Source organism: Pelophylax lessonae (assembly GCF_965119305.1).
Source record: "Pelophylax lessonae genome assembly, chromosome: 1".
In the NCBI taxonomy this organism is placed as follows: domain Eukaryota; kingdom Metazoa; phylum Chordata; class Amphibia; order Anura; family Ranidae; genus Pelophylax; species Pelophylax lessonae.
Window position 1 is genome coordinate 527,700,429 of NC_138768.1, and position 72,089 is coordinate 527,772,517.

Consider the following 72,089-nt stretch of genomic DNA (forward strand, 5'->3'; position numbering starts at 1 on the left):
TCATTCTCTCTGCAACTCCATTTTGCTCTGGGTTATATGGAACTGTTGTCTGGAACATAAATCCATGCTTATCATCTTCTCCTTAGAGAATGGCTTGTGTTTTACCACTTGTATATTCTGAGCCATTATCTGTTCGTAGTACTCTGGGCATTCCGCCAAAAATATTATTTACTTGAGCGAGATACTCTTCTAATTTCTCTGGCACTTCATCCTTATTGTGAAGTAGAAATACTGTGGTATACCTGGAGTAATCATCAATGAAGGTCAGGAAGTACTTTTTCTTTCCTGGAGTCATAGTTTTCATTGGACCACAAAGATCTGAATGTATTAAGTCCAGAGGTTTTTGGGATTTGCTGTTGGTCTGCTTGGGAAAAGGTGTCCTTGCCATTTTTCCTTTAATACAGCTGGTACGAATCATTATGTGATCACATGGATTAATCTTAATACCACTTGCATAGTTATTCTCAACTATTTTCTTTATTGTATCAGAATTTCTGTGCCCCAATCGTCTGTGCCAAGTGTGGATGCAGTTTGAATGTTTATCCTCTTTGGCTATTTTAACCATTTCACTGCAGTTCAGCTGATAGAGTTCATCTATGATGTTAGCCTTTGCAAGCAAGCAATCCCCTTTTGTTATGATACAACTGTCACCCTGAAATGTGACTACATTGCCTTGGTTAGTGAGTTTCTTTACTGACAAAAGGTTGCTTTCAAGATCTGGCACATACAGAACATTCCTCATATGGATCTTTTTAGTGATATCTGGAGAGATAGGACAGTATAGAAAGCCATCTCCTATTCCCACTGATTTCATAAATTGTCCATTAGCTGTAGTTATCCCTTCTGTTTTGCTTTCATCAAGCTGAGTGAAGAAACTTCGGTCATTTGTCATGTGACTTGTAGCACCTGAGTCCACACACCATGCTTGCACAGAGGTGACACCATTTTTGGATCCGAATGCATACTCCTTTGTTTCTATGACATTCTTAGCTTGTTGTAATGCACTTTGTTTTTGCATTCTAGCTTTCCAGATTCTACAGTCTGCTTTTAGGTGTCCTGGTTTCTTGCACACAAAGCATTCCCGCTTTTCTAGCTGCACGTTACTGTGTTTATTTTTGAATTTTGTCTTTAAAGCTGTCTCTGAACACACACTCACATTACTCATGCTTTCAGTTTTGCACTTGTATTCATCCACAAGCTTGCCTTTAACATATTCCAGTGTCAGATCATCATCTGGACGTGCATCTAGTGCTGTGACAAGTGTCTCATAACTTTCAGGAAGTCCACTTAATAACAGTGCTGCAACATGGAAATCTTTTATTTCTTCTCCAATCCCTCTCAGTCTCTCCACCATCTCTAAGGTCTGTCTTATATAGTCCTGCATGTCCTGGTCTTTCTGTAGCTTAGTCTGATAGAGCTTTCTGATTAAATACAGTTTATTGCTGAGATTAACTCTTTCATGTGCTTTCTATAACTCTTCCCACATGTCTTTAGCAGTCTGACAGTTACATATATGTATGATTTGATCATCATCGATGCACAGGGAGATTGTGATCTGTGCTTTCTGATCTCTGTCTAACCACTCCTCTGCGGGCTGTGCAGGTCATTCATTTATACATTTCCACGTACCTTCTCTTATAAGCAGCATTTTCATCTTGAATTTCCAAGATTGGTAGTTCTGATTTGTCAGATTTGCAATGGAGAACTTTGCTGAGGGGATGGCAGCAGCCATTTCTGCTGTTTGTCTTTCTGTTGCTGTCTCCTGTACTCACTTGCTTTAGCTCACTGTATCTGGCTATATCCAGGGGTAATCTGTATTATATCCTGGGCTTCTGTAATATGTCCTGGGCCCATAACCTGTTAGATATAACCTTTTGGGGCTAAAACAATTCACAGGCAGACAGTCTGTTGTTTCACTAAGAACACTGCTTCCTGTTCAGAGCAGGAACTCCTCTTTATTACTCTTTGAGGCATAGACAAAACATGAACTCACAAATGTAACACTGCCATCCAGTGGTTATACAATGTAATAGGCACACAACAATGATATATAGTATTTGTTGCTGATTAAATACAAACCTTGTATGCTAACAATAACTGACCACAGGGGCAGCACAATGGCAGTTACAGATCAAGCAGAGGCTAAAGCTGGATACACACTATACAATTTTCCGTAGACTTTTTCCTTTTGATTTACCAAAACCATATAATATGAAGTCAAACCTAAACACTTTCAATTTGTATGCAATCAGGCAGGCCCTTGCACTACATAGTTGAAGGTAAATCTAAAGGTAATTTAACAACAAAAGTTGTATAGTGTGTATCCAGCTTAAGATGGCAGCTTCCTTGGCTGCTTTAAAAAAAGAAAAAAAACAACTTTCACTGCAATACTCACCTCCTCTGGGCGTGGTCCTCCGGAGAAAGCATGCTCCCTCCATTAGATGCTGCCAAGGGGAGATTTCATTAACTGGCCTTGGATGTACCTTAACCACTTAAGCCCCAGAAGATTTTACCCCCTTCCTGACCAGGGCCTATTTTGCGATTTGGCACTGCGTGACTTTAACGGACAATTGCGCGGTCGTGCGATGCTATACCCAAATTAAATTGATGTCCTTTTTTTTCCCACAAACAGAGCTTTCTTTTGGTGGTATTTGATCACCTGTGCGATTTTTTGATCATGCGCTATAAACAAATAAGGAGCGACAATTTTGCAAAAATAACAATATTTTTCACATTTTTTTATGAAATTCCCCCAAAAAAATGTAAAAATCAAAATTTTTTAACATTTTAGGCCAATTTGTTTTATGCTACATATGTTTGGTAAAAAAAAAAATCGCAAAAAGAGTATTTTGATTGGTTTGCGCAAAAGTTATTGCGTTTACTAACTACGGGAAAGATTGTTGTCATTTTTGTTGTTTTTTTTTAACGAGTAATGGCGGCGATCTGCGATTTTTTTTTTTTTGCGGGACTGCGACATTGCGGCGGACAGATCGGACCCTTGACTGACATTTTTGACACTTTTGGGGGCACCTGTGACATTACTACAGTAATCAGTGCTATACATATGCACTGTTACTGTAAAAATGACGCTGGCAGGGAAGGGGTTAACTTTATTTGAGAGGGAGGGGTTAAGTGTGTCCCTAGGGGCGTGATTCTAACTGTGATTGGATGTGGCTTGATGTGTAAGAACAGAGACCAATGGTCCTACATAGTAGAACCATATGATCTCCATTCTTACACAGGGGAGAATGACAGGCGGCTTTGTTTACATTAGCCTCCTGCCTTTCTCCCGCTGTAACGGACAATCTCAAGTGACCCGATGTCACACACGCGGGGGGTCCGTGAGGGAGCGGGAGTGCGCCTCCGGCGGCGCGCGCTCGCTCCCTAGACCCTCACAGGCTAGCGACGTAGCCCTACGTCGCTTTGCCTGTGAGGGGCTGACTGCCGCAGTAAATAGTCGTGCGGCGGTCGGCAAGTGGTTAAGATTCTGAGGCCCCTGCAAAGTAGTTTTACTCTACTGGGCAAAGGAGCAATTCTGCATAGGAAGCAATGATAGTATCTGGACACAGAAAAAATATTCTTTTTTGACTGACACTTCTCTAATTGTAATACTTACATCTCTACCATGCACTGTTACATGTGGAAGTGTTGATTGAACCAGACATCTGTATGAGAAACCATCTCCCTACTTGTCAGGGAGGCTCATGAGACAACATTGAAATCCTCTTGTTTTCATTATGTTTCTGACACTTTAAAATACTGGTCCTGTTATTCGGTGAATAATAATAGTCTTTCAATGGATTATCATAATATGTGGAGCTGCTGTCTGATAAAACAAGATATTAGAATGGCTCATTTCTCAGACTTGTCATTTCTCAAAGATTATCCCTAATTTACAACATGCTACGCAATCTTATAATAAAAAGACAAAAATTAGCACATAAAACCATTTCCTGATGTGCACAATAAAAATAAGTTACTAGATTTTCAAGAAGCAGTTACCAGAAAGATGACAATATGACATGATCTTTAATTATAATTTTATGAGTGGGAGAATTTTAGTTACTTTAAATATACACTCACCGGCCACTTTATTGGGTACACCTTGCTAGTACTGGGTTGGAACCCTTTTGCCTTCAGAACTGCCTTAATTCTTCGTGGTATATATTTAAAGGGTAACTCTACTTCCGTGGGGAAAAAAAAAAGCAAAAAAGAAAAATAATACAGCGTATACAGTTGCGACACAAGTCATATTGTAATTGAAAGTTATTAAAAATTATCTTTCCTTTTCAATCTGCAGCCCTGTAATTTTCAGCAAGGCAATATGGCCACCCGGAGCTGTTCTGTACACAGAATGTGTACTGACCACACCCCAGACACATAATTTCCTGCTTGTGTGATTGACTCACCAATTTTCCCAGAAGTCTGCACTAAGGTACAAGTCAGATTTCTGGCATCCCCTGCAACAAGAATGTCATTTTTTTTTTTACTCCCAATAGAAACACGTCTAAAGGGATTCAGGCCCAGCAGCTTTCCTCGTTAGAGCCCTGCAGCTGCCATAGCTGATAATTATGAAACCACTTCCATTTGACCCACTCAGCACAGAGGAACAAACAATGATTTCTTCAGAATAACAAAAAGGTAGGAATCTGCAACAAAGTTTGTTAAAATCCCTGCAATGAGATCACCCAGAGGGGAATATTTTTCTCAACAAAAGTGGAGTTGCGCTTTAACAAGGTGTTGGAAACATTCCTCAGAGATTTTAGTCCATACTGACATGATAGCATCTTGCAGTTGCTTCAGATTTGTCGGTTGCACATCCATGATGCGGATCTCCTGTTCCACCACATCCAAAAAGTCCTCTATTGGATTGAGATCTGGTGAGTGTGGAGGCCATTGGAGTACAGTGACCTCATTGTCATCTTCAAGAAACCAGTGGTGAGATGATTTGAGCTTTGTGGCATAGTACATTATCCTGCTGGAAATAGCCATCAGAAGATGGGTACACTGTAGTCATAAAGGGATGGACATGGTCAGCAACAATACTCAGGTAGGTCGTGGTGTTTAAACAATGCTCAGATGGTATGAAGGGGCGCAAAGTCTGCCAAAAAAATATCCCCCACACCATGACACCACCAGCCTGAACCGTTACAAGGCAGGATGGATCCATGCTTTTATGTTGTTTAAGGCAAATTCTAAACCTATCATCTGAAGAATGGAGATACTTGTACACAGAGTATATATATTAGTCCAGCCAGCAATGAATATATAAAAAATACAAATGATCAGGGTAGAAGGTAATCCATTGAATGTCACTGGTCCGTGGTAATTAGGGGTACATTAAAGAAATGCATTGGACCACCTGCAGCTGCTGTCCCCAAAGTTATGATCGGCTCTGTATAGACCGAGAGAAAGGAAGCAAGCCCCAGCTAAGTGTAGTATCCCAGTAAAAGGTTTTTTATAAATAATAAAACCTTTAACTGGAATACTACACTTAGATGGCGCTTCCTTACCTTTCTGCTTCCTGACCCTATCATCTGAATGTTGCAGCTGGAATCAAGACTCATCAGACCAGGCAACGTTTTTCCATTCTTCTATTGACCAATTTTGGTGAGCCTGTGCAAATTGTAGCCTCGTTTTTTTTCCCCCATTTTGATGCTCAGTTTGAGCTTCAGCAAGTCGTCTTCTCCACATCTAGATGCCTAAATGCAATGAGTTGCTGTCATGTGATTGGCTGATTAGGAATTTGTGTTACCAAGCAATTGAACAGGTGTACAAAATAAAGTGACTGGTGAGTGTATATTATTTTAAATAGTAACCCAGTCACTGTGCCAGGCAGGTCCAGTGCTGTGCCTCTTAGTGGTTAACCACTTAAGCCCCGGAGGATTTGGCTGCTCAATGACCAGGCCCTATTTTGTGATTCGGCACTTCCTGATTTTAACTGAAAATTGTGCGGTCGTGCAACGCTGTACCCAAATAAAATTGACGTCCTTTTATTCCCACAAACAGAGCTTTCTTTTGGTGGTATTTGATCACCTGTGCAATTTTTATTTTTTGCACTATAAATGAAAAAAGAGCGACAATTTTGAAAAAATAATATTTTTCACATTTTTTTTATATGAAATTCTCAAAAAAAAATATGTAAAAATCTAAATTTTTTTAACATTTTAGGCCAATTTGTTTTCTGCTACATATTTTTGGTAAAAAAATTTCAATAAGCGTATTTTGATTGGTTTGCGCAAAAGTTATTGTGTTTACTAACTACGGGAAAGATTTATGTAATTTTTATTGTTTTTTTTTTTTAACTAGTAATGGCGGCAATCTGCAATTTTTTTTTTTTTTTGCGGGACTGCGACATTGCGGTGGACAGATCGGACCCCTGACTGACATTTTTGGGGGTACCAGTGACATTACTACAGCATACATATGCACTGTTATTGTAAAAATGACACTGGCAGGGAAGGGGTTAACTTTGTTGGTGATCAAGGGGTTAAGTGTGTCCCTAGGGGCATGATTCTGTCAGGGGGCGTGGCTAGTAAAGTAACCACAGAGACATGCGATCCTATATAGCAGGATCGCATAGTCTCTGTGCTTACTTCAGGGAGAATGACAGATGGCTGTGTTTACATCAGCTGTCTGCCTTTCTCCCTCTCCTGTGGGAGATTTTGAGTGGCCGGCGGCCATCGGAGCCGCTGGTCACACGTGTTGGCTCCCCAGGGAACGAGCGGGGACTGGAGCGCGCCGCCGGTGGTGCACGCTCACCCACTACAGTCTCGTGGGCGAACGACGTAGGTCTACGTCGCTTTGCCTGTAAGCGGCAGAGTGCTGCAGTAAATCTACGTTAGGCGGAGCGGAAGTGGTTAAATGACATCCAGAATTGTTCAACCGATTTCCTGTAATCCCAGGCTGTCATAGACATACCCCTGTGGTTGTGTCACTACTTTGGCCTAGGCCCACAGCACAATACTGCAGATTTAATAGTGCACTTAAAGTGAATTTCCACTTCTGCAGCCAAACTGGGATAACATCTACTTTAGATTTGTGACAGGTCCCCATTCACATAGCATTACTTAAAAAAATAAATAAATAAATTGAAATTGCAGCTTTCCCTTTTAATATGCTCTATTTTTGACGCCTAGCAAGGAAAAGTCCTACATAGTTTACTTTGTTTATGAGGGCTTGGCAGCTTTCATCCATAATGAACCCTATCTTTACTGTGCAGGCAGATAATCATGATCAATTGTATCTAGATTTTAACACTCTGTCCTAACAAAGGGTTAAAGGTCTAGAGGCTGGGCTTCTTGTATTGTATGTTTAAGAGGACAGACTTGATCTAACATTGTTCAAAAGACCTTGCAGTCAGCCATGACACCTCCTCTATCTAAGCAGGTATATGTGCTATTAGGAACACAAACAGATTTTTTTTTTTCAAATTTGACTGCAAAAGTGGAAATACACTTTTAATTCCATAAAGGGTATTTTAAAAAAGTGGGTATGTGTTGGGGGGGTAGCACTTTTTTTTTTTTTTTTTAAATCAGTGGAAGTCTGTTTTAATGATGAAAAGTAATTTAAACCCATGATATTACATACTGTACATATACACAATGGACTAGGTGGGACTTTAAGTGAGACCCCAGCAGGTAGTGCCCGGCGTCTCCATCCCTATAACAAGAAAAAAATGAGGTTGAAGGATTGTAAGAGGTGCATGAAAGTCAGCCAGCCCCCAGTCTGATGTACTCACCCTCCAGTCTGTCACCAACCAAGTAGACCTGTCTCTTAATACAAAGAACAGGGGTTTAGTTGACACACATTTGCAAACGCATGTGAAAGCTGCAGAACCACTTCACGGCACCCTGTTAAATCTGCAGTCCTAACATTCCTAATTTAGTGTCTTCAACCTGGAGGCACATGGCCGCTAATGGATGGATGGGGGAACAGGTGAGAGGGAGACAGCCCAACCTCCCCCAACCCACCCTCATCCATGACTGGTCTGTTGTCTCAAACTCAAATAACTAAGTTGTAACGATGGTACAAACTGGAAAGGACCAGCTGAGAAGCATTACACCTCCATCCCCTTGGTGGATGCAGTATAAAGACAGGTCTTCTTGGTTGGTGACAGACTGGAGGGTGAGTACATCAGACTGGGGGCTGGCTGACTTTCATGCACCTCTTATAATCCTTCAACCTCATTTTGTTTTTTTACATACTGTACATCTTATTTCACCTCCTTATGACTCAGAAGTATTAGTATGATTTGCCTTGGGGACAGGTATATAGAAAATCACTCATGCTATTTAAGATGATATATTGAATGGACATTATGACCATATTTCCATGGTATGGATGCAGAGAAAGGTCATCTGCAAATTCTTGCTCATTGCTCTGTGTGTGAGTCAGTAAATACCTTTCTATAAGGGAAAATGTTTGCCAAATTCCACTTGGTTTTCATCAGTTGCCTGAATTGTGAGTACTCACACATTCTATGTAATTTCTATGCTATTTTTAAAATGTTTAATGAATTTTACAGTACATAGTATAGTTTAAATTCTGGATTTATCAGGGAGTCAATTCTGGACACAGATATTTCCTTCTGATCGTTACATATACCCTTAAAAACTATAGTATATCTGCTACATTTTAATACTCTTGTATGTTGCCTTATTCTTTTTTTTTATTGCATATTTTTAACAGCAAGCTCAGTTGTTACTACCAACTGCACCTTAATAATTTATGAAGAAATTAATCTGTATTCAAACAATGTAATAAGGAGTCATACAAAAGGCATTTATCTTAAAGCTGAATTCCAGGAATTCAGCTCCTTTGTAAAAAGTGAAGACACACTACGAGTTAAGTCCAAGGAGCTGCATGACATCTCTTGGGCTAATCTCTATTATTTACATATGACATTTTTTTTTCACTACTGGAAGATAGCTATTACTATATTTCTGGAAGCCCGACACTAATGCTTCAGGTCTAAGCATCCTGCCCCTCCCCTCCTCCTGCCCAATCAGAAGCCTTTTTATTATGTGAACTCATCCACAAAATGCAAGGCTTCTCTGAATGGGCAGCAGAGGGCAGGGGGGGATATAGCAGCTGCACCGACTCTTAGGTTGAAGACAATGGCCGTGATGTGGCCGCTGCAGCTTACGCATGTATTTGCAAAATTGTGCAAACGAAACCCCTTGTTTTAACGTGAACTCTTAGACAGTATATGTTGGTTTGCTGCAGGCAGGCTGGTAAGGGAGTTGAACATTTTTGTTTGTCATTTTTTGACATACGTCACCCTTCAATGTGCTCCTTGCTGCAAGGCCAGTTAAAGGGTGAGGTGGTTGCCATTTGTTGGCAATTTGTGCAGGGGCGCACTGGATACCTTCACGGTCATTGTTCTTTTGCTGGGTGTCCAGAAGGGGTGGGCTCCCTCCAGGCATACCTGCCCTTAATCTATCCATCATTATATACATTACCTGGACTGATGAGATTCAATTTCAGATGCAACATTCAGATGGCAGGATCAGAATTTGGTGTAAACAACATGAAAGCATCCTGCCTTGTATCAACAGATCAGGCTGGTGGTGTAATGGAGCTCTGATGAAGGGGGAACACCCCGAAACGCGTAAGTGTTTTTTTGGAGGTCTACAGCCTTCCACGGCCTGCGGCAGCTGAGGATGCCCAGTGGAGACTCCTGGTGGTCCCTCATTGCTTATTGCCCGTGTTTCATAATCGTTTTGTGAGTATAATGTGTATACATGTCTATTACAATAAATTGTTTTAAAGATAATGCGCTAGGCTGGTGCGCCCTCTGTCCATTTCTCTTTTCTGGTGGTGTAATGGTGTGGGGGATAATTTCTTGGCAGACTTTGGACCCCTTAGTACCAATTGAGCATTGTTCAAATGCCACGGACTACTGGAGTATTGATGCTGACCATGTCCATACCTTTATGACTACAGTGTACCCATCTTCTGATGGCTCCTTCCAGCAGGATAATGTACCATATCACAAAGCTCAAATCGTCTTACCACTGGTTTCTTGAACATGACAATGAGTTCCCTGTTCTCCAATGGCCTCCACAGTCACCAGATCTCAATCCAATAGAGCACCATTGGGAAGTGGTGGAACGGGAGATTCGCATCATGGATGTGCAGCCAACAAATCTGCAGCAACAGCATTATGCTATCATGTCAATCTAGACCAAAATCTCTGAGTGTTTCCAAAACCTTGTTAAATCCATGCCATGAAGAATTAAGGCAGTACTAAAGGCAAACAGGGGGGCAGTCAAATCCAGTACTAGCGAGGTGTACCTAATAAAGTGGCTTATCAGGAGTAGAGTAAACTCTGAGGAAAATAGAATAAAGAAAAACCATATCTAAGTGCAGTAGCCAAAAGTTTTATTACAATATGTCAGATTAAAAACGCTCACAAGCATGTACTGAAAAAGAGCCGGAATAAAACCACTAGGTGCGTGTCCTCCATCTGCAGCAGCAACAGCAGGGTCCCTGATCCTACTAGTTGACCAGCAACTTTGAATCCATGAGCAGGCAAGATGGCTGCTCAACGCCTCTTGGGACCATTGTGGAGCACAAGCAGGAAGTGAAGGTAACACATTTCGGAGCATGCCCAGTTCGTTATTTTGTCAAACCGGCGCTCTTTTTCAGCACATGCTTGTGAGTGTATTCAATATTTTAGTGTAATAAAACTACTGCACTTAGAGGTGCTTTTCCTTTCTCATATACCGCATTTAAGGACTGGCAAACTGCAATATATTACCATTTATGTCTCTGGGTTTAAATTGCTTTATATATTGCTTTTATCAAACAGTCTGACATTTCAGCACTTCATAGGCTTTATTTTAAATGTATCATTATACACATAGAACCAGAAAATATAAATAATTAGTATTGCAACAAAACTTAAGAATATTATGTAAAAGAGAATAGTTGGGGAAAGACAATGCACATGAAGCACATAGAGTGTTTTAGTGCATCTTTAGTTTTTCATTGGAGTTGAAATGATCTTTGTGGTCTTCTTAAGATGGTGATAGTTTGGTAGAATCTTCATTAGGAAGTCCAGCTGAAGGGTCTGTGGCTGCATTGTTTAAAAAGAAAGTGATAAGTGTAACTGAATAAAATATTACTGTCAAGTTTAAAAGGCATTAGGCTCAATTCATAAAACTAACAAACCAGAATAAGAATTTAAAAAAGTGAATTTTTTTTTCAGCTGACTAAAATAAGAGGTTGATGAGTCTAATGCGGGGTACACACTGAGTTTTTTTTCGTTCAACTCAGCAGGCTGAACTGAAAAAATAAATAAATAAAATTACAGATCTACTAAGGCTGGCCATACATGTTCAATTCTGTTATACAATTTTCCTTTAGATTTACCTTAACCACTTAAGCCCGGAAGATTTTACCCCCTACCTGACCAGGGCCTATTTTGCGATTCGGCACTGCGTGACTTTAAGGGACAATTGCACGGTCGTGCGACGCTGTACCTAAACAAATTTGACGTCCTTTTTTTCCCACAAACAGAGCTTTCTTTTGGTGGTATTTGATCACCTGTACGATTTTTTGATCATGCGCTATAAACAAAAAAATAGCGTCAATTTTGCAAAAATAACAATATTTTCACATTTTTTTTATATGAAATCCCCCCCCCCCCCCCCAAAAAAAATGTAAAAATCTAAATTTTTTTAACATTTTAGGCCAATTTGTTTTATGCTACATATTTTTGGTAAAAAAAAAAAAAAAAATAGCAATAAGCGTATTTTGATTGGTTTGCGCAAAAGTTATTGCGTTTACTAAGGGAAAGATTTTTTGTCATTTTTGTTGTTTTTTTTTTAACGCGTAATGGCGGCGATCTGCGATTTTTTTTGCGGGACTGCGACAGACAGATCGGACCCTTGACTGACATTTTTGGGGTTACCAGTGACATTACTACAGTAATCAGTGCTATACATATGCACTGTTACTGTAAAATGACACTGGCAGTGAAGGGGTTAACTTTATTTGAGAGGGAGGGGTACGTGTGTGTTCCTAGGGGCGTGATTGGCTGTGGCTTGATGTGTAGGAACAGTGATCAACGGTCCTACATAGTAGAACCGTATGATCACTGTTCATACACAGGGGAGACTGACAGGCGGCTTGTTTACATCAGCCGCCTGCCTTTCTCCCGCTCTAACGGACGATCGCAAGTGCCCGGCGGACATCGGGTTCGCCGGGCACACGCGCAGGGGGGTCCGTGACCACGCGGGAGCGCGCCTCCGGCGGAGCACGCTCGCTCCCCAGAGCCTCACAGGCTAGTGACGTACCCATACCTCACTTTGCCTGTGAGGGGCTGACCGCCGCAGTATATGTACTTGCGGCGGTCGGCAAGTGGTTAAACTATGTAGTGCAAGGGTCTGCCTAATTGGATACAATTGAAAGTTGTTTAGTTTTGACCTCATATTTGGTTTTTGGTGAATCTAAAGGAAAATCGTAGAGGATTGAATATGTATGGCCAGCCTAGGCTATTGTGTCCCCCCCCCCCCCAGAACACATTGATCAGCACTCACAGCCATTCACTCCAAAGAAAGGAAAGGGATTACTATTATAGAAAAGCAATACCCATATGCAAACAGGGCATGGGTCAAAGCTGCTTCACTGCAAAGTGCACAATGAGAGGTGCTGGCTGAGGCTTTTCCATCCCATCACCACAACTAAAGCACTATTGTATTATGGTTTTTGAAGCCAAACTCTGGACCCCCACAGACTTTTTTTTTTTTACACTTTGAGGGCAGGGCCACAATAGTGATGCCCCACCAAAGCTGTTTTTTTTTTTTTTTATGTTAACAACTGCTAGGAAACATTTGCCAAAATGTTCAGAGTTGGGTTTTAATGCTGAGGGGGGAAGTTCCCAAGTTGCAGTATAAAAGTGCATATGATGAGCTGAAGCTTTGATAATACCCCAGTGCCCGCACCTTAAAAAACACATCAGCCACACACAGATTGGTTTATTCTAATAATCCTAAAGTTTACAACATATTAGAAATAACATTGATGGGTTTTGTGAGGTTCATACTGACCTGTGGACGCTCAGTTTGTACTCTGCGCAAACAGTCAGATCCATATATGACCGTGTTCTCTGGAATGACCTCACAAGTGTCCACCTGGCAGCAAGCACCAATGATGCAACCACTGGTCAGAATGACGTTCCTGCCAACAAATGCTACCAATAGAAATACAGGTAAAGACACTGTTCAACACAATGGATGCCACTAAATATACACAAACATTAAAAAACAACCATGGCTGTATTTTTAGGAATGGAAAAAGCTGTTTAATACAAATAATGATTTTCCCTTACGTTTTCAGAGTTTTTCTACAAACTTTAACAAATTCAATTTACAGTTTATATAACAGGATTTCTTATAAGGAATGTTTTCATAGATATTCTACAGAGCAATCCATTCTAATTTCCTGCATAAAGATAAGGGTTGGAACGTTTGCATCCCTTACTATAAATGTATAGAGTATATAGGAGTATATCAATGGTCCAAAAAAAAAAACACTAACTTATGCACCATTAGAGTTTGCCCTCTCAGAACACAAGGGGGCATGGGAGATACCATTACCAATTTGATTTAGGAGGATATAGGAATGTCTCAAATTTACCCCCTGGCCTCCCACTCTACCTCTAATACAGGGGTATCCAAACTTTCTAAACCAGGCATAACCAAAGTCCGGCCCGCGGGTCAAATGCGGCCCCCGGGCTGCATTAATACGGCCCCACAGGTAATTTGGAAAAATACATTGGCATCATTCATTAATTTTTTTGCTGCCATCATTAATCATCATCGGTGGGTTCATATAGCGCTTATATGTGGTTAACCCTTGTGTGACTGATTAGGGAGCACAAATGCTCCGGATTGAGATGAATATATTTTAAAATCTCAGTTAACGTCAGTTGGTCTAAATCAGTTATCAATATATTTGAACACAACATGTATACTCTGTGTTATGTTCCTGTTCATATTTTTTTTTAACTTAAAAGTTGACAGACCACCTTTATTACCAATAATATGCAATGTACTTTACAATGTTCCTGACATATATTTCAGCTTCCTGGATTTTTTTTTCATCTGGCCTTCAGATATGAAAGGCAGAGCGATTTAACATCCGTTTCGATTTGTCATCCATGTAATGAAAGGAAAAGTATGCTGTTTGCAATAAACTTTGCATAAAATAGTTAGTTTGTATTTAATTTTAATGGTTCAAAGAATGTCAGGTAAAATGGTCGGCCCTCACGCAGGTTCACTTCATGAAATCTGGCCCTCTTTGAAAAAAGTTTCGACACCCCTGTTCTAAACAAAGGGCCAGGTTTACTGTTCTTCAGACTTTAGGGGGGCAAGCTGTGGCCAGTAGGAATAGTAATTTTCCTGGAATCAGTGGAAGTAAACTGTGCCCCATCTTTAGTATTAGAGGGAGGAATAGTGCCCTATCGTTGGTGTCCGCAGTAGGAATAGTGCCCCAATGTTGGTGTCAGTGGCAGCAATTATGCCCCATTGTCGGTGTCAGTGGACAGAATAGTGTCTTGTTTCAGTAGGATGAATAGTGCCCCAAGTGCTGGATAAAGGTAAGCTAATGGCCGCATCCAGGCTCCAGGCCGCAGTTTGGAGACAACTGCTCTATAACATTGTTACATAGTTAGTCTGAGTGAAAAATTAGTTCAACATGGTCCAGCATTATTTTAATTATTTTTTTTTTACCCTGTTTTACATGAGAAATAGCTTTTATTATTCCCTGTGACATCATCCTCAGGTTTGTAAAATTCAAGACAGCTGGGTTTTGCTGGAAGAAAACTAACTCTATGCATGTGGAGAGGGACAGTTTGGGTGTGAGTTTTCCAGCAGGGATAACTAAGGCAGGGCTGACAACACTGCTTGAGATTTCAGTGCAGCGGAAGCTGCTTTGTCAGTTCTGCAAACTGTGCTAGGTATTTTTCTGCAGCTTAAAGAGATAAAATAAGGCGAATGTGCCTGAATTGCATATTTTGTTTTCTTTTTCTGCCCAAACATACACTTTAACCACTTAAGGTCCACCCTATAGCAGTTTTACTGCTACTGGGTGGCAACTGTGCATGATCTGACACTTCCAGGTAGTTAGCTTCTGCTGTGATTACACACAGCGGAAGCCGATCGGCGGGTGCACAGTACCCAGTGTCCTCCGGCACCTGCCGATCATCAGTCAGAGAGACAGAACTGCGATCTGTCTTTGTAAACAAGACAGATCGTCTTTCTGACAGAAGGGAAGGGATGGAACTTGTGTCCCTGCAAAGCAGGAAATAAATTCCATCTCTTCCCCTAGAAAAAGCACCTCACACAGTATAGAAAAATACTGGCTAGGCACAGAGTTAACCCTTTGATCGCCCTAGATGTTTAACCCCTTCCCAGCCAGTGTCATTAGTACAGTGACAGAGCATATTTTTAGCACTGATCACTGTATAAGTGTCATTGGTCCACAAAAAGTGTCAGTTAGTGTCAAAATGTCCACTGTAATATCGCAGTCCAATTATAGATTGCTGACTGCCACTATTACTAGTAAAAAATAAATAGAATAACAATATGCCATAGTTTGTAGACACCATCATTTTTGAGTAAACCAATCAATATATGCTTATTGGGGTTTTTTTTTTTTTATGTTACCAAGAAAATGCAGCAGAATACATATTGGCCTACATTTATGAAGAAATTCAATTTTTTTGGGATAGGTTTTATAGCAGAAAGTAAAAAAAGTTTTTTTTTTTTTTTCAAAATTCAGTCTTTTTTGGTTTATAGCACAAAAATAAAAAAGCAGAGGTGATCAAATATCACCATAAGAAAGCTCTATTTGTGGGAAAAAAGGGACATACATTTTCTTTAGGTACAGCGTCGCACGACCGCACAATTACCAGTTAGTGAAGAAAAGGAGGGGATTTTGGGACTTTAAATGAGACGCATGGTGGGATTTGCCGTGCATCTCCATCCCTATTCAATAAATTGAAAAAAAAGAGAGGTTTGGGACTTTAAATGAAAGACATGAAAGGCTGGAAGGGAATTATGAAATGGAATTAATTGATACATACAGATGTAAACACATGGAAGATTAACATAATAATATTCATCAAAATAATACAAAGGTATAAAAATATTCCCCAAATACAGTTGCATAATGATCAACAGGGCTGATTCCAAGGAGTAGTAGCATAATGATGACATCAAAGAAGTACATATTTTTAACGGAGTAATGTAGTCTATAACAAACATCGTAGCCTCAACGCGTTTCGTGGACCCAAATCGCCACTTCATCAGGAGAAGATGTGTGTAAAAAATCTATAAAAAATGGGTAAGGAATGTAAGCACCATGAGGATGATTGCAATTGAAAGGGGAGATAAAATAAAAAGAACAAGAGGGAAGAAAAGGGGAAATAAGCCCCCCCAAAAAACTTCCAACCATGCATAGCAGCTCATATATTGCGGCATTGAATTTGGAGAGCCCTAAATGCCTCCCACGGGAGCTGAGGGCGCACAGGCGGGCAGGCTGGGTAAGACATGCCGCACACATGATGAGTGTGCGCACAGGTAGTTGAGTTGAAGAACCGTATGGCAACCATATACACATGCCTGTAAAAAATATATAATATAAATATATATCAATCAAAAAGGGGAATGTAGTATATAGTAATAGATGGCTGTATACGGATAAGAGCTGCCAGAAGTAATGTATAGTATAAAGTAGGTGTGACCGGATAGGAAGTGCCGTTGTGTTCCTAAGAAAGTGTGATAGAAACAACAAATAAATAAACATGAAGTAGCATGAGTACACAAGTGCAGTGAACCCACAGTGTGAATGGAGACCCATATTCAGGAGTGTAGTAAAAGTAAGAAATGAGTGTGACACGAAGTAACAGAAATAAGATAATAGAGTGAGGCAAATCGAGTAGTGACCCCCACAAGAGAACTGGGTACAAGAGAGGACCCCGAGGGAGACCAAATGCAACGGAGTGAAATGAAGACCATAGCTGTGAAGAAAAAAAAGGACAAGGGAAATGCAAAGTGACCAGAGGGCAAGAACCAAAAATAATACCATGAGTGATGTCCCTGACTGGAACAGGTAGTGCTCTAAACATCTCGAACAGGTAGATGTTTGTTATAGACTACATTACTCCGTTAAAAATATGTACTTCTTTGATGTCATCATTATTCTAATACTCCTTGGAATCAGCCCCGTTAATCATTATGCAACTGTATTTGGGGAATATTTTTATACCTTTGTATTATTTTGATGAATATTATTATGTTAATCTTCCATGTGTTTACATCTGTATGTATCAATAAATGCCATTTCATAATTCCCTGCCAGCCTTTCATGTCTTTCATTTAAAGTCCCAAACCTCTCTTTTTTCAATTACCAGTTAGTGATGCAGTGCAAAAAAAATGGCCTGGTCATGAGGGGGGGGGGGGGGGTGTAAGTCAAGTGGGAAAAGGTACTAAGCTACCAAAATTGTATCTGGTTGCAGTGTTTCAGGACTGGAGCAAGTAAGCAAGTCAGTGAGTCCTAATTTACCTGGCTGCATGCTGGCCTGGGTCAGAGACTAATGCCTCGTACACACGCAACGATTATCGGCCGACCGGTCGTCCGTCTTTTGTCCAGAGTGGTGTTGTGTTGGTTGGAATGTGCCTAGACTGCACACAAATTTTCTCGGCCAACAAAATTCTACTTCAGAAGTGATGTCATGTGTTGGTTTACTTTCCGTGTGTTATTTCTTCTCTGAGCATGCCCAGTCTTGCTCATGAGATTTTTGTCTGCCGAAATCTGTACTGACTGACCGAAAATCGGCCGTTGTGTTGACAGCCAACAAAAATTTTATAGTCTGCACACCAGATTTTATTCGGCCGAAAAGTCGGAGTTGGTTGTCGAAAGCATCATACTAACAAGCCAAAAATCGGCCGATCGGACGTTGGCCGAAAATTCACGGCCAACTATCGATGCGTGTGTACGAGGCATTAGAAAGCACTTAAACCAGTTGATCAAGACTGCCAAGAAAATAGAATTTTCAGAAGGAGTTCAGTGATGACAGTCTACTTTTATCTCACATGTCAGAATTTCTTCAACTGAGAGTCTGACCTCACAGGCAGAAGGCGTATTCTGGGTCAAAAACAAGTTGGCAAGGGAAACTCTTTATCTATTCTAAAAGGACATTTATTAGGAGTCACTCTATATCAGTGATGGTGAACCTTGGCACCCCAGATGTTTTGGATCTACATTTCCCATGATGCTCCACTGCAGAGTGCATGAGCATCATGGGAAATGTAATTCCAAAACATCTGGGGTGCCAAGGTTCACCATCACTGCTCTATATTATAGGATTGTTGCAAAACCAATTTAAGAACAGTATTTATTTTGTTAAATTACCACTATATTTAAATAAACATGGCGTTTTAACTAATATTATATCTACATACAGGGGTTTCAGAAGTATTTTGAACTATAAGATAAAATTGTGACCATGTGGATGGTAATTTTTCTGCATACAGCAGACTTCCTGCTATTATTCATATTAAATGACTCAATAACAGAACAACTGCATGCACACTGCTACATGGTCAATGGTACAATATCAGAAACAACACATGTTCTGATGAGGTATGGGAAATGGTATATACGTCTGAAAATCTAATCAGGAAACAAATCACATGAGAGTAGCTATTTCATAGTCTGCATCGGCTCCATGTTCTACATATTTTAAAAATGTACATATAATGAGAGCTATATATTATCAGTCCTACTTTTCAAGTACATTTCCACAGTGTAATATTGTACAAAGATTGCTCAGGAATTTCCGTACCATTATAATACTGTGATTACAGCATTTATGTTGATGAATTTTTTCCAAGCTTCCTGCTTTTTGTCTGAACAAAGTTTGGTAATTGAGTTGTAAGTGCACTTTCCTGCTTGAAGCAACCCTGCCATGATAAAAAAAAAAAAAAAAAAAAATGTGCAAGATCCCTTTAACCACTTTAAGACCGGAAGAATTTGCCCCCTTAATGACCAGGCCACTTTTTTCAACTTGGCTTTGCGTGATTTTAACTGACAATTGCGCAGTTTTGCAATGCTATACCCAAACAAAATTGATGTCCTTTTTTTCCCACAAATAGAGCTTTCTTTTGGTGGTATTTGATCACCTGTGGGATTTTTATTTTTTGCGCTATAAACAAAAAAAGAGCGACATTTCTGAAAAAAAAAAAAATAATAATATTTTTCACTTTCTGCTATATACCATTCTCAAAAAAAAAAAAACCCCAAAATGTAAAAATCAAAATTTTTTTAACATTTTAGGCCAATTTGTGTTCTGCTACATATTTTTGGTAAAAAAAGAAAAAAATTGCAATAAGCGTATTTTGATTGGTTTGCGCAAAAGTTATTGTGTCTACTAACTACAGGAAAGATTTATGTCATTTTTATTGTTTTTTTTATACTAGTAATGAAGGCGATCTGCGATTTTTTGCGGGACTTCAACATTGCGGCAGACAGATCGGACCCCTGACATTTTTGGGGGTACCAGTGACATTACTACAGTAATCAGTGCTACAAATAAATATGCACTGTTACTGTAATAATGGCATTGGCAGGGAAGGGGTTAACCCTGTGGGTGATCAAGGGGTTTAATGTGAGCCTAGGGGAGTGATTCTAACTGTGGGGGGGGGGGGGGGGGGCTGGCTTCTGAAATGACCATAGAAACATGTGATCCTATATAGAAGGATCACATGGGCTCTAGGATCATTTCAGGGAGAAGAACGGTCAGCTGTGTTTACAACAGCTGACCGTTCTTCTCTCTCATCGGGGAACGATCACGGGTGTCAGGCAGCAATCGGAGCCGCCTGACCCGTGCATCGGCTTTCCCGCTGCCGAGTGGGGGCGGGAGCTCGCCCCCTAGCTTCCCACGGCGCGACCAACGTAGGTCTACGTCAGTTTGCGCAGGAGAGCCACCCTGCCGCACTAAATAGGCGGCGGGTGGTCAGGAAGCGGTTAATGGATGAACTCGTATGCTCACCTCTCAGGCAGCTTGTGTTTTCTACCTCCCCTGTAGACTCTGTCAGTCTTTCTATTCACCACTTCTGGGAGCGCTGGACACCTGTGTCCCCCACCACGTTGTGGTTCCTTCCTCTGACTCCTATGTCACTATAGGACACAGCAGTGATGATGGGCTTGTAGGATGGAACCACAATGTGCTGCAGGGGGCACAGTCATCCAACATTCCTAGAGCCCCTGTTCACATTAGGGAGATTTAACATGTCAAATTGCAGCCTATTGCCAACAACGGCACCGTCTGAATCTTGTACTACTTTTGGTGACTTTGGGGGCAATTTCAATAGACAACTGTGCATGAACCCGCACAGATGTCTTTCAAATCACCACCAAACTCGCAATGAAATGCGGGTTTGAAATCGTGTGACTATAGCTGAACTCGTACAATTTCAAACCCGGCTCCAATGTAAACGAGGGCGGAAGGGTAGAATACCGAATAGTTTTGTGGAAGCTGCAGTACTGGAACAGAGGGAAAGCAGGAAACACAGCCCACTAAGGGCAATTATAATAGTTCTTGTAAGAACCTTGAAATTCTTTTTTCTTTCCCTGACAGATCGTTTTAAAAAAGGTTTGTATAATTTTATCATGCTGAGGGAAAAAATTATTTTTTCAAGATAAAAACATGTCAAGAATAAAAACAATAGAAAAAACAAGGCCATACACCAACAGATTTAGACCAGATGGCTGTTTTGTTAGGTTTGATTATACAGATGAATTATACCGATCCCTTGCAAAATATCCAAACTATGGGGACAGCACAGGAATAGACTGTACTGTAACAACATATATGAAAGATGCTATTCATATAAGAACACCTTTATAATGCCTAACATTTGATTTAACCACTTGCTGACCAGGCCTTTTTTTAGAACTTTTTGTTTACAAATAGTTAACTAGTTTAAATACTTTTTGATAGAAAATTACTTAGAACCCGCAAACACACACACACACATATATATATTTTTAGCAGAGACCCTAGAGAATAAAATGGCGATTGTTGCAATATTCACACTTTTTTGAATTAAACAAAAACAATACAGTAGTAAAGTTAGCCAAATGTTTTTGTATAATGTGAAAGATGAGGTTACGTCGAGTAAATAAGATACCCAACACGTCATGCTTTAAAATTGCGCACGCTTGTGGAATGGCGACAAACTACGGTACTTAAAATCTCCAAACTCCAAAATGTTTAATTTTTTACAGTTTACCAGTTATTGCCCCCATTCTAACGATCGCAGCGATGGTTTGAACACAGTTTACAAATGTGGGTGCGACTGAGGTATGCATTCGATTCTGCATGCATGCAGGGAGAGATGGGGAGCTTTCAGCTTTTTTTTTTTCTTTTTTATAATACTGTTTATTTTTTTTAATCACTTTTATTCCTATTACAAGGAATTTAGAAATAAGCATGACAAGTTCTCTTTATTGAGAGATCTGGGGTCAAAAAGACCCCAGCTCTCTCATTTACCTTTAAAAGCAAAAAAATAAATAAATAAAAAATGAAAAAAAAAATCCCGTTGATCTGCCCGAAGACCGCAAGTGATGTCGGAAGTCGCTCTTGTCCTTCAAGGGCATAGAACTGAGTAGGGGCCATCTTGCCCTCACTCAACTTTCTGCCTGTTCATCCAGTGGATCGGATCGTTTCCTGGTTTACCGACAACTCCAGTAAACGCGGAAGCAACCAGAAAGCGGCAGGGGGCACCCGAAGTTGCCGCCAGGATCACTTTTAATAGATGGCAAATCGCCCAGAGCAAAAAAGGATACCAGGATTATGCAGCTAGCTGCTGCCATAACCCTGGTATTAAACATCAAAGTAATGACAATATATATATATATATATACTGTGGGCAGTCGGCAAGCGGATTAATGTAGATCACGGAGGTCATTTTAAGCTTGCTTAGCGCTACAATGTGCTCTCAGCACTTGATGATGTAGGTTACACTTTTAGACAGAGAAAGCAAAAAGAAGGGGTTCTCTTGCAGAGGGGAGGATTTTTGGCAACTCATTTGGGATTCAGTCCAGTGCTACACACATACTGCACAAGCTCCAGTAGTATCAAATACATACTGCCAATAGGTCTTCCTAAAGGCTCATGGGGGAAAATGTCCCCCACCCAAGAGCAGTGCCAGGACAAGGCCATCTAAAGACCAGCGTGAACATGTAAAACTGTGCCCCCCCCCCCCCCATGATGTATAAGCAATATGTGTTAGCATAAAGACACTAATCTGCATGGATATCCTCCCCCCCCCCCCCAAGAATAATTTACCCCTCCTCCTGGGACAATACCGCCCCCTGCTGAAATTGCCTCTCCCAGCACAAATCTTTGAGCAGCCCCCCCCCCCCAAAAAAAAAAAACAAAAAAAAAAGACACGCAAATTCTTTACCCCTCAAAATCCCCATCCACCCCAAATCCCCCCCCAGCACAAATCACCATCCCCCCCCAAATTTTCCACTTCAAGCACAAATACCCTGGATTCATCCCCACTAGCATAAACCCCCCACCCCCTCCATAAAAAATTTCCCCTCTCAGCATAAATCCCCTCTACCATATTACTTCTAGCTCAAATACTCTTCCCTGTCCCAATACAAATCACCCCAAATCACCCCTCCCAAAAATCTAAAATGTCCCCTCCTATAACATTTCTTACCCCCTGCTGCCTGCCAAATTCCCCCACCTAATACAAATACTCTCCGCCCTATCTCATCGTGGTGCCGCCCCTCCTCCCCACCTTTTGTTCCAGTCCTGCCCAAGAGCCAAAAGGTGTTGCGCACAGCCGCCCATAGAATCATTGCCCTTTTTTGCAGATGTTGTCTAGATCACAAATACATTTGGATGTACAACTCACACAAAAATGTACTTGTTTAGTTATCTGCCAAGCCACAGCAGTGATTTCACAAGCAACAGAAAACAAAGACACTGGGGGTTATTTGCTAAAACTGGAGAGTGCAAAATCTGGTGCAGCTCTGTATAGAAACCAATCAGCCTGCAGGGTTTTATTGTCAAAGTGAAGTTAGAAGCTAATTGGCTATCATACACAGCTGCACCAGATTTTTACGCTACAGGTTTAGTAAATCAACCCCACTATTTACAATATATAAACAGGTTATATTGGATAAAAAGTAACAGCTTACCTTTTGATTCAATTACATTGTTGTCTCCAATCTTCATTGCATGAGAATCTAGATGTCATTATTAAGGGCTATTTAGGTGTATTGTGCATTTACAAGCTATTTAGAAAATCAGTAAAAGGAATTCTCTTTCTACCTAAAAAGGAGTAAAACCGCTGTTTTAGAGAAGACCTTTACCAACAAGACACAGGAATCATACTGCTGTGCTCAAAGAAAAAAAATGTTGAATTGGAACTTCATGAAGACATTTTTTATTAGCTAGTAAAAATACTTTATCTTTAGATCTACTTTTTGTTTTGGGACAGCCTAAACTAGAGCTGATCATTTCCTGTGCATTTTTGTCTTCTTTGCCTTAACAGAAGCAACCAGCAGAGCCAAATCTTCCTGTTTAAGTATTGCTGTAGTGTTCTAGTATTGCTCCTGCAATGTTGACTGTTTGAATTTCTGCTGGTTCCTAAAGAAACAGCCAGATTTGCTTGCCCACCCCCCTCCCAGTCAACTTCCTTCAATTAATAAAACAAAGATGCTGGGTGTAAAATATTAAGCCAAAAAGTGGCTGCATCTAATAAGATGCAGCCACTGTTCCGGTATTCTGACAGTTCCCGTTGCCAGGTATCAGAATACAGTAAGCATAGCAGAGGGATTCAGAGGTATCTATTATATTTTTTTTTTCAACCTCCATGCTGAAAAGAAAAAAAAATCTTATAGTGTAAGGCATCCTTTCTCAATCAGGGTGCTGTCGTCGGGGGGTACTGGTCAGATAAGCAGGCTCCCAATCCCCAGCCGAACTCTACATTAGCACTATGGGAGCTCAGTAAGGCATTGAATTTAGAGTCAGAAAAGTGAAAGGAGGTAAAGGGAGGTGTCTTCCTGAGTATGTGCTTTGCTCTCTGCTGCCCCCTACAGTGCAGTACCCGGCTATATGTGTGAAGCTACTGAACTGGAATTTTTTTAAAAGGCTGTATATATGTGTTTGTATGTGTGTGCGTTTATATGCATGTATGTGTGTGTGTTTATGTGTATGTATGTTACTTTTAATCCTGACCCCTATTCCTGTATAAATCAGAACTGCTTTTTTAGGACTTGTTTGTAAAAGCAAAAAGGACTCCCGCTCCTCTCAAAAGCAACCCATGCACAGATCGAGGCATTTGACAGGCGGTAATAGGTCACCTCCTCGCCGCCTGTTTTAGCCCCTTAAATGAAGCATCACCACACCACAACTGCATGCAACATACACAGTTTCCTGGCATTGACCTGGGGTATACTTCCAGCCTCAGCCACAGCCACAGCAATGTGTACACCCCCCCTTGTGCTGCCTCCGCTCAACATGAGGTTTTACTGCCCCCCCCCCCCCTCAACCTCACATGTGACCACAGCCATGATTCACATCTGTGCTGCAGCATGTAGGGGGACTCATTCATTTCAATGGGCTGCCCTAACCTACCAGCCAGTGATTCATGGCCGTAAAATGTTGATCGGCTGTACCTAATCTCAGCCCAGGTTCCTGTGTTGACAAAAACAGAGCTCTGTACAGAGGGAAAGATCTCTGGAGCTGAAATGGTTAGGCTTTGCTTTCAGTTCTTTTATTGCTTAGGCTGACTAGTAGCTGGGGCTTTTTTATTGGGATGTGAGCCTTGTGTTTTTCTCTTAAAGGGGGATGGATTCCAAACAGTCATGTTATGTCCTGAAAGATTCTTGAAAGCGAAGTTACCAGTTAACTAACTCATTATTGACATATTGACATATTATTGGATGTTATTGACATCCATGATTCACATCTGTGCTGCAGCATGTAGGGTGACTCATTCATTTCAATAGGCTGCCCTACCTCAGGAAATGCAGGAAAAGAAGTACCAGGCCTTTTTTTTTTTTAAATCACACCACACCATAAACACTTTGAGTTTGCCAAGGTACAGGGTACCATTAAGAATTAATGGCAACCCTGATCATGTGCTAAAGAGCAGAACAGTTGTCTGTGTGTCAGGAACGCATGCAATTTTGTGCGCATTTCTTGACACACAGTAACCAAGACCTAGACTGGGGTGCCTCAAGAGCGAAAATAATTTGAGGGTGCCTTGAACAAAGGTTAAGAAACACTGGTGTAAGGCCAGCTTCAGTTAAAGTGGATCTTCAGTCCCTCCAAAAAATTACAAGTCAGCAAATATTGTAGCTGCTGACTTAATAAAAGGACTCTTACCTGTCCAGGGAACCAGTGCTGTCCTCAATCAGGCCAGGTCTCCAGGTCCTGACACTGGCATGTTTACTAGGGGCGTCCCGCTGCGCTTTGTGAATGGCCCTGCAGCCTTCTGGGACCTGTGAGGTGTCCCAGGAGGCTGCAGGCATGGAGGGGCCAGGGACAAACTTTTGCTCCGATGGCCTAGGCTTTTGGGTGAAGTTCCGCTTTAGGAATAGAGAGACTAAAGCTAACCATACACACAATTTATCTCATATTTGCCTAATGGATACAGCATCCAACTTCAAACACATTGTTGGTACCGATGACCATGGGTTTTGGCTCCACGTCTTCTGATTCAGGTGCAATATTTTCAGGATAGCTGTAAGAAAAACAAAAAGAAAAATGTTTATGTTTAGGTAATGCCATCTGGGAAAATGGAACCAACGAGGGAAAAATATTGTTATTGGCATGATAGGGGAATCTATCAATACTGGAGCAGCCACAGTCTAGAGCAGCTGTGTATGGCAACCAATCTGCTTCTATCTTCAGCTTGTTTAGCTAAGCTTTGAAAATTAAAGCTAAAAGCTGACTGGCTGTCATGCACAGCTGCTCCAGATTCTGGTTGCTCGCAGCAGTTAGAGCGGGCCTAATTGAAAATTATGGGTTTCGACTTGTGCGACCTGACATGTGTCAAGTCGCACTACAAGTCGTAATAGTGGAAACGGAGCCTAAGAGAGAAATCAAAACTTACTCAGGATGGGGCCACTGCTTCCAGGACTTTCCTGTCAAAGTTTGGTCCTGGCTGGAAATCTGCCCTGCAAATCTGCTCTGGTGTTGCCCTCACCTTTTCTGCCCAAGAAGCTGTGAGGGCTCTCGGAGAGTGCTCTGATTTCTCCTGGAAAAGCTAAACTTAATATGGCTCTTTTACTACATACCTTATTAATCCTTGAGATAGAGTAGAGCTTTTGTATGCTTCATGCCACTTTTTAGCATCTGCCGCTAATATAAAAGGTTGTTCCAAGTTTCTCTACTCTTAGTGATCTCCAAGTAGGCTAGAATAGCCCTTCTCACATACAAGTAATGGAAGGTCTTATCCAATTAATTTGTTGGACTATCACAGAAGGATGGAATAACAACAACTTGTGTTCTATGGAACTGAGAAGCTACTTTAAAGCGGAGTTCCAGGCCACAGAAAAAAAATTTCAATGAACATACCCCCAGGACAGTCAGGGCTAGTACATTCCACAATGGATAGCCTCTGTACTGTCACGGTTCGCACTTACCTGCAAGAAGAAATACTTACTTTTAAAATTTCTTCTCCAGCGCTGCCATCTCAGGTGTGGGCAGCTTGAAGCCAGCGCGATCCTCTTCTGCGGCCTCTTCAGTCCCACGATGCACTGCGCCGGCCCCCGCCGTCACTTACGGGTCTGCAGCGTCATCCCTGCACAGCTTCTGGGCATTCAGCTCCCAGGAATCATTGCAAAGCGGAAGTGACAGCGCGGGCCGCGGCCGCCGAGGGAGGAAGTGGAAGAAAGGTGAGTATATTTTTCTGCAATTACAAGGTAAGTAAAAAAATAAATAAAAAAATCTTAACTACCCATTTCTTTTTCAGGTGAGCTATAGCAAGCGGATGGCTCAAAATCGACTATGTCGATTTTGTGGCCGGAACTCCGCTTTAACCACTTGCCAACCAGCCACCGCAGTTATACTAAGGCAGGTTGGCTCTGTTACATGAAATGACGTACCTATACTGATTGGCTAGAGGGGAAACCAATCAGCGTGTCCAGCGGACGCCATGTCCGCCGGGCACCCACGATTACTCCCCGGGGAGACAGAACGGTGGTCTGCCAATGTAAACACGGCAGACCGCTGTTCTGTCAGTGATGAACACAGGGATCCTGTGTCCCTCCTATTTAGAAACACAGGTCTCTGTCTTCATCCAGTGATTACAACCTCCACACAGTTAGAAAGCATCCCCTAGGCACACATTTAACCCTTTGATCGCCCGTGGTGTTAACACCTTCCCTGCCAGTGTCATTAGTACAGTAATAGTGCATATTTTTAGCACCGATTACTGCAGTAATGTCACTGGTCCCCCCAAAAGTGTCAGTTAATCGTCTGATCTGTCTGCCGCAACCCTGCTAAAAATTGCTGATCGCCGCCATTACTAATAAAAAATAATAAAAGTGACATAAATCTACCCCCTAGTTTGTAGACGTGATAACTTTTGCGCAAACCAATCAATATACACTTATTGGGATTTTTTTTTTTACCATAAATATGTAGCAGAATACATATTGGCCTAAATTGATGAAAAAATTAGATTTTTTAATTTTTCTTTATTGGAAATGTTTTATAGCAGATCGGAAAGCCCGCGTAAAAAGGGGCCTTAGCATTTCCATGTTAAAACTTGATCAAGAGGTCTGCAAACAGCCCAATTCTTATCAAGTTCTTTAATTATGTGTTAAAACATCTGTCGGGTTTTTATTGCTGGTGATGTCCCTGTTGGGTTTTTTTTGTTTATGGTCACTTCCTAATCTAAAGACATAATAGATAGTAATAGGAAATCTCCCCAGTAGGAACACAGACAGCTTAGTAAGCCTGTCGTTAAGGCTTCCCACTCGGAGATATCTAACTTTTTGGACCTTTCACAAAATACATTTATCACCATCCTGTTCTATGTAACACACAAAACAAGTTAGGGATAAAACTCCCTAATAGGGCACCAATAAAACCCTTATTTTATAGCTGCTTATAATTAGGTTTTAAAGAGTTATTCCTCTAAGGGTCCATGTACACGGGACGTTGTTAAAAGTCCCTTTGAATGCTGGAATTTTTAGGACGTTTGAAACGTCCGTTCGGTCGCGTTTGTACCCGCGTTTAGCAGGCGTTTGCGTTTAGAACCGTTCCTAGAGGTCAAAAAAATTATTCCCCTTTAAAATGGAAAAACGCGAACGCCAAACGCGGGTCATCGCGTTCGGTCGCGTTTTTGCGTTTGAAACGCCGGGAAAAACACAAATAATTGCGTTCTAAAAACAGTCCCTGAACGCAACTGCCCGCAAACAACCTGGTGTACATGGACAGATAAGATAAAATGAACTGCTCCTAAACGGCCATTTCCAGCGTCCCGTGTACATGGAGCCTAACACTGCAAAATTAGGACTGTGTGTGGTATTATATGGTATATATTATATGGTGTGTAACAGCAGGTCATGAGGTTCTAAAGAAGAGCTCAGCAGGTAAAAGTCATACACTATCAATGCCATTGACATTCAAATTGTTTTAAAGCCAAAGCAGGTCTTAGAGCCTTAGAGCCATGGGACATTGACCATCAGTCATAAATGCCATCTGCACTAACTTTACAGTTTCAAAATGTCAGGTGTTATTGACAGGCAAAGCTTCAGCATTCAACACACCATGGAAATGCGTTAGATTTGGAAGTTCCTCCGGCCAGATCAGAGTCACCTCCTAGTGAACTTGTATAGATTATAACTATACAAGTAATGACTGAGACACTTTAACAATTACTTCCTTCTATACACACAGGATATATATGCTTTACCCATTTCGTATAAAAGCCTGTTCTTCTATTAGATTGCCTTCACCAATAATAATTGGCCCTGCTTCAGCAAATATCCGTGCCTTGGGATGAACCACAGTTCTTGGACCTGTATGAGAGGCAAGGGGACAAGGATAACATAATATGAGAGATATATATATATATATATATATATATATATATATATATATATATATATATATACACATACATACATACATACACACACACACACAGTATATCATGCCAACAAAAGTGTAGCCTAAAAGGCTATTTTAAAAATAAGTCAACCATAAACCTCACAAACACATAATTATACAGTATATAGAAAAACTGATAAAATGCAAGCTAATCATATAACACAAATATTAATGGTTATCTATTCCAGGAACTGAAAATATAAATGAGGACAAGTTACTGATAGATCGTGCTTTATATTATACAATTCATTTTGCATTCATCTTTTGCACATAAATGGCCCTAATGCAATCACTGATTCTTATTCCTAATCCATCATGTACACATCTGACTTCCGCAGGCTATCTTCTGACTTGTGGTTGCTAAGGGTTACAGAGAAGATGAACACTTCAGCTGGTTACACACTTTACAATTGTCTTTAAATTTTTCCTTTAGAATTACCAAAACCATATAATTTAAAGGTCAGACCTAAACACTTTCAATTTGTATGCAGTCAGGCAGGCCCTTGAACTACACAGTTGAAGGTAAAGCCCCGTACACACGTACCAATTGTAGGCTTGTTAGTATGATGCTTCCGACAACCGACAGCGACTTTTCGGCCGAACAGAATCGGGTGTGCAGGCTATAAAATTTTTGTTGGCCGTCACCAGAACGGCCAATTGTTCGCCAGTCAGTACAGATTTCAGCCGACAGACAGCAGATTTGCAAGACTGGGCATGCTCAGAAAAGAAAAAAGACATGGAAAGTTAACCATCACATGACATCACTTCTGCAGTCGGCTGTTGTTGGCCGACAAAATTCGTGTGCAGTCTTTAGCGTTTTTCAGCCGACAGGACCGGACAAAAGACGGCCGATCGTTCGGCCGACATTCGGCACGTGTGTACGGGGCTTAAATCTAAAGGAAATCTACCAACAAAAGTTGTATAGTGTGTATCCAGCTTAAAGGATCATTCTCATGTGCGGCAGTCCATGAAGCCCCCCTCTGAAAAGTGAACTAGTGTGAAATGCTTTTCAGAGGCATTTGAGAGGTGTTAAGGAGGCAATATGTCACCTACTTACTGCCTGTTTTAACCCTGAAAATACCAACCCACTACACTGCAACTGTGTGCATTTTATTCAATTGCAGGGCAGTTGTGGTGAAGCCCCATTCACTACTCATAGGTACTGTTTAATTTTTTCCATAAAATAAGTACAGCGCTGAGAAACTGCATGTCCTTGATTTGTTGGGTGGTCTGGGATGGTAAAACTGTGGCGCAGCTGCCCGCTTTTACCGCCTTCCCCCAGGAGAACAAGCTGTTACAATAAGCTTCTTTTATTTAAAATTTTGAAGTGTTAAATATACTGTATTTTCTGGCGTATAAGACTACTTTTGAACCTCAAAAAAATCCCCCAAAAATGGGAGGTCGTCTTATACGCCGAGTATAATATCTCCAAGTATAAGTATTACCAGTAGATCATGTAATAGGGGGGTCGTCTTATACGCCGGAAAATACGGTACCTTTGAAAGATTTTGTTATATCTGTACAATAAAACAGACGAAAAAAAAAAAACAAACTATAGATCCTGTAAGAAATCCAGTACAATTCTGTGAGCTGCCCCCGCTACACTGAATTTGTAAATCTGTATTCCAGGTATTGATATTTTTGCATAGTTACATAGGTCCGGCTTGGAGCAACGCAACTATGCATATGCCATTTCTGTCAGACTGCTACTAAGCGGCTGCCCTGCTTCGCAGTAATCACAGGAGGTTGCTCATTTGGGATGGACACCATTCACAGAACTCCTTGTTTTTTTTTTTTTCCTCAGTGAATGCAAAGCGTTCTCTGATTGGATGAGGAGAAGCAGGGCGATGACATCACAATCTCTAACTCATCCAGTCACAGGACACATTGCATTAATTGAGAAAATTGCAAGGCATTCTCTGAATAGCACCTGTGCCAAGCAAGTGACCCCACGATCATGATACAGCAGGGCAGGCACTTAGCATGGGACCTGGAAAACAGCAGCAATCACTGTAGTGGCAGCACCTAGCACAGTTATTCTTAATTTCCACAGGGATCCCTTACAGAAGAGCCACATACTGTGCATTTATCCCTGAATGCATAGGGCCTAAAAGCAAGTACCACTCGCTATAGTGTTCAGCCCCATTTAGCCACAGACTTTGACAGCATGCAGGTAGCAGGGCTGAATGCTGCACCTGTCCCTCCCTGGCGCACTACTGTTTGACAGCACCGTTTGCAAGGGGCCCAGGGCCCCATTCACACATGAGCGTACTGAATTTGCAGGCAGAATCGTCCGATTACAGAACTGTAACAAATTTTGGGATAGGTTTTCAGTGCCATTATCTTTTAACGGCACCCTGAACGTGGTGCAATTTTACCGCAGCTGTTATGCGAACAAGCGCAGGACAATTGGGGCAAAAAACTCAACGCCAAATGCGCCTGGCTCCATGCCATAATTTGGTCAATTCAAAATGACTGGGGCTGCTTCAAAAATGCACCACAAAACCACACAAACATAATGTGACGTAGCAGCATCACTCTGTGTCGCTCAGGTGTGAACGGGGCCTAAGACAGGAGGTGTGCTACTGGTCATATTTAGGTGAAAAACAGGTCAAAAATGAAAACTAATGCAGCCATCACATTTAAAGCGATTAATATTAAAGTCTTGTTTTTGTTTTAAAATAACAAACATGTTATACTTACCTGCTCTGTGCAGTGGGTTTTGCACAGAGCAGCCTCGATCCACCTCTTCTCAGGTCCCTCGCAGGCACTCCTGGCCCCCTTCCTCCTGCTGAGTGCCCCCACAGCAAGCAGCTTGTTATGAGAGCACCCAAGCCGAGCCACAGCTCCCTGTGTCCATTTAGACATGGAGCCGCAGCTCAGCCCCGCGCCCTCTCTCTACTCATTGACTTTAATTGACAGCAGCGGGAGCCAATGGCGCCTGCTGCTGTCTCAGCCAATGAGAAGGAAGAGTCCCAGGACAGCCGAGGCTCTAGTGTAACACTGCTGGATTGAGATGGGGCTCAGGGTTCCTTCACACAGAAGTTTTTGTATTTTAATGCATAGAATGAATTAAGATTAAAAAAAAAAAACTTCTGCTCTTAGAACCACTTTAGGAACTAATAAGATGCAATATTTTATATTTTTTTCATGGTCTAATAGTTTTAAATAACATTTAGTAGAGAGAAATAAATGTGTACTGACCTATTGTCACGTCCCCTTTGATTTCACTTTCCACGCATACAACAGCTCCCGGAGCAATTTTAACACTGAAGGCAAAGAACAAAGATTAGGCTGACACTTTTGACACAATACCTATTGAGCTGGATACACACTTTACAACTTTTATTGGTAGATTAGCTTTGGATTTACCATCAACTATGTAGTGCAAGGGCCTGCCTGATTGTATATAAATTGAAAGTGTTTAGGTCTGACCTCATATTATATGGTTTTGGTAAGCCTATAGGAAAAAATCTAAAGAACATTGTATAGTGTTTATCCAGCTTTAGTCATTAGAGATGGGCTCAGGCGTGTTCGGGATCCTAATCCCAACTTACCTGCCCAATCACGCCAGGAATTTGTCATTGCACACCGCTAATTGCAGGCAGCGAGACATTTCCCGGTCTGTGCAGCTGCGGACCGGGAAATGTTTCACTGCCTGTGATTAGCGGTTGCAGTGCCAGCTTCCTGGCGGGATCGGGCAGATGGATTGGGATTGTGAACACGTCTGAGCCCATCTCTATCAGTCATATGTCTTTTATGTTCCCAAATTTCAAGGTATTTTTGTAGGAAACCTTAAGGGTCACCATTCACATTACAACCTGACCTTTGTACAAATCACCTTTAGATTTATCAAAACTATGTAATATGAGGATTTACCTAATCTATCCAATCAGGTAAGCCCTTGCACTACATAGTTAAAAGGTAGGTAGGTCATACACTATACCAGTGATGGCGAACCTTGGCACCCCAGATGTTTTGGAACTACATTTCCCATGATGCTCCTGCACTTTGCAGTGTAGTTGATCATCATGGGAAATTCCAAAACATCTGGGGTGCCAAGGTTCGCCATCACTGCACTATACAATCTAAATGTGCAATCTGCTTTAGATCTACCATCCATTATGCAGTGCAGGGGTCTGCCTAAGTGGATACAAATTAAATGGTTTGTTTAGGTCTGTCCTTACACTATATATATTTTTGGTACAGTCAAAAAAAGTAGTACAGATATTGTACAGTCTGATTGTATAATGTATAGCCACCTTAAAGGAGATTATCAGATTATAATGTGTGGTGAGTAGAGATGGGCTCAGGTGTTTACGGGATCCTAGTCCAAACCCACCTGCCCGATCCCGCCAGGAAGCCGACACTGCACACCACTAATCACAGGCAGTGAGATAATTCCTGGTCTGTGCAGCTGCAGGCAGGGAAATGTCTCACTGCCTGTGATTAGCGATGTGCAGTGTCGGCTTCCTGGCGGGATCGGGCAGGTGGGTTGGGACTAGGATCCCGAACACACCTGAGCCCATCCCTAGTGCTGAGCTTTAGGTTTACTGAAAAAGCAGGTATTGTTTTATCTTTCCAAAACCTACGATCCAAAAATCATTAAAGGTTTTAAAGCGGAGTTCTGCCTTCCCCTCCACCCCCTCCAAAAATTAAAAGTCAGCAGCTACACATACTGTAGCGGCTGACTTTTATTATTAGGACACTTACCTGTCTTGGAGTCCAGCGAGGTCGGCACTGCAGCCGATGTTTCCATCGGCTGTCGGGTGCTGCTGCCACCATTGCCGGTAAGGGAACCCGGCAGTGAAGCCTTGCGGCTTCACGGGTGGGTCCCTACTGCGCAAGCGCGAAGCCTTCCTATTGGCTCGGTGGTAGGGGAAGGAGGAGGGGGCCAAACTTCCGAGGGACGGCGCCCAGGCGCTGTATCCCAAAAGTGGGGAAGGGTACCTATCAAAAACAGGTACCCGTTCCCCCCTCCCCCCCTGAAAGGTGCCAAATGTGGCACCGGAGGAGGGGGGGGGAGGAAACAAAAGAGTGGAAGTTCCACTTTTGGGTGGAACTCCGCTTTAAAAATTGTATATAGACATTAGAAGAGAGCAATATGTAGGATTCCAAAATTCCTGCTTGGAACTGTCATCGTCAATAGCAAATCACAGGCAGTTGAGGAATTTCCTGTCCTATAGCCACACCTCTTGCATACATATGGCAAAAAAAAGTATCTGCTGCCTATGATTGGCGGTCGCTTTTGACGGCTTCCTGGCAGGATAGCTCAGGTGGGTTTGATCTAATAACAAGAAAAGGCTGGCACACAAATGCTTCATCTTTAGGCAGTTTATTCCAGCATTACAGCAGTTTACAACATGGCAAAATGCTAACGCGTTTCGGTCATAGCCTTACTCATAGCAATTCTTGTTATGTTTCGGCCATAGCCTTACTCATAGCAATTCTTGTTATGTTTCGGCCATAGCCTTACTCATAGCAATTCTTGTTATGTTTCGGGAGTAGCTTTACTCATAGCATTTCTTGTTATATGGAACCATTTGGACGTTGCAGCCTAAGCACCGACACTCAGATCCATATCATCTTGTGGTAGAGCTAGGGTGAGTCTGCATCTACGCTACTTGGCTTTGATCTTATGTCTGAATACACCTGTAACCTGGCATGGGACCAGTCCAGGATCTAATCTTCCTGTCTGTGTCTCAAATCACCAGATGTGCTGAACTAGCAATCTATTGGTACAGTGAAATGACCGCATCTACCATAGATACTCTCTTAAGCTAACCATAAACTATACAATCTTCTTTAGATCTACCCTCAACTATATAATGTAAGGGTCTGAGTGTTTTGATTGATCGGATTGTATAGGTTTGTCCTCCTCCCTCCTACATCCTGATTGTACATACATTTACCTAACCTATTACATAGGTTTGGTAAATGTATGTATGATTGTACAATCAGGATGTAGCGTGTATGGCCAAACAGGAACATGCATAATAATATTGTATACAATCCTCCATGTTATGATAAAGACCTTCATTTTCCAGGAAGGGCTGGCACAGCATTCTCTTTACACATAGCAAGCATAAATAGTGTCAGAGCTCACCATGATAGTCCAGACAACATAAATCTTCCTCTTCAGATGCACACCACAATGCAAACACATGTACACATAGTAGGCGAACAAAACAGGAATGCCTTGCTACCTATTCTACGAATTTCAAAGGCACACACATCACAGTATTTGTAGAAGATAAAAACTATCACCTCTTCTGCTGCAAATGAGCCTGCTTCAGCAGATCCGCCATCTTTCCTGTAAGGAGTGGTAGCTCGGCGATCAGCTTGTTTCCCCTCCCTACATCAGCCTGAGAACCCGACGAAGGCATTACCAATCAAATGGGACGCTGGAGAGTGGAACGCGGAAGTGCTGCTGCAGGAATTGTTGACATCACGAGTTTCGGGACATGTGCCACAGCAGGGCTGTTTAGTGTTGTCTATTAAGTGTTCTGTGTGGCTTGTTTAAAACGAATCACTGGTATCTGCCAGTTATAAATGTGCATTATCATAAACACGTGCACATATGCAATAGTGTGTAGTGTCGGCTTACTGGTGGGAATGGGCAGATGGGTTGGGACTAGGATCCCGAAAACACCTGAGCCCATCTCTACTCACCACACGTTATAATCTGATTGTACAATCTCCTTTAAGGTGGCTATAACATTATACAATCAGACTGTACAATATCTGTAAAACTTTTGAGCCAGAACACTTTTTTTTTAATTTAAATGGAGAAAGGTTTGAACGTCTCAGTTTTCTTTTTTTTTCTTTTTGGGGTCTTGTTACCAAAACAGAAAAATGGGAAATCTTTCCAAACAGCACAAAACAGCGCTGAAAACAGACGTTCTCATTGGTCCGGTTTGACATGTCAAATCGGAGCCAATTGCCGGCAATTGCACTGTCCAAGTCGGTGCAACGCTGGCTTTGCGGCGCCACACAGATTCCCAAAAGTAGTTTCTGAGGGGCGACTTCCAAAGACATCTGTGCAGAAACCCGCACAGATGTCTGTGAAATCACGGGCGCGGCGAGGTATGTCAGAAGTTCAGCCCCCACCTCCTCCCTCCTCTGCTTCCAGGCCAGTAACCGAATGCAGCCAGCTTCGCGCATGTGCAGTAGGGACCCGGCCGTGAAACTGCAAGGATTCACTGCCAAGTTCCCTTACCGGCAATAGCGGCGGCAGCATCCAACAGCCGATGGAAACAGTTGCGGTGCCGACATCGCTGGATTCCAGGACAGGTAAGTGCCTAATATTAAAAGTCAGCAGCTACAGTACGTGTAGCTGCTGTCTTTTCATTTTCTGAGGGGGGTGGGGCGGAACTCTGCTTTAACCTTAAATAAGAACACGTGTGTTACAGTGCGTTTTTGATGCAGAAAACAAAAACGCACTGGACTGCATGTGGTGTGAACTGGTACTTAGGGCCAGTTGACACCACAAAACGCACTCCAGATCCGTTCCAGATGCGTTTCTGTATGTGCGTTCTTAAGGCATTTTTGGCATGTTCCAGTGCTCTTTTTATGCCTTTCTGGATGCAGTCCAATTACTTATTTTTCTTCTTTTTTCCTGATTTTTTTTTCAGGACCAGTTCACACCACATGCAGTCCGGTGCATTTTTTTTTTCTGCATCAAAAACACATGGATAGTAGGTTATATGGTTTTCAATTGCATAGTTCACACAAGTGCAGTCAGTTCCAGTTTGTTTTAATTCCAGAAAAAAAAGTAGAACATGCTGCATTTTTTCTGCACTGGACTGTACTGGGAAGCAGTAAAACGCATCAAAAAAGTAACAGAACGCACCAAAAATGCACTTGAACACACGTTTTCTTATTTAAGGTTAAGAAAAAAGAGGGGGGGGGGATGCACCGGACTGCATCCAAAATGCACCAAAAACATGCATGCAGAAAAGTATCTGGAGCGCATTCGGACTGCGTTTCTATGGTCTGGTGCGTTTTTGGTGTGTTTTTGATGCATTTTAGTGCATTTTTGATGCATTTTACCGCATTCCAGTGCAGGAAAAATGAAACATGTTCTACTTTTTTTTCTGGAACTGGAATGCACTGGTACTAACTGCACTGGTGTGAACTATGCCATTGGAAACCATATAACTTACTTTTCCTGCATTTTTCATGCAGGAAAAAATAAAATAAACTGGACTGCATGTGGTGTGAACTGGCCCTTAGGATCAGTTCACACCAGATTCAGTCTAGTATGTTCCTTTTCTGCATCAAAAATGCATGGACAGTGTTTAACATGGATTGCAATGGCTGTGCAGTGCATTGAAGTTTCTGAAAGGAATGCACCTGGAAGGCAGCAACACGCATCAAAAACGTACCAAAACACCCATGTCCTCAAATGAAATGAAGAAAAAAAAAAAAAGAGAGGAAAAAACACATCAAACGCACATGCAAAAACACCTCCAGAATGTAGAAACTGTGGTGTAGGAAAAGCTTAGAATTTTTACAACATTTATCGCTGTAATCCTACTCAAAGTTACCTATTGCTTCCTGAGTTTTAGGTGTACATCAAATAAGGTTTTTAGGGGGCCATATAGACTTAGCACCCTCCTAGGTAGGTGCTAGTGAGAGAGTATAGTTTTGAGCCCTGTCTGCTTACCAGGGGGGCTGCAGGTAAATCTATATTGCTTTCTGCCTACCAGGAAGCAGGATCTGTTAGTGAGGTCTGCTCATTGTGCTCAGCATGCGATTCATTCAGTCTGAAGTGTGCTTCACGCTGGTCCAATAGGGAGGCATATTGGACAGTGGGAGGAAACCTGACAAATGGGTGCATAGGCTTTTGGTACAGTCCTGGTGATTGGCAGAGGGCAGGTCGCCTCGGTGCATTCTGGCCGGGATACTGTATAAAAGCCAGGAGCACATGTGCTGCGGGGTCTTTGGCTGGAGAGCGGAGTCCTAGAGGGAGGGGGCGGCTGCCTGCTCCTCTGTAGAGGTGCCATGGGGTCGCAGGAAGTCATCCTGAGGGCCATAGGAGTGGTGCAGTGGTGAACCCAGAGGTCCAGGAGAGCTGACTGAGAGGGGAGACACTGGGATTACAGTATTGTGAGTACAGGGACTCGTGTCAAGGGGCCTGACCTGAGGGGGGCCACCCCTGCTAGTAGGACAGTGAGTGGACGAGTGTCAGCCGAAGAAGCGAGAGAGGATACTAGGGAGAGTGTCCTGAAGATAATTAGATGTTCATCAAGTCATCTTAAGGATAAGAGGCTTAATCCACATTCATCTGAAGTGGCAGGATGAGTCAACAGCTTGACTGTTCCAAATCTATAGTAGAGCAGAGAAGATAGGAGTCCTCAATCACTTTGAAGAGTTAAAGTTGGAGTATCCCATTATTTCCTTCTCCTATCCCCATTTTACAATAAACCACAAAAACAACCAAATACCCCTGGATTGATTATTGGAGTGTGAGCCAAGGAGAATCAAGGACTTGTCCTTACATTATGGCGTGGTGCTGGTAACCAGGGGGAACCTACAGAGTTAATATCAAGCAGTCCCTATGGGGGCAGTGCTACATAGATTAACTTTTTGTTCTCATCAAATGTTCATTCAGTGAGCAATGAACGTAACCACTTCCCGCCCGCCCACTGTCAAATGACGGCGGAGCGGTGCGGTGCGGCTTTCGTTCTGGGACGACTTCATATGACGGCGCCCCAGAACGGCTTCTCTCACTCGCCGCGGGGGCGCGCAGTGCGGCGATCGTGGCCGCACCATGTTGCTAGGACATGGTACGACCCCGATCTTGGTAAAGAGCCAATGACTTGGCACATTTGTTATTTTGTTCCTGTGAGAATCTGCAATCAATTGGGTGAAGGACTGAATAATCTAGATCCAGAGGGTCCCCCCAGTCTCGCCAGCGAGCACGTGCAGACCTCATCTCCGCGCTAGGTCGGTCGCGACATAGCCCCACTGGATGGGGTTGACCTGAAGGTTGAACATCTCACGAGGATGCATATGACCTGGCCTCGGCCTGAGTTGCAGCGTTTCTCCTGGCCGACAGCACCCACATTACGATGCAGCGGTGGTCTGTCCAGAGCGGTGCCCACCCTGTTCCTGGTATGGTAAGTAGCTGTCCCCCCGCTACTCCTAGAGGGTTTTGGGGTGGATCCTTCCCCCCAGCCCCTCTAAAATTTCAGTGGTCACTGTAGGTCTTTCGGCCCTCCCTGGGTGAGGTTATGAGCTGGCTCTTACCACATGCTCTTAAGGGGGGCTGGTTGGAGTTGCTGCTGACTGGGTTTTTCCTGGTGCACAACAGGGGGTTGAGCAGGGTTCCTGTGACTGGGGCAGGGATGTCCTCTGGGCTCCCTGCGGCGGTTGTTGGGCTGGGGGAGTGGATAGTTTAACATCCATGGATACGAGCCCCACGTGGCCGGATCCTGTCAAAAATGTAGGCCTTGGCTTTGTGGCCTATTAGTCATAAATTCAGTGAGGCGGCCCCTGTGAGGGTGACTAAAGCCACTGCCTCCCGTTTGGGCATTAGCCCTCCCCTCCGCTGTCCCTGGGTGGCCGGCTCCGCTTTGGCTCAGGTCCAAGCGGTTGGGCGCCCACAAAAATTTAGGCCATGGCCTACTAGGCCATGCGGCCGAGTCGGGCGCCTCTATTGGGGAGCGGCCTCAGTGAGTTTAGCTGAAGACCCCACTCTTCCTATTTGCATCTGCCGGGCTGGGATCCGTGCACTTGTGGCTGGGCCTCCACAAAAATGTAGGCCGTGCCTTGTGACCTGCTAGGCCATGTGGTCAGCTTGGCACCTCCCTTGAACGGGGTGGCGCTGTGGGGGTGCTTCATTTTTTAATGACAGCCTTGCCAACATTATTGTGTGGGGCACCATCAGGGTACCCAGCCTGCGCATCCGCGTCACAGTAGGCGGCCCCCTTAACGGGGGCTATTTCCTAATATGCCCTCTATGAAGGGCTTGGAGGATGACCCCCTTGTTTTTTTGCAGGGTCCAGTAGGTGGTCCATTCGTGGGCCCTTGGTTGGCATCCCATTTGCGGATGAGCTTAGTATATAGCGACCCCACTAGGTCTGCGTCCACGCACCCTGAGTGCTCAGATAGTGAGGATGATTCCTCTGCGCCTCTAGCCGTGCATGAAAAGGCACTGGTGAGGCACTGTTTGTGTCAGTGCGTGACACTAAAAATGGAGGTTGCGGCTGATGCTGCATCGGAGGCAACGGTCCCTTTTGGCACTCACAGGCCCTCCAAAGTGGCGACTGTGTTCCTTTTTCCACTTACTTTGACAACATTGTCACAAAACAGTGGGGTTGTCCAAAACGCAGTGGTTCCTTAGCACTTTTTGCTTGCGGTGTACTTATGAGGATTAACTGCGTTAAAGGTGGACGGTCCCACCTGTAGTGGACTTGTCAGGTTCCAGGTTAAATAAAGCTACCTTCATTCTGGTTGAGGAGTTCCTATCCAGCTGATAGGAGGACGGAGGCTCTGGCCCGCCATATGTTTGCTGTGGCTGGTTCTGCACTTAGACCGGCATTTACTATTGCCCTGGTGTCGCAAGCTCTGACCGAGTGGGCTGAACATTAATGCCGGGACCTGGAGGGGAAACAGCTTCCCCCTGTCTTGCGGAGCTGGCAGATCAGTTGGTCCACGGGCTACAGTTATCTGTGATGCCTCTTTGGATGCAGCTCCTTTGATTTCTAGGCTGTCTGTATCAGCAGTGGTCCTTCGGCGTATTATCTGGCTGAAATACTGATCTGTGGACCAGACTTCTAAGAAGGCCTTATCTGATCTCACCTTTGTAGGGGATTGCCTGTTTGGAGCTTCCTTGGGTGACATTGTTAAGGGTCTCACGAGGGGAAGAGTTCTCTTCTTCTGCAGGCTACCAAGGGCAAGGAGCCCGGTCATTCTCCTCGGCTCTTGGAGGTTTTTTTGTCCCTGAGGGTCTCAAATCAAGGAATCAAAAGTCAGAGCCTCCACCAGAGGTTCCAAGAGGACCTGGTCTGGCAAGCCACGAGCGGGCTCTTCCAGACCTGCGGACAAGGCTGCCTTTGCATGAAGATGCGCCCTCACCCATATCTGGGGTGGGGGGGGGACGTCTTTGCTGGTTTCCGGATCCATGGACCTTCCTGGTTTAGGACACGTGGGTCCATGAAGTTATTCGGTCAGGCTACGAGATCGAGTTCGGTCTTAACCTTCGGAAAGGTTCTTCCCTTCCAACCTGCACTTGTCTGCAGATCATTTGCGGATCTCTTTGGGGTAGTACAAGACTTGATCTTTCAAGGGGTGATTGTTCAAATTTATGAACGTTCTTAGGGGTTTTTACTCAAACTTCTTTACAGTTCACAGGAAGGAAGGCAAGGTACGTCCAATTCTGGACCTCAAGGCGCTAAACTGCTTTGTGCAAGTACAGAATTTCTGCGTGCAGTCCATCCACACGTTAGTGCCGTCCGAAAGTCAGGGGGATTTCTTCTCACTTCCATCGATCATCATGGATGCCTATCTGCACATTCTTATATGTGCCAGTCACCAATACTTCCTCTGTTTTGCCCTGGGAGAGGAGCATTATCGATTTGTGGAATGGACCTTTGGTCTCGCCTCTGCACCTTGGGTCTTCACAAAAGTGTTGGCCCCAGTGCTGGCATTGTTTGAGTCAGTGGGGGATTGCGGTACTGGGGTACCTGGATGATCTGCGAGCGGAGTCTCAAACTGCTCTGATGGACAACTGGAGATTGCTCTGTGAATTCTGAGGGAGTTCGGTTGGATTCTGAACCTTCCGGAGTCTGCTATGGTTCTGTCCACCAAAACTGGACTATCTGGGTCTGACTCTGAACTCGGCCTCAGCCAGCGTGTTTCTTCCTTTGGAAAAACTCCAGACATTGCAGGAGGCAATTCAGCTTCTGTTGTTCAGCAGACGGTCATCCCTCCGGGCGTGCATGCGGGTGCTGGGCCTGATGGTGTCCACCCTTGAGGCAGTCTGTTTGCACAGTTCCACACAGGATCTCTGCTAAAGAGATTCTGGTAAAATGGGACAAGGATCCACGGTCTCTGGAGGTGGCTTCATTCTCCAGCACTTCGACAGGGAAAATCCTTTCTCCCTCTGTACTGGACGGTTGTCACCACGGATGCCAGCATGTCCGGATGGGGAGGCGTCCTCGGCACAGATGTGCTCAGGGGGTCTGGACTCTGGCAGATTAATGTTCTGGAAATCCAAGCAATTAGTCTTTGTCTGGCTCATTGGACAATTCGTCTTCAGGGGTGTCCGGTACAAATTCATTTGGACAATGCCACGGCCGTGGTCTATGTCAATCATTAAGGGGGCACAAGTAGTGTCCTGGCGACTTGGTAAGAAGCCGGCATTCTAAGGTGGATTGACCGATTCGTTCCAGCCCCCTCAAATTTCTGCCACGACTCCTGTGCAGTATCAAAGCAGAAGGGATTCCATCCAGACTGACCTCGCCGGTCTTGGTACGCTAATCGGGTATGGCTGGTCGCCGATGCTCCTTGACGGCTTCCTCTCAGGGAGGATCTGCTGTCCCAAGGACCAATCTTCCATCCTGCTTTACAGTCACTGGCTTTGACAGCTTGACTGCTGAAGGCCAGGTGCTGAAGGATGGAGGTTTGTCTGAGTTGGTGATTCCTACGCTGTTGAAAGCTAGGAAATCTACTTCTAGGAAGATCTACCTTTGTACATGGAAGATGTACATTGCGTAGTGTGAGTCTCTCGGGGTTCATCCTCGCTCCTTCTCGGTGGATGGGATCTTATGCTCCTTCCATGGGGGGTTGCACAGAAATCGGCTTTGAGTACCATCAAGGGCCAGGTATCGGCTTTGGCGGTCTTTTTCCAAAAACCTTTGACCTCACATTCCCTGGTGCGTACCTTTCTTCAGGGTGTCCGACATTTGGTTCCTTCAGTGCGGGCTCCATTGCCGCCCTGGGATCTTAATGTGGTGCTTTCAACTCTACAGAAGCCACCCTTTGAAAATATTCGGGAGGTTTCCCTGCTTGTACTGCCCCAGAAGGTGGCCTTTTTTGGTGGCTATCACTTCTGTATGCAGGGTGTCGGAACCGACGGCATTATCCTGTCGTTCACCTTATTGGTGATTCACAAATATAAGGTGGTGCTTCGCCCCTGTCTGTCATTCCTTCCTAAGGTGGTCTCTGACTGTCATTTGAATAAAGACATTGTGTTGCCTTCCCTGTTTCCCAGACAAAACATCCCAAGGAAATTGCCTTTGCATGCCTTGGATGTGGCCTGGGCAATTAGGGTGTACCTGGCAGCTACGGAGTCTTTTAGGAAGTCAGGCTCTCTATTTGTGCTCACGGACGGACCTCACAAAGGGTTGTCCGCTTCTTCTGCAACCATTTCCAGATGGATCAGACAGATGGCAGTTCAGGCCTATTGCATCAGGGGTCAGGTTCCTCCTTTCCCTGTCAAGGTGCACTCTACTAGAGTTCTTAGTGTCTCCTGGGCTTCTGTCATCAATCGTAAGTGACGCAGGTTTGCAAGGCAAAAACCTGGTCGTCAGTGCACACTTTTACAAGATTTTTATAAAGTGGATGCGTTGGCATCTGCGGATGCTTCTTTTGGCTGCAAGGTTTTGCTGGCAACTGCTTAGAGGACCTGGTCCTCTTTGAGGGTGTATTGTTTTTTTTAGGTGAGCTCCAGTTGTTTATGGTTGAGCTCCATGTTACCTGTTTGGATATGGTTAGCCTTGGGAATTTTTTCTGCTTTTTTCACCCCTCGTGTTTAACTGCTTTGGGATGTCCCAACGGTTAAGAAGAATCAGGAGCTGTGTCTGTCAATGAACGAAAGAGAAAATGTGATTTTTGACTTACCGTAAAATTCATTTCTCTGATGTTCATTGGCGGACACAGCACCCACTGCTCTGTGGAGTTGGCTTTCTTCTGACACTGCTTGTAAGAAAACTGAGTGCCTATAGCTGAGAGTGGGTGTATACCCCCTGGGACTGCCCATAGGCGTAGTCAAGCCTTTTTTCCTGCCTAGTGTCCTACTCCTGTAGGGAGCAGTATAACCCAATGGTTAAGAAGAACCGGGAGCTGTGTGAGCTTGTGAGCTTGAGCTTGTGCTTGTGTGAGCTTGTGTGTGAGCTGTGTGAGCTTGTGCTCAAAAGAGCATCAATACAAAAAAATGAATCTGACTCAACCACACTAGTAGATCTTTGCAAAGTTGACTCAATGGAGTTGATTAACTAAAACTGGAGAGTGCAAAACCTGGTGCAGCTATGCATAGACACCAATCAACTTCCAGTTTTTTTTTTTTGCCAAAGCTTAATTGAACAAGCTGAAGTTAGAAGCTGATTGGCTCTAATGCACAGCTGCACCAGATTTTCTCTCTCCAGTTTTAGTAAATCACCCCCAATGGGTCAATAACAGTAGAACCAGTATTTAAAAAAAAGGAAAAAATAAATTAAGACTTTATATACAATAGATCATGCTGATCCGTGGGGTACTTGAGGGTATGGTCTGTAAAATGTTATGTTTGATTATTTGTAAATCCTTGTCTATGGTTCAAGGATCAATCCCCTTTTATGTGAAATTTCAACAATTTTATGTTAATAGAATGAATACTTTTTATTAAACATCTCATTGTATACATTGCATACCTTTTAGCGGCACCCAGAAAGTCCCATTGACCTTCTCTATGGGTGTCCATAATGACTAATATGGTCCATTTTTGATGGTTGTTAATTAATTACCCGCTACATCTTTTCCATAATTTGTCTCACTGCTCCTGTTTTGTTCAAAATTGCTGCGTGGCAAAATTGATTTCTTCAAACATCTGTAGCATTGTTCTTCTTTTTTTTCGTAGTCCTACAACAGTTTTACCCTTATACTTTTAATCTTGCAGGCAAAGCTATCATACAGTGCATCTGGAAAGTATTCACAGCGCTTCACTTTTTCCACATCTTATGTTACAGCCTTATTCCAAAATGGATTAAATTCATTATTTTCCTCAAAATTCTACAAACAATACCCCAAAATGACAATGTGAATGAAGTTTGCTTGAAATCTTTGCAAATATATCAAAAATAAAAAATGAAAAAAAACCCATGTACAAATTTTCACAGCCTTTGCTCAATACTTTGTTGAAGCACCTTTGGCACCAATTACAGCCTCAAGTCTTTTTGAGTATGATGCTACAAGATTGGCACACCTATTTTTGGGCAGTTTTTCCCATTCTTCTTTGCAGGACTTCTCAAGCTCCATCAGGTTGCATGGGGAGTGTCGGTGCACAGCCATTTTCACATCTCTCCAGAGATGTTCAATTGGGTTCAAGTCTGGGCTCTGGCTGGGCCACTCAAGGACATTCATAGAGTTGTCCTGTAGCCATTTCTTTGTTATGTTGACAGTGTGCTTAGGGCCATTGTCCTGTTGGAAGATGAACCTTCACCCCAGTCTGAGGTCCAGAGCGCTCTGGAGCAGGTTTTCAACTAAGATGTCTCTGTACATTGCTGCATTCGTCTTTCCCTCAATCTTGATTAGTATCCCAGCTCCTGCCACTGGAAAACATCCAGACAGCATGATTCTGCTGCCACCATGCTTCACTGTAGGGATGGTATTGGCCAGGTGATGAGCGATGCCTGTTTTCCTCCAGGTATGAAGCTTGCCATTCAGGCCAAAGAGTTCAATCTTTGTTTCTTTAGACCAGAGCATTTTATTTCTCATGGTCTGAGAGTCCTTCAGGTGTCTTTGGGCAAACTCCAGACAGGCTGTCATGTGCCTTTTACTAAGGAGTGGCTTCTGGCCACGCTACCATGCAGGCCTGAATGGTGGAGTGCTGCAGAGATGGTTGTACTTCTGGAACATTCTCCTCTCTCCACAGAGAAATGCTGGAGCTCTGTCAGAGTGACCATCGGGTTCTTGGTCACCTCCCTGACTAAGTCCCTTCTTCCCCGATTGCTCAGTTTGGCAGGACGGCCCGCTCTAGGAAGAGTCCTGGTGGTTCCAAACTTATTCCATTTATGTGAAGGTTTCCAGGCCTATGGCCTGATGTGCGTCTGCCATTAGTACCGGTAGTCTCTCCAGCCCATGTGAGCTGTGACCCTGGGTGTGATAACCGAAGCAGCGACAACTCCGGCATCTGTGTTTGTAGTTTTTATTGGAATAAAGGGGATGGGAATGAGTGGGATATTCCATTGAGGCTTAAACTATTTACAATTGGGACTTTTCTCCTAAAATGCCCGTTGGCGCTTCCTTGACGCCAGCCGGTGCCAGCTAACGCTCGCTGACTCTGAGAACACTCTGTATAACAGAAGAAGTGTTGAATCCCTTACTTATAGTCCAGTAGATCCAAGACTGAGAATTATAGAACTCCTGACACTGTTGTACTGTGAAAGTCACTGAATACTTTCCCCCTCCTGGCACAGCTTGAAGTAGTATATTGTAGAACTCTGTATAACTATCACTGTAACTGGCACGCTCTGTACAATTCAGGGCCCAGACTGCGGTTGCCCCCTTTAACCTTGAACTCTTCAGGGTCCACTGACTATTTACCCCCTTTGCAACTTCAGGGTCCTCAACCTAGGTACCCCCTTTTACAGCTAGCTGACACTGGATCCCAGAACCTCTCCCGGAGTGGCCCTTTTGACTCTAGGCAGACCCCCAGGGGCAATCTGCAGTACTCACAAACTGTGTAGGCTTTCCTGGGACTGGACCCCTCTCTCTCTCCACAGACTCTCGGCACACCAGATCCCCTCAGCTCAACTCAGCACTCTCTGGACACTTGGGCGACACCCTGAGACATCCGCGTTCCTCAGACAGGAGGAGAGACAGCCGCACTTTCCTTCATGGGACTCTGCTCCCGCCAAAGACACATTGCCACGCACTTCCCCCTAAACTTATACCCACTCCCAGAATCCTTTGCAGCCTAATCTGCCTTCTGGGGTAGTTACAAGATGGGATGTGTCCCCTGATTGGGCTTCCCACACTGCCCTATGAGAATCCTCTCACAGGTGCCAGTGGGGATACTTCTTTACCTAGCACCTACCTGTAGGGTGCTACATATGGACGATGGAGACCACTGTGCTCATTGGGGCCTTCAATGCTGCAGAACATTTTCTGTACCCTGCCCCAAAGTTGTGCCTTGTTACAATCCTGTCTCTGAGGTCTACAGACAATTCCTTGGACTTCATGGCTTGGTTTTTGCTCTGACATGCACTGTTAACTATGGGACCTTATATAGACAGGTGTGTGCCTTTCCAAATTGTGTCAAATCAACTGAATTTACCACAGATGGAATCCAATCAAGTTGTAGAAACATCTCAAGGATGATAATTGAAAATAGGATGCACCTAAACTCAATTTTGTGTGTCATGGCAAAGACTGGGAATATTTATTTACATGTGATTTTTTTCATTTTTCTTATTTTTAGTAAATTTGCTAAGATTTCAAACAAAAATTTTATTTCACGTTGTCAATATGGGGTATTGTTTGTAGACTTTTGAGGAAAATAATGAATTTAATCTATTTTGGAATAACGATGTAACATAAATTGTGGAAAAAGTGAAGCGCTGTGATTACTTTCCGGATGCACTGTATATTACACTTTGGAGTGTAAGTTTTACACTGCTAGAAGAATCTCACTGTTTTGTGATTAGATTGCTTTGTCTATGGGGTCTCACTTCTGCTCATGAAATGTGTCAGACCTGCCTCGCTTCCAGTGCATGGATTGTGGCTCTATCTTGATTTACCATTTTAGCATTGTATAATTAGTTAAACAATTTATAGTATATGTGTTTAAAGTTATAACAGTTTCTATGGCTCATACATGTGAAATTATTTTTCTTTGGTTTAACTACCCATAGCCACTAGATGGCTCTGTACTACAGGCAAACATTGTTTTGTGTGTATCCTTTTACGCTATGTGATACTTGAAGCCCCTGCAGCACAGCCATCCAATTTCATTTTTTTAAATCATTTGTAACTGAAAGCTTATATTAGCATCACATAGGCTGTGTCAGTTTCTGTTTGATCTTTGAAATATGTACATATCAGGACAAAGGTCATTTTCCAAATGTGCGTACATTGTCTATGGAAATGTTGGTGTGATTTTCACCATTGTTAAAGTAGCCCTGTTGAAAACCTGGACAATTCAGTTGAGCATACAGTAAAAAAAATGCCTTTAGACTCTAGTGAAAACTACCTATTAGTGTAATAGGCAGTTGAAGTTATATGGAAATTTTGACAATTTCTGAAAAAAGGCCAAACTTGTCCTTGCCTCCTCCCACCTCCTTAGCTTCGATTGTGGTCAGTGAAGTTACCTATCTCATTAAATCAACCCTATTCTTTTTGAAGCCATACCTGTTTAAAAACATATATAGAGATATGGTCCACCAAACTACACAGGGAAACCAAGTGTTCGTGGGTAGGTGAACCTCAAAGATGTACAAGGGCAAAAAAGGGAGGGAGGGGGTTCCATGGAATCCAACAGAAAAAATGACAGGAGAGCTCTTAGAGTGTAGTACAGCATGTAGACAGTATTGTTATTGGAAAGATGAAAGAATAAAAAAATGAATTAATTTACATTATGTGAGTTTGCGAATGACCAAGTTATATGGTAGATGCAACCTTCCAAGTACATGTGGGCAGTGCTGTATTTTGGCCTAGGCCGACAAGGCCCAGGCCTAGGGCAGCACTTTTCAGGGGGGGGGGGCAGCAAAATAGCCACCCCCGCCTCCACCTGAGACTCTATTGGCCACTGGTTGCTAGAGCCGTCTGGCGTCCAGCAACCAGTGACGTCATGGCCGTGACTCCCTGGCCCTGCCCCCCCCTCTCTCTCTCATCCCCTTTCTCTCTCTCATCCCCTCTCTCTCTCTCATCCCCTCTCTCTCTATCCCCCCTCTCCTCTCTTCCCCCCCTTTTCTTTCATCTCCCCCACCCCTTTCTCTCTCACCACCTCCCCTCTCTTGCCCACCACCACCTTCTCTCTCGCCCACCACCTTCTCTGTCTTGCCCATCACCTTCTCTCTCTCGCCCATCACCTCTCTCCCTCTCTTTCTCCCACTCATCCTTCTCTCTCTCTCTCTCTCTCTCATCCCCCCTCACCCTCCCTTACCCGCCCCCTCTCTCTCATCCTCCCCCTCCCTCGCCCACCCCGCTCTCTCTCATCCTCCCCTTCCCTCACCCACCCCCCTCTCTCTCTCCCACCCTCTCTTTCCCACCCCCTCTCATGAGATCTCAGGGGTTCTTGCTAGGAGGGAGTCACATCCATTAAACAGGAAGGGGTGGGCAAATTTACATAGGAGGGGGAGAGGGGGCACCCAATTTTAGTCTTGCCTAGGGCAGCACAAAACCAAAATACACCACTGCATGTGGGTGGAGAGTACTCTCACACAGGGAACAGGTAGGTTGCACTCAATGCCTCAGGAAATCCAGTCCAAGGTCCTGAAGCAGGACATCAAGGGGTGATGAACTGATTCATAGCAAAAAGAAAAAGATCCATTAATCACTTAAATGTCAGAGGCACCTGTAGTAGCATGCAGTACTGTTTAGAAATGGGTCGAAGAAATCTTTTTGGATCTGGCATAAAATCTATTTATTACACCAAAGATACATTTTATAGGTAAGATTTTAAAAATGTATCACTTCTTCAGTTTAATGGTGTTTTTGCACTTCCTAGTATGTGTGATATGCAGGGCTGGGACAAAGGGTGGGCAGAAGGGGAAACTGCCCTGGGCAAAATGGTTTATTGCAGGGATAGGGGCGCCCTGACCCTTAATTTAAGGGAAAGGGTGGGCGGAGTTTGGCATCTTCGCCCTGGGCGTTGGATGACCTTGTCCCGGCACTGCTGATATGTCCAATATGTCTTATCTCCAATTCAAACACGTCGACATTGATCAGTTCCTGAATAGTAAAAAGCCCATGCTACTATGGGTGCCTCTGCCGTTCGGATAGTCAACTGTTGTTTTTTTCTTTCCTCTACAAAACAGTGAAACCAACACTTCAGTCAGTGTTTCCTGCAGCTCAAACTGTTTCAGACAGTAGTGACACGGGTCAGCAGGAGGAACTAGTGTGAGCAACGGGTACCCAGGAGATTGACTCTTCCAGAAGTGTCAGTTTCACTTTAAACTTTAGGGTTCTATTTTTGAGCAAATGAACAGTGTTTGGCACCTTGGGTGGCAGATATGATTTCAAAGAACATTTGTAAAGCAATAGGGTGACTTTAAAGGATAAACTCTTGAAATGTAAGCTCTAACGAGCAGGGCCCTCTGATTCCTATTGCATTAAAGTGTATTGTATTTGTACTGTCTACCCTCAAGTTGTAAAGCGCTGCGTAAACTGTTGGTGCTATATGAATCCTATATAATAATAATAACTGGGAGGGTAAGAGATAAGAAAGGGAAGGTCAAGCTTGATTTATAGAGCTCTTTCACATGGACAGCAGTATATAAAGCCCTCTGAAAAGCTATTTACAGAGAATCACTTTTCAGAAGGTGAGAGAGCAGCAGCTGGTAGAGGCTTTTTTTTTATATCTCAAGGGGGATTTTGTACTGAAATAGTGCCCCAGGAATTAAGATTTAGCTGTGCTCAAATCCCAATAGCTTGTACATGTATATAAACCATCAGGTAAAAGGGGTGTTACTCCATGTTAACACTAAAAATTCTGGATGAACCCTCTGCACACTGCTAAATATCCTTTCTAGAAAACTTTGCAATAAAAAAGCAAGGCTTTTTAGCTCACATGTTTAAGCTAGCCAACTGTGTCAAAGGATTCCCTCTCTGGCTAGTCCCTACTCTGCTCTGCAAAATGCAAATGCTACAGTGGATATAGTGCAAATATGGGGAAAATAGACACAAGTTGGAGGAAAGCAAGAGGTCCAGGTCTGGTCACTGACCTGCAATACAATAGAAGTAAGATATACCTGTCAAATGCGGCCTGTCAAACTTTGCAAATTCAGGCCGAGAGATGGTTCGAATCTCGGCCAAATCAGCAGGAAAGAAATTTGCACCGTCTACGGCTGGCCTTAAGGCCAGTACACACTTGACGGAAATCGGACGAAATATCCTAAGATTTTTCTCTCTCATGCTCAGCGTTCATAACTTTTTTTAGTTGACAGTGCATAATGTTCACAAAATATCTCGTCCGATTTTTTTTTTTTTTGTTTGGAACATTTGCTCCTAGACTTCCGGGTCGTCAGCAACTTCAGATCATGCGCGGCCTTTCATATCCGATTTTTCACGGACGTACTGCATACACATTAAACGAAAATTGGTCGTCTGGGGACGGACGATAAAAATGTTGGTGTTTGTCCGTTTTTTTTTCATTGAAAATGTCAGCATCGGCTGCTGGAAGTTGTGTACACACTAGCCGAAATTTTACCTCGGTAGGGAATTTTCCGCAGATTTTCTACTAGTGTGTACCCCACTTTAGTCAAAATTGCCACAACCACAAACGAAAGCATCGTGACCAAGGAATGTGCCCAGCCCTGTCTGGGTGCAGTGGAAGAATTTAGGTAGGCAGACAAGGAGTGGTAAAACCGTGGCTCAAGTGCCTATTTTTACTGTCACCTTGCTGCCCATGTGAAAAGAACAATACAGGATAGTTTTGTGTATACTTTTTACGAAAGATCACCTCTGCTTATTTATTTTGTCACCCTCTTTTCCATGTAAATTGCCCAGTTTTGTGACCGGTTTAATTGAATACTTCCACATAAGATAGGTTTCATAGCTTTACATTAGTGTATTTTTTTGCATATTTCTATTTTTTATATTTTAGTTCTGATTTCTAGTTAAAAAACAATATGCTCCAGTACGGTATGGACAGTTGTATGCATATAGATCAGGGATCCTCAAACAACGGCCCTCCAGCTGTTGCCGAACTACACATCCCATGAGACATTGGAAAACTCTGACATTCACAGATATGACTAGGCATGATGGGAATTGTAGTTCCTGAACTACTGGAGGGCCATAGTTTGGAGACCCCTGATATAGATGATGGTGCAGGATCAGTTTTTATCCAATGGTCCATAGCCAGAGGTCACACTGAGGTCATATTGCAGGAATTTACATCGGCTGTGAGGTCACTCACACTTATGCACTTAATTTGGAACCTTTAAAAAGTTATTTTCTGCACGGCCAGCTCTCATTACAGTGTTAAGATGCCGTACAGTATATAAAAAAACATACATGCACATTTTGTTTTATACAAAAAGGCTCATAATTAGTTATATGGAAAAAAATGGTAAACGGTAAAAACACATGTGGTTTATTGTGTTTCCAAGACCTGCGGTTTTGTGAGACAACAGACGTTGGAAGAGGTTGAACTTGATGAATACTATATTTTTTTCAACCCTATTAAAATGTTATTGCACCTTTGCAGTTACATTTTTATTGTAGCCCCCCCCCCTTTCCCCCCCAGCCCACTCCTAGTTTTATAATTACCTGTTCCTGATCCAGCAAGATGCTTCTTGTAAAACCCCCTTTATTGGCATTAAAAGGACATGTCACAAACTGAAGAGCAATGTTCTGAAACCACACAGGGTTCCAAAGAACTCTGTGTGGTTCTGTTTTTGATATGCCATTTTATTATCAATAAAGGTGATTTTACTAACTTACTTTACCCACTTCTGGCCCGGAAGGATTTGCCCCTTAATGACCAGGCTATATGTGATGCTGTATCCAAATAAAATTGATGTCTTTTTTCCCAGAAATAGAGCTTTCTTTTGGTAGTATTTGATCACCTGTGCGATTTTTTTTTTTTTTTTTTTGCGCTATAAACAAAAAAATGAGTGGCAATTCTGAAAAAAAAAAAAAAAAAACAATATTTTTCACTTTCTGCTATATAACATTTCAAATACAAAAAAAATCAAAAAATCTAAATTTTTCATAATTTTTAGGCTAGTTTGTGTTCTGCTACATATTTTTGGTAAACATATTTTTATTGGTTTTGGCAAAAGTTATTGTGTCCACAAACGGAAAGATTAGTGTCATTTTTTTTATTTTTTTTTACTAGCAATGGCGGCAATCTGCAATTTTTAGTGGGACTGTGACATTGCGGCAGACAGATCGGACCCCTAACTGACATTTTCAAAATTTTTGGGGGTACCAATGACATTACTAAAGTAATCAGTGCTAAAAAATATGCACTGTTACTGTAATAATGACACTGGCAGGGAAGAGGTTAACTCAGGGGCGATCAAAGGGTTAAGTGTATGCATAGGGGGTGTTTTCTAACTGTGAGGGGGATGGGCTTGTGGAATCAACACATAGATCTGTGATCCTAAATAGGAGGTTCACAGGAGCTCTGTACTCACAAAGGTCTCCTGAGAGAACAACAGCAGACCATTGTTCTCTCTCCACGGGGAGCGATCGCGGGTGCCCGGCAGCAATCGCGGCGGTCAGCCCTGTGAATCAGTTTCCCCCGCTGGCTAATGGGGGTACAGGTATGATGATTCGCGCAGCCGAGCCAGTCTGCCACAGTATATATGCAGCAGGCGGTCAGCAAGTGGTTAAGATGCACTTCAGTGTGCTGGCAGCATAACTTTCTATCTTTCTTTAGTGTATGTGGTGCTATCCGTTTGTTCCTATTAGCACCCAAATAGGGGACCCTGGTTTTATGTGCGATGGAGATATTTACCTGATTCAGCAAGATATCACTGACTAGATCATATACCGACTTTCTAAAACCACCTCTGCATGCATTCGTTTCTGTTGAGAGTTAGGCCAGGTTCACATATGTGTGTCCGCAGGTTCGTGCCTGGGGTCTGGTGCGTGTCTGTTCACCATTTCAGGTGCGATTCAGGTCTAAATTTGTGACTAAATTAGCACCTGAATGCCCCGGACCTGTTGAACAGAACCGGCTCCATTGAGAGCCAATCACACTCGTCTGTCATTAAAACCCCCATCCAGTTCGCATATATGTATCTAAACCCAGCCTGAAAGTGGTTGTAAATCCTCAAGAATTTTTACCCTAATGCATTCTTTACATTAAGGTGAAAAACACTTTTTTCTTACCTGATCCGATCCAGCGAAGTGCACGAGGGCAGCGGCTCCAACCGCTGACTCTCTCCTTATTAGACAAGTTAATAGCCATTGGCTCCCACTGCTATCAATCAAATCCAGTGACACGGGAGCGGGGGTCTGGGTGGAGACCTGCTGTCTATGTCAATAGACGCAGCAGAGGGACTCGAATCGAGCCCCCACAGGTGCCCCCATTGAAAGTGTTTTCCTGGAACCTGGAGAGCTGGAAGGGGGACCCAAGAAGAAGAGGATCGGGGCTGCTCGGTGCAAAAGCAGGTACAGTGCCTTGAAAACGTATTCATACCCTTTGAAGTTTACCACATTTTGTCATACCCAAAAACGTAAACTTATTTTTTGGGGATTTTATGTGATAGCCCAACACAAAGTGGCACATAATTGTGAAGTGGAAGGAAAATAATAAATGGTTTTCAAAATTATTTACAAATAAATATGTGATGTGCATTTGTATCCAGCCCCCCTGAGTCAATACTTTGTAGAACCACATTTCACTGCAATTACAGCTGCAAGTCTTTTTGGGTATGTCTCCACCAGCTTTGTACATCTAGAGAGTGACATTTTTGCCCATTTCTTCTTTGCAAAATAGCTCAAGCTCTGTCAAATTGGATGGAGAGCATCTGTGAACAGCAATTTTCAAGTCTTGCCACAGATTCTCAATTGGATTTAGGTCTGGACTTTACCTGGACCATTCTAACACATGAATATGATTTGATCTAAACCCTTCCATTGTAGCTCTGGCTGTATGTTTAGGGTCGTTGTCCTGCTGGGAGGTGAATCTCTGCCCCAGTCTCAAGTCTTTTGCAGACTCTAACAGGTTTTCTTCTAAAGCCTGGTACACACAATCAGATTATCGGATGAATTTTCATCTGTTTTTTGTTGTTTGCTAGTCTCATATCGAAAGCGAAGAGGTTACTTTCATACAAAAATGCGTTGAATTGTTTTGTATGTATTCTTTGTTTCCGAGCATGCGTAGTCTGGCTCTTACTATTTTTTTTGTCCGAAAACTGTACTAATTAAACGAAAATCGGACATTGTGTTCATGTACGTTAAACATTTTATAGCCTGAACCTTCAGCTGTTGTCGTCCAAAAATTGTGGAAAGCACTATACTAACAATCTGAAAATCAGCAAATTGCTAGTGGAACGAAATGTTACTTTCGATTTTCTTTTTAGTGTGTACGGGTCTTTAGATTGCCCTGTATTTGGCTCCATCCATCTTCCCATCCCCACATCATGAATCTGCCACCACCATGTTTCACGGTGGGGATGGTGTGTTCAGGGTGATGTGCAGTGTTAGTTTTCCACTACATATAGCATTTTACTTTTAGGCCAAGAAGTTAAATTTTGGTCTCATCTGACCAGAGCACCTTCTTCCACATGTTTGCTGTGTCCCCCACATGGCTTCTTGAAAACTGCAAATGGGACTTCTTATGGCTTTCTTTCAATAATGGCTTTCTTCTTGCCACCCTTCCATAAAGACCAGATTTGTGGAGTGCATGCCTAATATATGTCCTGTGGACAGATTATCCCCCCTGAGCTGTGGATCTCTGCAGCTCCTCCAGAGTTACCATGGGCCCCCATATGACTTCTCACAAACTGCAAATGGGCCTCTTAGCTGCTTCTCTGATTAATGCTCTCCTTGCCCGGCCTGTCAGTTTAGGTGGACGGTCATATCTTGGTAGGATTGCAGTTGGGCCATACTCTTTCCATTTTCGGATGATGGATTTAACAGTGCTTCATGAGATGTTCAAAGCTTGGGACATTTTTTACAACCTAACCCTGCTTTACACTTCTCCACAACTTTTTCCCTGACCTGCCTGGTGTGTTCCTTGGCCTTCATGATGCTGTTTGTTCACCAAGGTCCTCCTACAAATCTCTGAGGGCTTCACAGAACAGCTGTATTTATACTGAGATTAAATTACACACAGGTGGACCTATTTACTAATTAGGTGACTTCTGAAGGCAATTGGTGTCACTAGATTTTAGTTAGGGGTATCAGAGTAAAGGGGGCTTAATACAAATGCATGCCACACTTTTCAGATATTTAATTGTAAAACATTTTGAAAATCATTTATCATTTACCTTCATAATTATGTACCACCTTGTGTTGGTCTATCACATAAAATCCCAATAAAATACATTTACGTTTTTGGTTGTAATGTGACAAAATGTGGAACATTTCATGGGGTATGAATACTTTTTCAAGGCACTAACATGTTTGTTATTTTTATTTTAAAAAAAGGAAAAAAACGAGGGTTTACAGCCCCTTTAATTTTATCGTAAAAGATCAAATCATTTATTTTTTTTTTTTAAACACGTTATACTTACCTTCTTTGTGTAGTGTTTTTGCACAGAGTAACCCTGATCCTCCTATCCTTCAATCCCCCGACAGGACTACTGGTTCCTCCCCCCCACCACCGAATGCCCACCTTAGCAAGTCACTTGATATGGGGGCACTCATGTGGGCACACTCTCATGTCGGCTCTATGTGTCCATAAACACACAGAGTGTATCTCAGCTCCGCAAGCTGCTCCCTTCTCTCAGGCTGTGAATGACAGCAGTGGGAGCAAATGGCTCCAGCTGCTGTCTCTGGGCCAGTGAGGAGGGAGAGAGCAGAGACAGCCTCTGCTCTCATGCACATTGCTGAATCAAGATTGGGCTCAGGTAAGCATTATCCTGGTAGCGAATGCTAGCAGGCCTAAAAATGACTGTAACTTTTAATAATACTTTTTTTTTCTCAACAAGACCGCAATAGTAGATTGTAACTTCAGGATCTTATTTAAAGGCAATTGATACTGACACAGATTTGTATCAATATAAATCCCCAGAAATTCAACATTCGTGGAAGGGTAAACTGTCTTATCTTTTGCTAGTGGTATACCAAAATAATCGGCCAAAAGAAAAAATACCTGAAGTAATAAAAAACAAATAGGGGACTCAGGAGGACCAATGAACAAAAAATCATCCAAATAATGAATGATACCACTAGATCCTGACTCTGAGCATAAAACCCAGTGAATGAAAGTCGCAAAAACTTTAAAAAAGCAAAATGATAAGGAGCATCCCATTGGGAGGCACATATCAAAGAAAAATAAACCCTCAAAATAAAACCCTAATGAATTAAAGGATTCTGGGGCAATTGGCAATAATCTAAATGCAGATTGAACAACAGCTTTTGCAAGCAAAGCTCCTTGTCCAAACTGCTTAATGCGGGAAACTGCATCATCGAACGTGGCATAACTCACCGTCGATAAAGATGCATCTATATCATCATTCAGAGAATTCCCCACGGGGAAAGAAAGGTGATAAATTAATCTGAATGAATTTAGATCTTTTTTGGGTACTAAACCTAAAGGAGATAACCTGAAATCATCAAATGGAGGAGATAAAAAAGGGCCTGCTATCCTACCCGCTGCCAATTCTTTTTTCAGCTTATCCCTTACTATATCAGGTTGCAGTAGAACTGACTTCAAAATTTCTTACAGAAGTGCAACCTGGACCAGGGAAAGTAGGTAACTTAAAACCTATAGAAAAACCGTCAATGAGCAGTTGAGCCATCTCCCTGTCTGGATAACGCATTAGCCATGGGAGCATGTTTGCCAACTTCACTGGCGTGAGTGCTTTTGGAACTGGAGCTTTGATTAAATGAGGCTCTTTTGAAACATTTTGCAACCGGATGGGGGCCCGTGCAGAAAGCACACTCATGCCTATAGTGGCAATAGCATTTTAATAGCATTCAATTACAATATGACTTGTCTCGCAATTGTATACACTATATATTTTTTTCCTTTATTTGCTGTTTTTTTTCCCTCCACGAAAGTGGAGTTACCCTTTAATTCAAATGATACCCATAGTTATTTAACCTGAGCAGATCCCCTATAAAGTACAGGTGGCTTATTAGCATATTGTTGCTGATCAATTACGAGAAAAGGGCCAGAGTGTTTATTTCTGATATCTGGAAGCCGACAAACAGGTATTTGCAAGGAGTAAGAAATATTAGCAACCCAGAGTCATGTGCAAGGAATCTCTGAAGAGTCATTTATTTTCTCCACTGCAGGTGGTGTTCAACTGCAGTGGCTCTGCAGCTTAAGAGGGAGGGAGGAGGATCATGGTTCCTCTATGGTTTCCTGGGTCAGCGATCCAGTTAAATGCTGTTGCCCCATGTGACTCTGGCAGCCATCTTGGGTGACGCAGAGCCTATTTAAGGCCCTGGCTCCAGGGATAGGGCATTTATTGCACGTGGGTAGTGCAGGAAAAGGAACCCGGTCTGTTAGGGATAGTACTAGCATTAAGGAAAAATTCCTCACAAGGAAGGAAAGCGCAGGGTCGCATCTCCTCTAAATACCTTCCTGACTGGGCACGAGATGGCCAGCCTTCATTCTGCCCAGAGCCAGTACAGGGGGGGGGGGGCGGAAGGGACGGGTGCCCTGGGCAGCACCATTTAGTAGAGGAAGGGGGGAGCAGTGCAGTACAGGTGAAGTGTGTGTGTGGCTACTAACACACCGGGCGGGCGGGCAGGCGAGCGGCCGCTAATAGCTGTAACAAAGTGAGACCTTCACTTCGCTGCCAGGCGGGTATCTCCACTGACAGGGAAGTGAAGGGCTCACTTCGTTACAGGCAGCCATTAGCGGCCGCTCACCCGCCCGCCTGGTGTGTTAGTTCATACCAGGGGTGGACTGACCCATCTGACTGAGTGCTCGGGGCCAGTGGGGGGCCCCATGAGAGGCTCCTGGGGATGAAGTCAGTGCCGGATCAACGTCCGGCATAGTGCTTCACTCAGTGAAGATTCCTGTCAGGCTGCCTTCAGTTCTCCGAATTCCCTGCCCGCCTCCTCTCTCCCCGCCCGCCTCGATGACCCTCTTGCTTGCTAGGACCGGCACTGCTCACGAGTACGGACACAGCTTGGTCGGCTTGGCAATGCACTACTCCCGGTTTTTAACATTGGCGTCTATAGGAAATCTTGGTCAACTTGACATAGCACTGCTGCCGGTTTTTAACATTGGCTTCTATGGGAAATCTTGGACAGCTTGGCATGGCACTGCTCCTTGTCTAACATTGGCATCTATAGGAAATCTTGGTCAGCTTGACATGGCACTGCTCCTTGTTTTTAACATTGGCATCTATGGGAAATATTGGTTTTGAAATGACACTGATTTTTTCTTTATACCCCGGGGGCTGGGGCGCAGTTTGCCATCCTCGCCCTGGGCACCAGATGACCTTGTCCCGGCACTGATTCTGCCCCTCTCTACAGACGTTGCCATTCTGGCTGGAACCAGCTCTGTTCACGTTGCTGTAACTGCGAGTGTACCTGATTGGGCAGCCGTCCCATCGGGATTGTTGTGAACTGTTGCTACATGGCTTCAATACAAGTTTATTTTTGCACAGTGCGTGAATTATTGTCGCCGCCCCATGCTGCACCCCACCCACAGGCAGAGGCACAAGTTTGTAGAACTGCTGCTTGTAAAAAAATGTTGTCACCCTCTTTGTGCAATGTCATCACACAGCACTCAAGGTCTTGTTTACTCATAGCACATGCATTAGAGTGCACATAACGTGCATGAGTTTTTTAACTTGCGCTGTGATGCGCTATTTTTACGCACATTTCAGTACATTTTATATTCTTTTTTTGAGACTTTTATGTTATTACTATGCACTGCAGTGCATTGCAATGCATTACAGTATGTATGTCTCAATGCGCTGTGCACAAATGCAACATTTTTATTAGCAGCGCATTGGTGTGAACGAGATCAATGCGGAATAAAGCCATTTGCCTTGTCACTGTGTTGCAAGTGCGTTGGGCAATGCAGCTCAGCACTGTTGGCATTAATGATGAGCCCTAAGGAACATTCTTTACTTTGGACATCTTGCTTCAATTGAATTGTTTAATAATGTGTGTTTCAACTGTGTAGTTTGGCTGGATTTGCCCTGAAGCATTTAAAAAAAAAAAATATTATACAGGAGATGAATATAATTATGGTAATAATTCATGCATTTGTAAAGTGCATGTTCCCTTTAGGGCATTTAACTGAGTATATTCAGATTATGATATCATGTATTATTCTGGCTTGTTCTGTGCAGAAGAGTGGTAAAACCTCCTATTGACATTGAACATTCTGAAGCATAGGCTATATTTTTCTGGGTCATGCTGACCTTACACAGATAGTCAGCTGCAAACATCGACTACAAAGGCACAGCTAGCTAAAATGTTTGGATCAGCCAGAGATCATTTATAACAAGAAATTAAATTTGTAAGCATTTAACTGGGGTTTGTAGGTTCTCTATGGGGGAGATTTACTGAAAATGGTGCAGCTGTGCGTAGTAGCCAATCAGCTTTTATCTTCAGCTTCTTCAATGAAGCTTTGACAATAAAACCTAAAAGCTGATTGGTTACTATGCACAGCTGCACCAGATTCAGTGAGCACCAGTTTTAGTGAATCTTCCCCCATGCGTTCATATTGCCAATACCGATGTATGAGAACTGTATATTTCAAAACCCATTTGGAAGCTTTAAAAGGGGAACAGATGTTTTTATTAAAAGATTTTTATATCCAGTGAATGATAACACATGTTGTCTAGACCTACTGATTTCTTTATAATTTATATAAGTATGTTAAAGTTTTACAGCCCACCTGAACCTAAAGCCCAACACCACCTTTTACTTTAAAAACTACTTTTATAATTTTTTAGATACATTTTTGAAGGGTAACTCCACTTTCATGGGGAAAAAAATAGCAAATAAGGAAAAAATAATACAGCGTATACAATTGCGACACAAATCATATTGTAATTTAATGTTATTAAAAATGACTTTTCCTTTTCAATCTGTAGCCACTGTAATTGTTTGAAAATGCAATGCAATATGGCTACCTGGAGCTGTTCTGTACACAGAATGTATACTGACCACCCACACCCCAGAAACATAATTTCCTACTTGTGTGATTGGCTCACCAATTTTCCCAGAAGTCTGCCTAAGATACAAGTCAGATTTCAAGCATTGCCCTGGAACAAAAATTTCATTTTTGGTGAGATACTCCCAAAAGGAACATGTCTCAAGTAGGGATGATCGTACGGTTCGGGTCGACCATCGTTTTGACCCGAACATTAACTGTTCGAAATTCGGCTGAATTCCGAACTTTTTGCAGAAAAAGTTTGGAATTCGTCAACCAGAACCGCCCAAAATGCAATGGGACAGGAACTGGGCTTTAAAAGCCCTTGATTGGACCAGAAACATCAGTAAAAGCCAATTGAGTGGGCAGGAGGATGCTAGGAATGTGATTGGAGTGACTAGGGGGTCCAGAGGCCAATCAGTAGTGAATACGCCCCCCAGTATATAACATAGCCCCGCCAAATCTCTAGCACTGTAATACAGGGGCTGTGGAAGAGAGTGGAAGCAGTTCTGTTACTCCTGCTGCAAAAGTGTCATTTACCAATTATTTGTGTGAGGAAAGGGATATCTAGTGCAGTTAGGGTACTATATACCACTATAGTTAGATTCAATAATCTAGTTTCTGTAGGGAAAGTGTTAAGTGTCAGGGTGACCGTAGTGTAGGGTGAACTGACTCTGACTGCTATGCCAGGGTGACAGAACTCATCCATGTCAGGGTGACCGCCATAAGAAAAAGATCATTTTTCTTAGAATTAATAGTAGAGCAGGGATGGGGCTCCGCTCCTTGTATGCCAGGGTAACCAAATTCATCCATGTCAGGGTGACCGCCATAAGAAAAAGATAATTTTTCTTAGAATTAATAGTAGAGCAGGGATGGGGTATATATATATGTATATATACACATACACACATATAGGTGTGAAAGTAGCGGAACCCCATCCCTGCGCTAATGAAATTATTTGCAGGGATGGGGTTCCGCTCCTATCACACCTATATGTGTGTATGTGTATATATACATATATGTGTGTGTGTGTGTATATATATATATATATACCCCTATACAGAAGTTCAGATGTTATGCCTGCCTCCAAAGATGCCCAAAAAATGCCCAATAAACGCCTGCAACAAAAACGCCCAGGTGTGTTGTTGCAGGCGTTTATTGGGCATTTTTTGGGCATCTTTGGAGGCAGGCATAACATCTGAACTTCTGCATAGGGATATATATACACACACACATATATGTGTATATATACACATATATGTACCTATATACACATACACACATATAGGTGTGATAGGAGCAGAACCCCATCCCTGCAAATAATTTCATTAGCGCAGGGATGGGGTTCCGCTACTTTTACACCTATATGTGTGTATGTGTATATATATTTATAATATAATATATATATATATATATATATATATATATATATATATATATATAATATATATATATATATATATATGTGTGTGTGTATATATACCCCTATACAGAAGTTCAGATGTTATGCCTGCCTCCCAAGACGCCCAAAAAATGCCCAATAAACGCCTGCAACAAAAACGCCCAGGTGTGAAAGTAGCGGAACCCCATCCCTGCGCTAAGAAAAATTCTAAGAAAAATTATCTTTTTATTCTGGTTCTGAACATGCTACAGAGCTGAAACTTCACAGGTACACTTTTTAGACCCCCCAGACAAATCCAAAGAAATCTCATTTTTTTTTCAATAATTTTTTCAATAATTGTCTCTCTATCAAAAACGATAATTTTTAAGAACTTTTTTTGTGTGATTTATAGTCCCTGGGGCATGACCCAGAACCCTAGGCACTTTTTAGGGGCATTTATTGGGTTTTAGGGCTTCAAAATGATGTTTTTTGATTACAGAAGTTCGGGTCCCATTGATTTCAATGGGGTTCTGGAATCCGGACCCTAACTTTCGGGAAGTTCGGGTGTTCTGGTTGAACGGAAGTTTTCAAAAGTTCGATCATCCCTAGTCTTAAGGCCTGTACACACAATAAGAAAATGGATGTCTTTTATGACATGACAGCACAGTCCTGACAAAGATTATCATCGGTGACATGATGGTAATGAAAATAACAGAGCTAAATTGTCACTAACCAAACAATATATCCTATTTCAATTTGGTGATAAATCGTGACTAACTACCATACAGTTGGTGCATACCAAAAGGCAATTTTGGGTGTTTTCAGACAGAAAAGTGGACACACTAGGTGTCTAAAAAGGGGAGAAAAAGAAGAGAAGAATAAAAGTGAGAGCGAGAACCTTTATTGCAGATTCCTACCTTTTACTTTTTCTGAAGAAATCCCTCTGTGCTTCTCTGTGTCCATGTGGGAAAATAAATCTAATGGGAGTGGTTTCAAAATTATAAATCAGCTGTGGCACCTGCAGAGCACTAATGAGAAAATCTGCTGGGCCTGCATCCCTTTAAGCTTCATACACACAATCAGATTATCGAATGAATTTTCGTCCATTTTTTTGTTGCATACTAGTCATACATCAGTGCTATCAGGCATAATCTTTCATACGAAAATTCTTGTATGACAGAATTCAACTTCCGAAGTTATGTCATGAGTTGAATTGTTTTGTATGTACTCTTTTGTATCCGAGCATGCGCAGTCTTGTTCTTATGACTTTTTTTCAGACCAAAACGACTAATTTTAAACAAAAATCGGGCGTTGTGTTCACAAACGATAAAAAATTTATAGCCTGCACATTCAGTATTTCTCGTCCGAAAATTCGTAATCAGCTGTCAAAAGCACTATACTAATAATCTGAAAATCGGCATCTTCTTGAGCCATTCCTTTGATGCCTTGGCAGTATGTTTTGGATCATTGTCATGCTGAAAGACCAATCCATGACCCATCTTTAATGTTCTGGCTGAGGGAAGAAGGTTCTCATCCAAGATTTTGCATTACATGGCCCCATCCATTGGCCCCTCAATGTGGCAAATTTGGTTTGTACCTTTAGCAGAGAAACAGCCCCAAAGTATGTTTCCAACTCCATGCTTGACTGTAGGGATGGTGTTCTTAGATTCAAAGTCAGCATTTTTTTCCCTCCAAACACATCGAGTCACCCTCCTCAAGAAGGCACATGTACAGTCATGCCAATGAACATCTAAATGATTCAGAGAAGGATTGGGAGAAAGGGTTGGGGTCAGATGAGACAAAAATTTAGCTCTTTGGCATGAACTGGACTCACCGTGTTTGGAGTAAGAAAATTGCTGACTATGACCCTAAGAACACCCTTCCTACAGTCAAGCACGGTGTCGGAAATATGATGCTTTGGGGCTGTTTCTCTGCTAAAGGTGCAGGCTGATTTTGCGGCATTGAGGGGCCAATAGGTCATGTATTGTAAAATCTTGGATGAGAACCTTCTTTCCTCAGTCAGAACACTGAAGATAACGTCCCCCCCCTCCTGCCGCCTTCCGCGGCTCTGCCCGGGTCTCCCGTCCCACCGTTGGCTGGATGGAGTCCCGATCTAAGCCCGATGTGGTCTCCAATGGCGTAACTCGGAGGCGGCATCCATGACGTAACATCCGGGTTACTCGGCTGCTAAAGGCAGCAGTTTCAAAAAGTGAATGTATTCAAAAATGCAGTTTTCAGCATTTTGAATACATGAAAGTGTAGTGGAGGGGTCTAGGCTCTTTTAGACCCTCAATCCCTCGATAAAGAGTACCTGTCAATGAATATTGCTGTCACAAGGGATGTTTGCATTGCTTGTGATAGCAATAAAAGTGATCACACAAAAACCTGTGTTAAAATTTAAAAAATAAAATAAATAGGAAAAAAAAAAATTTTAGCTGCCCCCGTCGCCGTGAGCTCGCAGACGAAAGAAAACGTATATGGAAGTCGCGCCGCGAATTAATTCGCTGTTCAAACCACATATCGATCGCCAGAACATGAGCAATAATTTAAATAAAAAAAAAAGAGCTACACTCTAACTCAAAACTGGTAACCGTTAAAAAAGTTTAAAGCGTTGCCTATGGAGATTTTTATTGACCATAGTTTGTCGCCATTCCATGGTTGTGCGCAATTTTAAACTATGTTGGGTATCTATTTACTCGGTGTCACATCATCTTTCACAATATACAAAAAAATGGCGCTTTAACCTCCCTGGCGGTATGATTATGTCAGGAATTCTGTACCAAAAGCGGTACAATTTTTTTCATGGAAATTTGGCGTTATGTATTATAGGCCTACAATTCTTAGTAATTACTGACTTAAACCTGACCAAAACAAGACTCTAGTAGACATCCCAGATGTGATAAATTTGAAACACAAACGCATGAATTATAATCTAATCAATAATCTAATTTTATTATATAATATATATATATATATATTATATTACATAATAAAATTAGATCATTGATTAGATTATAATTCATGCGTTATATATTATATATATATGTGTGTGTATATATATATATATATATATATATATATATATATATTATATATGTGTGTGTGTATATATATATATATATATATATATATATATATATATACACATATATATACATATATATATATATATATATATATATATATATATATACACACACATATATATATATATATATATATATATATATATATATGTGTGTGTATATATATATAATATAAATGTTATGTATTTGTGTTTTGTGCAACGTTCAACGTTTGAATTTCCCTCCCTAGTTCTGCTCCCATGCAGCATTGCTGCTGCAGGGAACGGAACTAGGAAGTCATCAGACCGACGGAGGACAGACGAGCGGCGGGGATCTCGACTGGCGATCACAGCAATGGGAGATCATCGCTGGATCGCCAGGAGAAGGTAAGAGACACCGCTGCGCGCTCTGCACATCCACCCCAAGCGTGACTCGGGGATACCGATAACAGCATGGAAAATCCACCCCGAGTCACGCTCGGGGATACCGCTAGGCAGGTTAAAGACCGCTGCGCAAATACCGCGTGACAAAAGATATTGCAATGACCGCCATTTTATTCTCTATTTTCTATAGATTCTATATTTGAGTCTTTGCTTAAAAATATATATATATAATGTTTGGGGGTTCTAAGTAGTTTTCTAGCAAAAAATGCAGATTTTTACTTGTAAACAAAAAGTGTCAAAAATAGGCTTGGGGCTTAAGTGGTTAAAATACACCTATGATAAAAAATATAGACCTTTAATTTCTTTGTAAGTGGGCAAACTTACAAAATCTGCAGGGGATCAAATATTTATTTTCCCCACTATATCTGGCTGTATTACTAAGCGTTGAGGGAGGTGTGCTATACCATCAGGGAGGTGTTTAATTGGCCCCACATTTATTCTGCAGCAGGACAATGGCCTCAAACATACAGTCATTGGGGTTTATTTACTAAAGGCAAATCCACTGTGCACTGCAATTGTACTGCAAGTGCACTTGGAAGTGCAGTCGCTGTAGATCGGAGGGGTACATCTGAAATGAGGGGAAGCTCTGCTGATTTGTATCATCCAATCATGTGCAAATGTTTTTTATTTTACTCGCATGCCCCCCTCAGATCTACAATGACTGCACTTCCAAGTGCAATTGCAGTGCACTTGTAGTGCACAATGGATTGGCTTTTAGTAAATAAACCCCAATGTCATTAGGAACAACAGTCTTCAACATAAAGAAAAGGAGTCCTAGAAGTGTTGGTTTGGCCCCCACAGAGCCCTGATCTCAACATCGAGTCTGTTTGCGATTACATGAAGAGACAGAAGGATTTGAGGCAGCCTAAATCCATAGAAAACCTGTGGTCAGTTCTCCAAGATGTTTGGAATAACCTACCTGCAGAGTTCCTTCAAAAACTGTGCACAAGTTGTAGCTGGATTTCTCTTCTGTTCATTTACTTTCTATTTTGATAATAAAAAAAATACATGTTTAACACTTCTATTTCTAAAAGCATTCGTAATTTATAGCTTGTATATAAGTGTAAATTTGCTGTCCCCCCAAAATAACTCAACACACAGCCATTATTGTCTAAACCGCTGGAAACAAAAGTGAGTACACCCCTAGGTGAAATGTACAATTTGGGCCCAATTAGCCATTTTCCCTCCCTGGTGTCATGTGACTCATTAGTGTTACAAGGTCTCAGGTGTGAATGGGGAACAGGTGTGTTAAATTTGATGTTATCGCTCTCACTCTCTCATACTGGTTATTGGAAGTTCAACATGGCACCTCATGGCAAAGAACTCTCTGAGGATCTGAAAGAAAGAATTGTTGCTCTACACAAAGATGACCTAGGCTATAAAAAGATTGCCAAGACCCTGAAACTAAACTGCAGCACAGCGGCCAAGACCATACAGAGGTTTAACAGGACAGGTTCCACTCAGAACAGGCCTCGTTATGGTCGACCAAAGGTGTTGAGTACACGTGCTCAGTGTCATATCCAGAGGTTATCTTTGGGAAATAGACATTTGAGTGCTGCCAGCATTGCTGCAGAGGTTGAAGGGGTGGGGGTCAGCCTATCAGTGCTCAGACCATACGCTGCACACTACATCAAATTGGTCTGCATGGCTGTCTTCCCAGAAGGAAGCCTCTTCTAAAGATGATGCGCAAGAAAGCCTGCAAACAGTTTGCTGAAGACAAGCAGACTAAGGACATGGATTACTGGAACCAAGTCCTGTGGTCTGATGAGACCAAGATAAACTTATTTGGTTCAGATGGTGTCAAGCGTGTGTGGCGGCAACCAGGTGAGGAGTACAAAGACAAGTGTGTCTTGCCTACAGTCAAGCATGGTGGTGGGAGTGTCATGGTCTGGGGCTGCATGAGAGCTGCTGGAACTTGGGAGTTACAGTTCATTGAGGGAACCATGAATGCCAACATTTACTGTGACTTACAGAAGCAGAGCATGATCCCCTCCCTTCAGAGACTGGTCAGCAGGGCAGTATTCCAACATGATAACAACCCCAAACGCACCTCAAAGATGACCACTGCCTTGCAAAAGAAGCTGAGGGTAAAGGTGATGGACTGGCCAAGCATGTCTTCAGACCTAAACCCTATTGAGAATCTGTGGGGCATCCTCAAACGGAAGGTGGAGAAGAACAAGGTCTCTAACATCCACCAGCTCTGTGATGTCATCATGGAAAAGAGGACTCCAGTGACAATCTGTGAAGCTCTGGTGAACTTCATGCCCAAGAGGGTTAAGGCAGTGCTGAAAAAATAATGGTGGCCACACAAAATATTGTCACTTTGGGCCCAATTTTTACATGTTCACTTAGGAATGTACTTACTTTTGTTTCCAGTGGTTTAGACATTAATGGCTGTGTGCTGAGTTCTTTTGAGGGGACATCAAATTTACACTGTTATACAAGCTGTACACGAACTGCTTTACATTGTAGCATTTTTTCAGTGTTGTTATATATATATATATATAAAAGTGTATACTTACTTATAAACACAGTAGAAAACAGAAGTTTGGGCAGTGCTACACAGCAGACATGCATATATTGTTGACTCAAATATATTGCAAGCTTGAGTGAAACAGTAAAGCAGTAGCAACTAAAATGCTCAAAGCAAACACAAAAAAGTAGGAATGAAAAGGTCACAATAAAAAATAAGGATGCCATAGCATGTGAATGTAAGCATTTCAGAATGCCATATTAATTAACCTGCTTATTCGTCCATATCCCTGATGAAGGTATTTTCAAAACATATGTCAGACAGGTGTAGCCCTTTGTGGCCATTGAGTAACAGAATTACAGCAATAAGACTGACTTTTGTACTTTCTACTACTTAGACCTTGAAAAGAAACATTTTTGGCAGGCTCTAAAAGAAAGAAAGCCCCAGTAAAAAATACACAGTGCTAAAAGGAAACCCTTCTGGTGTGAGAAATAATGACCAGAGAGAAAAGAAAATTGAACTAAAGAAAATGTTTCATGTAGCAGCGTAGTTATGAAGAAGATGTAGTTATGTGCAACACTATTTTGACCTTTATAGGTAACTGTATTGGTGATCACACAAACTTAAAAGCTAGAACTTCACTTAAAACCGAAAGCTACAAAAAAATGGATCTTCCTCTCCCCCCCCCCCCCCCACACTGTACTGTTATTGGAAAAAAAATGATATTATTATATAATTATATTATTTTATTTTTTGGAAGCAGACACTTTTTCTGATAGGTACCCACTCCCAACACCTGGAACCTCCAGGGACATGTCACATCCAGTCTGAAGGCATGACCCAGTTTCATGCATGTGCAATGGGGAGATGGCTGTGAAATAGCAGGAAGTCACAGCTGGCTCCAACAGCCAAGATGGTGGTACCAGATCTGAAGACCGGCGAAGAATCGGCCCAGGTAAAAACACCACTAGACTTCTGAACTGGAGAGTGGCTGTTTCTTAAAAGTCAGGAGCTACAGTATTTACAGTAGCTACAGCAGTTCCTCTTTATCCGCCCTGGCGGTATGATTGTTTCCGATTTTAGGTGCTGAAAGGGGTACCATTATTTTGCATGTAATTCTTAACCGCCTTAGCGGTATCCCCGAGCGTGACTCGGGGTAGGAATTTTCTGCTATTAGCGGTATCCCCGAGTCACGCTCGGGGTCAATGGGCAGAGTGTGCAGACAGCGCAGCGGAGCTTCTCTTACCTTATCCTGGCGATCCAGCGATGAGCTCTCATTGCTGTGACCGCCAGTGAGATCTCCGCTGCTCGTCTGTCGGTAGAAGAACTTCCTAGTTCCGTTCCCTGCAGCAGCAATGCTGCATGGGAGCGGAACTAGGGAGGGAAATTCAAAAAAAAAAAAAACGTTGCACAAAACACATAACACATTTTATATTATATATATGCATATATATATATATGCATATATATATATGCATATATATATGCATATATATATATATGCATATATATATATATATATATATATATATATATATATATATGCATATATCTATATACACACACATATATATATATATATATATATATATATACACACATATATATATAATATATAATGCATGAATTATAATCTAATCAATAATATAATTTTATTATATATATTATATATTAAATAATAAAATAATATTATTGATTTGATTATAATTCACTTGTTTGTGTTTCAAATTTATCACATCTGGGATGTCTACTAGAGTCTTGTTTTGGTCAGGTTTAAGTCAGTAATTACTAAGAATTGTAGGCCTATAATACATAACGCCAAATTTCCATGAAAAGAATTGTACCGCTTTTGGAACAGAATTCCTGACAGAATCATACCGCCAGGGAGGTTAAAGACAAGCAGCCCAAACCAACTATTTACATATTCTTTTTTTACTGTGCGTTCTTCTTTATAACATCTCGGGTATGATAAAGTTTGAAACACAAAATCATAAATTATAATATAATAAATAACTATAAAAAAGTTAAAGTATATATATATATATGTATATTTTATATATATATATATATATATATATATATATATATATATATATATATATATATATATATACATATACATATATGTGTGTGTGTATATATATATATATATATATATATATATATATATATAAAATATACGTATATATATATATATATATATATATATATATATATATATATATAATATATATGTATCTATATATAGATATAGATATAGATATGTATCTATACGTATACATATATTATATATATATAATATATGTATCATATATAATATATGTATCTATATATATATATATATATATATATATATATAATATATAATATAGTGCAGTAAAACTGCAGGCGGCAAGGACACTGGGGGCAAACTAATGTCAATGTATTTTATTTAGTAATGTAATCTAATAGGATTACAATTTATCAGTGTGTTTGTGTGTTTTACTTTTCAAATTTGCTGCCGGTTCCACCCCCCGCGACGTGATGCTCGCAAGAGATGGAAGCCGGGGCACAGAGCATCAGGCGGAAGATCTGGCCACCGTATGCTGCAGGAACACATTGCGAGATCCCAGGGAAAAGGTACGTAACCTCTTCCAGGATCCAGCGATGCTCCCTGGCGGTACCCTGAGTTTGGCTCGGGGTACCGCTAATGGCAATGAAATTCCACCCCGAGCCACACTCGGGAATACTGCCAAGGAGGTTAACGTGATTTAAAAAAAAAAACGTGTATACCCACCTACTCTGTGCAATGGTGCAGATTTTCTAAAATCCGCAAGGGTGGTATGCTCTCTTTTGCACAGAGCAGCATCGATCCTACTCTTCGGTCTCCTGCTGACGCTCTTGGCTTCTCCTCCCTGCTGAGCGCCCACCATAGCAAGCCGCTTGCTATGGGGGCACTTGTGTGGGCTCTCTCCTGATTCGGCCTTGTGTGTCCATACACACTGAGCATGGCTTGGCCCCACCTCCTGCATCCTCATCACTGGCTTTGATTGAGTCTATGAGGAGGTAAATAGCCAAGAGAGCCACTGCTTTAGTGCACATTGCTGGATTTAGATCAGGATCAAGTAAGTTCGATCTGGGAAGGGGAAGCTGCACTCGGGCAGAGAATACAATAAGGTAAAAAACCTTAAGCCTTTACAACCACTTTATGGGATCAATGACAGTAAAACCCTGACTGATGTTTTACTCTTTCCCCACTTTATCAAAAACTAAAACAAACAAATGTAGCTGCCATGATTATTCAAGTTTGTGATGCTGAGCTGTGGGAAAATAGAAGCTACACCCAACCTGCTTAACTAAACATAAAGCATGCCATGGAAAATTAACAAAATCAAATCTGCTTGCAAATATTTACCTTCTGAAATAAGACACATAATTTCCATCATTCCTTTGTCCTCAGATAGGAATCACTCTTTACCCATCAGTGCAATGACTGTCTATTCCTATTTTTCCATTAGTCTTGCAGCGAACTGTATCCACCTGATAAAAAGATTAAGATATCTCCAATTTCCCCCTGCCCATTATCTGCCCACTCGATCAGCAACGTGGGGGATTTTTGGTGAACCTAGCAAGCTTAGCATTTCACAGATTTCACATCCATTCTACTTCTTTTGAAAGATAAAG

At 42.3% G+C, this 72,089-nt stretch overlaps 1 protein-coding gene across 1 annotated transcript; it reads right to left on the reverse strand.

Annotated features, from left to right (window-relative positions):
* Nucleotides 1-10,818: 10,818 nt before the first annotated feature.
* DCTN6 (dynactin subunit 6) lies at nt 10,819-35,531 on the reverse strand. Its single transcript, XM_082243732.1, has 7 exons — nt 35,432-35,531; nt 32,369-32,433; nt 28,968-29,073; nt 25,696-25,784; nt 23,233-23,280; nt 13,059-13,201; nt 10,819-11,083 (listed from the first exon to the last, which is right to left on the reverse strand). Exons 1-7 carry the CDS (start codon nt 35,470-35,472, stop codon nt 10,985-10,987), a joined length of 591 nt encoding a protein of 196 aa, XP_082099858.1. The 5' UTR covers nt 35,473-35,531; the 3' UTR covers nt 10,819-10,984.
* Nucleotides 35,532-72,089: the final 36,558 nt, after the last annotated feature.

Bases quoted from the DNA above. Each gene is read 5' to 3' on its own strand.
- DCTN6 (XM_082243732.1), bottom strand. From the start codon at position 35,472: ATGGCGGATCTGCTGAAGCAGGCTCATTTGCAGCAGAAGAG. The intron at 32,434-35,431 runs GTGATAGTTTTT...CTTTGCCTTCAG, and splicing joins GCTCATTTGCAGCAGAAGAG to TGTTAAAATTGCTCCGGGAG. The intron at 23,281-25,695 runs GTATCCATTAGG...AATGACATCTAG, and splicing joins TGTGTTTGAAGTTGGATGCT to ATTCTCATGCAATGAAGATT.